Source organism: Homo sapiens, chromosome 9 (assembly GCF_000001405.40).
Source record: "Homo sapiens chromosome 9, GRCh38.p14 Primary Assembly".
NCBI lineage: Eukaryota > Metazoa > Chordata > Mammalia > Primates > Hominidae > Homo > Homo sapiens.
Genome location: NC_000009.12, coordinates 13,007,596 through 13,073,906, shown reverse-complemented (window position 1 = coordinate 13,073,906; position 66,311 = coordinate 13,007,596). Strand labels below are relative to the sequence as shown.

General features: G+C 38.3%; 1 pseudogene, besides 1 other annotated feature; it reads left to right on the top strand.

The window, feature by feature from the left end:
- Positions 1–24,152: 24,152 nt before the first annotated feature.
- Positions 24,153–52,431, top strand: LOC100130801 (lupus La protein-like; annotated as a pseudogene).
- Positions 35,822–36,338: an enhancer, noted in NCBI's record as "H3K27ac-H3K4me1 hESC enhancer chr9:13037568-13038084 (GRCh37/hg19 assembly coordinates)". NCBI's record gives its function as "activates a minimal SCP1, AML or CMV promoter by ChIP-STARR-seq in primed H9 embryonic stem cells {active_cell/tissue: H9 hESC(primed)}" and the evidence as "EXISTENCE:reporter gene assay evidence [ECO:0000049][PMID:30033119]".
- Positions 52,432–66,311: the final 13,880 nt, after the last annotated feature.

Genomic DNA, 66,311 nt, shown 5'->3' with positions numbered 1-66,311 from the left:
AGGGAAACTCTCAGTAGACGCCAGAGTTCGCTCCCTGTGTAATTTTCTCTTCTCAGGTTCTCTGTTCTGCAAATTCTAGCCACCTTGGTCTCGCTAGACTCTCACCTCCATCCGCTCAACTCAGCGAGTCCGCTGTGCTCTATGTGAGTTTGCCCTCCCTGCCTTGCAGCCTGGAGACTCTCTGAAAGCAGTAAGCTGAAGGAATTGTGTGGCACATCTCCTTTGTTTCCCATCTCAAGGTTATTATCGTTTGTTACTTTATGTACAGTGTCCTGCAAATCTGTGTTTTGTATATTTTGTCCATTTTTTGTTATTTCATGTGGGAGAAGAAATCTAGTCTGTCACTCCATCTTTGCCAGAAGCAAATGTCCTTAATTTTGTGGATCTGAATTTCCATCTGGTTTTATTTTCTTTACACTTGAAGAACTTCCTGTAGTACAGGCCTGCTGGTAATGAATTCTCTTAGGTTGTGTTTGTATAAAAACACTTTTTCCCCTTTATTTTTAATGATGTTTTTACTGGTTTTACAAATAGAGATTAAAAAGTTTTTGTTTTCATTTATCATTTCAAATATGCCTTTTCATTGTTATTTGGTGTTACGGGCTGAATTGTTTCCTCCCAAAATTCATATGTTGATGTCTTAGCCCCCAATAGCTCAGAATGCAACTGTGTTTGGAGATATGTCCTTACCTAAGTAAGGTGAAACGAAGTCATATGCGTGGGCCCTAATCCAGTATGACTGACATCATTACAAGAAGAGGAAACAGAAGAGAATACAGATACAGAAAGAAGACCATGTGAAGATACTGGAAGAATATGGCTATGATGGTTAATTGTATGTGTCAACTTCAGTGGGATATGGGATGCCCAGACTAAACATTGTTTTGGGGTGTGTCTCTGAGTGTACTTCCAGATAAGATTAGCATTTGAATTGGTGGACTCAGTAAAGCAGATTGCCCTCTCCAATGTGGTTGGGTATTGGTTAATCTGCTGAAGGCCTGATTAAAACAAAAGGTGGGAGAAGAGAAATTCTCCCCATTTTCCTGCCTCACTGCTTGAGCTGGGACATTTCATCTCATCTTCTGCTGCCCTTGAACTTGTGTTTACATCATCAGCTCTCCCGGTTCCCAGACTTTTTCACTGGGACTGAATAACAACATCGGCTTTCCTGAGTCTCCAGCATGCATGAGCCAATTCCTCATTTTTATATAATGAAGAAAATATATAATGAAGGATATGTACATTGAATACACACTACATACGACATTCATAATATATTATACATGCAATTAATATGTGTCATAACATACATATGTAGTATATCCTATTGGTTCTCTTTCTCTGTAAAACCCTAATACAATGGTCATTACAAACTAGGGAGAAAAACTTTCTGAATAATTTTTAGCCTCCAGAACTATGAGGAAATAAATTTCTATTTTTTAGCCACCCAATCTGTGGTACTTGGTTATGGCAGCCCTAGCAAACTAATACATCTGCTTTGCATAATTTCTGTCAAGAAGTCTAAAATTATTCCCCTCTTTATTGTCCAATATGTAGTGTATCCATTTTTTTCTCTAGCTGCATTTAAGAATTTCTCTTTATGACTTTTTTAGCAAGTAGATTATGGTTTTCTTTGAACTTAAACTGTGCAGTATGTGTTAAGCTTATAGATTTCATCAAATTTGGAAAAATTGAACATTATTATTGAAATATTTTTAATCACCCACACTCACTGTTTTTTTTTCTTTTTCTGGAACTCCAACTATACAAACATTAGATTGCTTAATATTGGACCATAGGTCACTGACTCTCTGTATTTTTTTTTCTTTTTTTTCTCTGTATTGTAGTTTGTTCAGTTTCTATGTCTTTAATTTTAGTGGTCTTTTCCTCTGCATTATCTGTCATTAACCATGTCTAATTTTTTTTAAATTTCAGATGTTATATTTTTTGGCTCTACAAATACCATTTTTTATGTCTCACATTTCTTTCTTTGTGACGTTTAATTTTTAAAAGATATTGAGTGAATATGTAATAACTTAAAGACTTTGCTAATTCTACCACCATTTTCATTTCTGGATCTGTTTCTAGTGACTGATTTTTTTTTCTTCCTAGATAATGGCTGCAATGTCTTGCTTCATTGAATCCTTAGTAATTTTTTATTGCGTACTGAACATCTCAACATCGTGGTTTCTATCTCTAAATATTCAAAATATATACTTTTTACACATGGTAAATATTTACTTTTGTTGTCTTTATTTTTATTTACATATTTATTTTTTTGAGATGGAGTTTCATTCTTTTTGCCCAGGCTGGAGTGCAATGGCACGATCTCAGCTCACTGCAACCTCCACCTCCCAGATTCAAGCGATTCTCCTGTCTCAGCCTCCCGAGTAGCTGGGAGTACAGGCATTCGCCACCACGCCCAGCTAATTTTTTGTATTTTTAGTAGAGACAGGGTTTCACCATGTTGGCCAAGCTGGTCTTGACTTCCTGACCTCAGGTGACCTGCTCGCCTCGGCCTCCCAAAATGCTGGGATTACAGACATGAGCCACCACGCCTGGCCGTTTTTGTTGTCTTTAAAAGTGGTGAACTTGGTTCTGGCACTTAGTTAAGTAACTTACACGTCAGTTTTTAGAGTTTTGCTTTTAAATATTATTAAGTTCTTCTTGAGTAGCTTTTACTCTGTAGCTGATTTAACCCTATTACAAAGACATAATTTTTTAGGGTCAATACTGAATACCCTGGGTTTTTAACAAGGACTCTGTACTCTGGCAATTGTAACATTGTCTCCTGGCTCTGTATGAGCTCCGGGCACTCTTCAATTTGAAATTTAATATTCAGGAACAGACTGAAAAGGAATCCATTTCAGATTTCCAGAGATATTTTCTGCATAGTTTCTCTCTTTCCTGTAATCTACCTGCAAATTCCTACTGTCTCAATCTCCCCAAATTGGGATTTTTGTCTTCTCTTCTCTGCTTGGGTTCTGCTATACTGCATTATGGTCCAGAAAAAAATAAGGGGACTGTCATCGGGGTGAGATCAGGGTGAATGTAGGAATCAATCCAATCTTTTTTGTTTTCTCTGAGATCACAGTCCAGCTCTAGCTGTTGTCTACTCTCTGAAAAGAGCAGTCTCTTTTATTTCATCCAATTTTATAGTGTTTGTTTTTCCTTTAACAGCAAGAGAGCAAGTCCAGTATTAGTTACTTCAACATGGCCAGAAGTAAAAAGCCTACAACTAGAATTTAATGTTTAAAAATGTATGTGTAAGTTGTGCTGTGAAAGTGCAGTGGTTCTGTCAAAAGACGGTTGTATGTCTTTGTCAAATTTTGTGTTTCATTTTTAGATACATTTACACGTAAGTCAAAATATGAATCAATGTTGACATTTAAAAAGTACACCTAAGTGTTCATTCAGGCAAAGTATATGAAAATTCTAAGATAAAAATTCCACATAATAATCTATTTTACAGGCATCTCACACATACCTGAGCATATATAAAAAGTGTATAGTAAATAACATATGACATCAATTTGAGAAGATTTGTAACATGCTTGGAGAAAATAGAAAAGAGAAAATGTTACATTTATTATAAGATATAGTTTTGAAATGAATTTAAGATGAGAAAAATACATTCAAGAAGAAAAAGGAGAAACACGACAAATTTATAACCTGTACTACATGTACTTTTGAATACATACATTTAAATGAAATATAAGTGAAATTTAAAATAATAATTAAAAATTAACATTTTTTCAGCATATATGATGTTTAAGACAGTATGGTTTTATGATCCAAAAAAAAAAAAAGGAAAAAGACACCATGTTTCCTAACTTTAAGAAATTCACTATCTAGTTGGGGAAATAAGACAGAAGAAAAAGGCAGGTAATTCCTAATGAGTGAAAGTGTCAATAGTGTACCTTGGTCTCTGTAGTTTTGTAGAGAACTCAAAACTATTGACATACATCACAGCCACAAGAATCCAGTGGGTTTCAACTCTGTTAGGGACCTTTTTCTGGATCCTAAGGAACACAACATATGATACAGGCCTTCATGGCTGAATGCCTTGTCTTTTTTCAAAAAAGAACATTTTTCTTCCCGGTGATATTCAGTCTACTATTCCTGAGCAAAGACAGCTAAGTTACTTAGACACAAGCTGCATCCTAAACTCTGTCCTAGCTTGCATTTCATACAGCCACAGGCGTGCACTGGGTAACACCCTTTGTTGGATTAATCCATTTCTAAATCATTTGTCTGAAGTCTTTTTCATGAAGACTTAAAAGACACTCTAGGGCAACTTAAAGTGTAGAAGGTGTGGCAGTGTGAAAGCAGAATCTATGAAAAAGGGAAGTTTTTGTGAATGACGGATATGTAAGTTTGGCCTTCAGGGCATACTAAAGCAGGGGGTGGATCATCCCAAAATTGTTTCATACATGTAATTAATTTTCCTATAGTTGCAGAACGTCATTTATATTCTGTAAGGAAATAATGTTAGCATGCATATTATAAATTTAAATTTAACCTGGAAACAGTTTTATTTCACCAGATGTAAAATGCCTTATAAACAAACAGGTATTACTTCCCTTTTATTTACTTCCACTATTATTCCCCATTTTTCTTCCCTTGACATCTTATCTCCTCTGTCAAAGTCCCTGATTTTTTTTTTTTTTTTTTTTTTTTTTTTGAGATGGAGTCTCGCTCTGTCACCCAGGCTGGAGTGCAGTGGCCCGATCTCGGCTCACTGCAAGCTCCGCCTCTCGGGTTCACTTCTCCTGCCCCAGCCTCCCGAATAGCTGGGACTACAGGCGCCTGCCACCACGCCCAGCTAATTTTTTTGTATTTTTAGTAGAGGTGGGTTTTCACCATGTTAGCCAGGATGGTCTTGATCTCCTGACCTTGTGATCTGCCCACCTCGGCCTCCCAAAGTGCTGGGATTACAGGCGTGAGCCACCGCACCCGGCCGCATTAATATTGTTCATTATGTATTTTTTTATAATTAATAAATCTGATTGATGCATTATTATTAACTGAAGTCCATAGTTTACATGCAGATTCACTCTTTATGTTGGACAGTTCTATGGGTTTTGACAAACGTATAATGCATTTACCCACGTTATAGCATCATAAATAGCAGTTTCATCGCCTTAGAAATATCCCATGCTTTCTCTATTCATCTCTTCCCCTTCTGGTAACCATGATCCTTCTGCTGTTTCTGTAGCTTTTTGACTTTTCTAGAATGTCATATAATTAGAATCATGTCATGTGACTTTTTAAGATTGGCTTCTTTCATTTGACAATAGGCATTTAAGGTTTCTCTAGGTTTTCGGTGGCATGATAGCTCAGTTAAGATGTTCCATAGCTTGTCGATTTATTTATCTGTTGAGGGATGTCTTGGTTGCTTTCAGTTTTTGGCAATTATGAATAAAGCTTCTAAATGCTCACATGTAGGCTTTTGTGTGTGGGTAAGTTTTCAAACTAATTGAGTAAATACCTAGAAGTGTGAATGCTGGATCATGCGGCAAGAGTAAGTTCAGTTTTATAAGAAACTAACTGCCTAACTTTCTTCCAAGTGCTGTTACCATTTTGCATTCCCACCAGCAACAGATGAGTTTCTGTTACTCGCCATCCCTGCCAACATTTAGTGTTGTCAGTGTTTGAGATTTTAGCTATTCTAATAGGTTTGTGGTGGCATCTCATTGTTTTTTTGTTTTTATTTAAAAAAAACAGACTCTTGCTCTGTCTCCCAGGCTGGATTGCAGTGGTACAAGCATGGCTCACTGCAGCCTCGACCTCCTGGATTCAAGCAATCCTTCTACCTCAGACTCCTGAGTATCTGGGACCACAGTCATAAGCTACCATACCTGGCTAGTTTTTAAAATTTTGTAGAGATAGGGGTCTCGCCATGCTGCCCAGGCTGATCTTGAACTCCTGGGCTCAAGTGATCCTCCCACCTTAGCTTCCTGAAGTGCTGGGATTATAGGTATGAGCCACCATGCCTGGCTCTCTCATTGTTGTTTTAATTTACAATTTTCCCAATGATGTGATGTTGAAAGTATTTTCATGTGCTTGTTTGATGTATGTACATCTTCTTTGATGAGATGTCTGTTCAGATCTTTTGCTTATTTTCAAGTTTCTCCCAGTCTGTGTCTTGATTTTTCTCAAGATGTTTTTCTTGACAGTGTCTTTCACAGAGCAGAAGTTATTTTTTTGATAGTCTATCTTATCATTTTTTCTTGCATTTTTTTTATTTTTTTGGTGTTGTATCTAAAAGCTTATTGCCAAACCCAATGTTTCCTATATTTTCTCCCATATTATTTCTTAGAAGTTTTATTGTTTTGCATTTTGTATTTAGGATTATAATTCATTTTGAGTTTTTTTTGTGAAAGGTGTAAGGTCTGTGTCTAGATCTATATTTTTACACATGAATGCCCAACTGTTCCAGCCCCACTTGTTGAAAAGAAAAACCTTTCTCTATTAAATTTTCTTTGTTTCTTTGTCAAAGATCAATGGACTATATGTGAGTGGGTGTGATTTTTTTCTATATTTAAAAAGTAAGATTTTTTTAAATAAAATGAAATATAAATAAAAATACAAATTATCTGTAAAGAGGGAGCTTCCACGTATTAGATGATGGAATCAAGTTCATTTTATTTTCCTCCCTTGATTTAGAAATCACCCCAAAGGAACAAGTATAATGGCATACAGACACAGATTTTATCTCTGATGACAGTAGGAAGGTTTTTTTGTGTGTGTGTGTGTGTGTGTGTGTGTGTTTTTTTTTAAATCTTAAATCACAGTATCTAAGAAGGATTGCCAGATGCAGTGCTGGTTAAATAAGGATGCCAAGGGAAACCTAGATTTTCTATGTGGGGCTGTGAAACTAAACAGCTGGAATTCTCCAAAATTGACATACCTCCTAGGAGCAATGCCTTCTTTTGAACAACAGAAGCGGGTAATTGGACTAGTGACAGATCTTCCCTGAAAGTTATTTTATACCATAAAGAAGCACACACGCACTCACACACACGCTCAGCCCTGTGCCATAAAGTATCTATGCCATAAAGCTTTTAACTTTAGTATAAAACAGAAAAAAAATTCTCCTTAGAATACTTGTCTCCAATGCATGAACTTTATTTAATTAACTAGTAGAGGATAAACCTGCTTCACTCAAAGATTATCTATCTATCTATCTATCTATCTATCTATCTATCTATCTACCTATCTATACACACACATATATATATACTCCCATCTCTCCGGCAGTTATTACCCAGGATAACTGATGCAAATTATGTAATATATAAACCATATATACATATATATAAAGTTATCTTTGAGTGAAGCAGAAGCAGGTTTATCCTCTACTAGTTAACTAAAGTTTATTATATATTATATATAAGGTTTATATATATATTATATATATTTAATTAGAGATATTTAAAAAGTCAGAAAAGGAACAGAGAAAATAGATAGCAGCCAAGGAATATTGATCAAAAATGCTGCCACAAAACATGAAAATTGAAATCACACATAGGCACGCATTTAAGAAATTTAATAAAACATCTGCCTCTGTTCTATAAAAAAGGCCCAAAGCAGAGATCCAAAGGCTCAAAGTGATGACCATTGTCCTAATTTTGATCTAAATGTCCTTAAGGAAATGGAAATCCTAGGGACCACTTGTAAGTCCCTTCACACTCCTCCATAGTTAAGTAGGGCAGTCACTTAAGTACGATTTGAGAGGTACCAAAAGCCAAACCTGACCCTCCAATTCTTCCTCCATTTGGCAACTTTGGCATTATTCTCTCTTTCTGCCTAACACAAGAAGAAATTAATGACTCTTCTGGTCAGATAAGCAGCTTCATATCAACATGACCAGGATATTCTCAAAATGGGTGCTTCCTGCAGAGAAAGAGTTGGGACCTATGTGGCTGCTTTGATGACCTGGTTTAAGCACATATCAGGTTATCAGTTGAGGTTTGTTGAACATTCCATAGAGCCTATCCATGAAGATGAGATATCCATCAGATGGACTGCTGTGCAGAGGATAACCTAGGAGTAACAGGCTGCAAGATGGTACTGAACAGGCTCAGTAATAGGACCTCAGAGGATTGGAAGAAGTATTTTTAGCCAGTTTTGGAAAAAAGATATTAAGAAAAAAATATTTTCTTGGGAAGGCAACACCTTCTGAATCTGTAAGTCCAAGTCTAAATATGGAACTCCATTAGAAATTACCTGTGTGGCTTGAAGCAAATTACTCAACCTCTGCATCTGCTGTAATTTTTTGCTTTCTGGTTACCGTAGGGAGATCTTTTTTTCCTTTCTTCCTGTCCTGTTGTCTACCTTTGCTGTTTGGTGATTTTCTGTAGTGAGAGTCTTTGATTCCTTTCTCTTCCTTTTTTTGTGTAAAATCATCGACACTCTGAAAGCTAGTTTTCCTCTCTGAAATGCATGAAATAATGTTTGAATTGTAGGTTTCTAGATATTGTAATTGAGATGATGTTGGGAAAGTACACAATACATTGGCTAGCACATAGTAGGCAGCTGATGACCTCTCAGGCTGCGATGCTCCACCCCATGGGCACTGTTCTCAAAGTGGATGGCCCTGGCTGCTGTGGAATGTGGAGGCCATGGGAAATCAATGAGAAGAGCTATTACTATTATGACTGTCTTCTCATTTTGCCTAGATGTAGCTCCACTCAGTCATGTATTGAACTAGCACAAGAAAATAAACTCTTTGATCCCTCCGTTTATTTTCTATCTCTTCATAGTCGGCAGTGGGATGCATGTGAAAAATGCCTATACTGATGGAAAAGGGTGCCTTGTGAAAGTCACTCTGTTTCCTTAACTGGTTTCAGAAGGCAAATCATTTAAGGATTTGCATCCTCAGTTTCTTCACCTGTCAAATGAGAGACTTTGACCAAATAGTCTTTAACGTTCTTTCCAGAATTCTTTGATTTACCACCTGGATCCCATTCAACACTTTAATCCTGGGACTGCCCACAGACAGGAAATCTTGTTCTCAAAATGACAATGAAATTCATTTAACATGAATTCCCAGGGGATAGGGGAAATGGGCCAGACTTTTCCTACAAGTTTGTGACATTTAGTCCTTAGCAAGTAAAGGAAGCTGTCAGACTAAGCTTAAAATATTCCCTTTCTCTGATAGTGTATTAATTAAACATGCTTAATCATTGCTGCAACAGCTTTGCAGAGAAAATTTAAGTACAGAGGACTCAGGGAACAAGCAGGTTATGGGAAAGTAGAAAAAAGTCAAGGGCATGTTTGAACCTCCTCCTTTCATTTCTTTTAATTTTAAGGGCTTGAGCAGTTGCTGAAAGGCCTTAGTGTGAGTAGATTGGAGTTCTGTCCTGTTGAAATATCACTCAACTCCCATCTCTCTGGCAGTTACTATCCAGGATAACTGACGCAAAGTGAGAACACACACGTAAGTCCCTTTCAAAGGAAAACCATCATATCTACTCCCACTTTCTTAACAGGTTTTCTAAGTCTTCAATAAGTTTGTGTTAGCTGGGAATGAATGTCTGAATTTAGGCTTCAGAAATGTTCCTCCCCTCCACCCCCAATCTGTATAATTACTGTTTTTTTCCTGAAGTCTTTCAAAATACTATAATTAACAGATTGGCAGATAACCCATATAACTGCAGTTAAGGCAAATATAGTATGCAGCTGTCTTTGCATTAAGTGATTAAATCAAATAGCATAGTTTTGAAGTACATTTATAAAGCATAAATTTACCTCCTGGCAAAACTGTCTTAAGTAACACACCCTACACCATCTGTTCACTCAGTATTAATACCATATTTCCCAGGACTATAGCTAGGGAGAGCAGAGCTACCAGCTGTGCAGAACCAAGAGGTGCTGAGAGATCCTTTGGAATACTCAGCAAGTTTTGGATCCTCTTAAGGATGCTCATAATAATCATGTATCTCAAACATACACACAAAACATCCATGCACACACACAGACACTCATGCATGCACACACACATATCATGCACATGCACAAACATGCATACGACCTCAAGATGCAGATGGTCTGTATTTTGATCTTTTGAAAGTGTGCTCACTTTTCATCAACAAGGCAATACACGGGTGTTACCTTAAGTGCATCTATTCAAGTACTTCTTTCATTAAAGTATTTGTTAGACAATAAGTCATTCAATTCCTCTATGTGTCAGATTAGGTACTAGGGATACAATTGTGAACAGGGATGGCGCTTGCTCTCCTGGAACTTACAGCCTAGCATAGACATCTTTCATTAATAGACTAATTACAACCAATAGTGATGTTTTAAAGACAGAATAGAAAACCACACAAGCCTAACCTCATTTAGGATTTATCAAATCCAAAGACATGAATAGTTTTCAACTCAAGAATATGTACAATAAGTGAAAGAAGTTCAGCCACTAAAAACTTATTCAGGACATGTCATGTCGGTGAACAAAACAAGAAAAGATGTTTACAATTTGATGAAGAAAACTGAAGCTAGTAGTAAAAGGACATGCTAGATACAATGATTCAGACTATTGTGCAGAGGTTCAGAAGTATCAAGCAAGTATTGAGAAATGGGAAGCCTGACATGTTTTCTGGAACAATCGTTATCAACTCTGGCTACACGTTAGAATCATTTGGGAAACCTTTTACAAATATTCATTGCCAGGTCTCACGGCAGACCAATTCCATTAGAAAATCTGCAAATGAAACTGGGGGCTTCTCTCTTTTTTTAAAGTTCTTGAGGTGATTTTAATGAGCCCTATCCTGTAAAGAGTGGGTTTTGAACTAGTCATCTAATGATGATATCATCTAGAGCTGCACTGTCCAATATATTAGCCACTAGCCACATGTGGCTATTTAAATTTAAATCAGTGAAAATTAAATGAAATGAGAATTCAGGTTCTCAGCCACCTAGCCCCATTTCTAGTGCTCACTAGTCACATGTGGCTAATGGTTGACATGTTGGAAAACACAGAACATTTCCATCTTTGCCGAAAACTCTGTTGGACAGTATTACTGTAGATGGATGAAGATGAGAAAAGTGGACAGTAATAGAAGTGAAGGCATGGCGGTGGGAAAGACATGAGCAGCAGTAGGGAAAAGCAACTCATTTCTTAGAGCAGTGGGAACATGTCGTGAAACAAGGTGTGTGAGCTGATCAGTAGAAGATGGCTCAGTGTGGGGCTCCTCAGCCAGGCAGGAACAGGGGCAATGGGAAGATAGGATGGAGAAGAGTACTGAAATAAAAACCAGGTTAAAGAAAAATGGCCAGGCATATTTCAGGATGAATGGAAGAAAGAGTGACTGGTGTCTGTAAATGGACTTTCAAACTTTCTTTTTTGTACTGGGTTAACTACTAAGATCAAATGAAAACCTAGTTCATTTAGCTAGAGCACATGTTACTCCATTGCTAGTGTTCTCAGGGAAGTCACACAGAAAATAATTCAAACGTAAAAAAATTCAAAGATATAATGGATTCAAATGCAACATTCTTAAAGGTGCAAAGTTAGAGCTTACAAAGTCATATTTTACATCATACAGTTGTACCAGCAAAGATTGTACAGGTTATCCAGGTCAATATTCTCATTTCCTAAATGAAAATATAGAAGTACAAACATAGTAAATGAATTTCCCAGGGTCTCACAGCGAACCCAAGGCAGGAATTTAACTAGGGGTCAGGTTGTCCAGTTTCTAGACTGGGGATCGTTTTATTACATACCACTTTCTAGATTTTTGACATATAGGAAAAAGCAAAGCCAATTATAAAGAGCTTGCTTTCTCATAAGGTTTCCCAAATGGAGCTACTTTGGGGAGAAAAGCAAAGAGCAGGGATGTACATCAACAGATGGAAATAAAAGGCTTTTATTATTATTATCATTTTTTGAAGAAAAGTGGATGCGCATTCTTAATTTCTGTGGCTTACATGAAACACCAAGAAGTCAAGCAAACTCCTTTGCTTTTTTTGTTGTTATGATATAGTGATTCTTTTAGAGGGACAGATTATTTGACCTTTTTGAGGACTTAGTATTATAAAAAATCTTGGGTCCCTAATAATTCATTGTAACTGCAATGCCTTATTTACATCTCATATAAACTGTAATATATTATTATTAGATAGACATAGAGTTTTCTGTTGTTGTTTAATCTAAAAACATAAAGAAATTTCCCTTCATTAAATTCTGAGTAATGTATAGCTGCCAGGCTAGGCTGAAGATTCAGGCTGGAAAAAAAAGATTCTGAATTTTGTTGTACGTCAATATTTATTACTGTATCAGTAGCTACAGTTAATATACTTAGAATTTATTAGTAGTCTTTATCAGGAGGCAGAAATCGACTCCATAATTATTGTGACTCACGTATCCTTCAGGCATTTTTTAATCTTACTTTTGTTTACTGCCACTTGTACTGAACATTTCACATTGCAATTCATAAAGAAGCAGCTCACAGAAAACTAGTATCTGGGCTACCCCAATATTTTCCATTTTATTAGTCAATGGGAGTGGCTTTAAGCTACCCAACTTATAATTTTTAACCAAAACACACAATTTAATCATTTTAGGATGTGTTCAAGCACAGCTCCAAGTTTTAATAAGGCTGCTCCCTTTATTTTGTTTCAGATCCCCTCCCTGTCAAAGAGGCTCCTGTATTTTAAAAACTAAAACACGCCTTCATTTCAGCTCCTCTTGAGTTAAAATGTGTATTGAAATAATCTCTGAGAAAAGACTGGTAGAAAGTAAAACAAATCTCTAAGAGAGAGAGAAAAAAACTAGTAGTCCTTTGAGGTCACATTAAAATTAAGTGAGAAGATGGCACAATTATTTTGACAGCAGGTGGGATCTCTAAGCTGTTAATTAAGAGACTAACCATTAAGAACAAGAAGACTCAAGTTTTAGAAGTTTACTAATTCCTTTCTGGTGTTTTGGGAAGATTTGATTGTATGGTACTGTCTTTAAATGTCATTTTACAGCTTTACAAAATAACGGAGGAAGTACCTCATCCCTGAGGGGACACTGTTTGTCAGATTCTCATTTTACATAACTCAGAACGATTTACCCTATGGAAAAAAAACCATTCATTGTGAGAAACGGTATTATAACTAAACATGCCTATGCTAGGCTAACTAATAAATCAGGCAAGTTGACACGCTAGGGAGCAGAATGGTATCCTCAAGCTGTTGAGATAAATAGATGCATGGACTGATGGATGGATGGGCAGACATAATAGAACTCATGTAAACAAATATCATCTAATATTAGCTAGATCATGTCCATGTCCAACAGAAAAGAATAAGAACCAAAAGAATGCAAGCTGGTAGATGGGTTATGTCCTCTGTCATGACAGCAGAAGGAAGACTGAGTTCTTTCTGGCAGGAGATTTGTCTCACTCTTCTTTATATCCTCAGCACCTATCATAGTTCTTCTCACCCAGAGATGTTCAATAAATGTTGTATAAATGGAGATAAAAGAAAAGAAAGAAAGGAAGAGCCCCTAGATGCAAATGGTATCAAATTGCATTTCAGTGAACAAGAATGGCATTTTCCATTAGAGTTGAGAGGAATCTTCATATAGCAGTGAGAAGACACCTAGAATAGAAATAAGAACAGTTTCAGGGTGTTATCTGAAGCAGCCTGTCTAGAAAGCCTTGAAGAGGCCTTGAAGAGGAGAAGAGATATTGAGGAAAAGGCTGCAGAGTTGGTGGCATGTGCAGGACCATGGAATAGGACAGCATCCAGAGCGCGGAGACCAAGGAAGACCTGGATGTGCTGTCACGAGCTGAGTAGTCCTGGGTAAATCTTCCGTGGACCTCTGTTTCTTATTATAAAAAATAGGGAGTTAAACCCATTTCCTCCTTAGTTTCTTGGGCCTGATACACATTTTTGTAATTCCTGTATTCCATTCTTGAAATCCCTTATCTGATATCCTGGAAATAAAGGTCATTAATTATTTTCTCTGGGAAAAGGGAGTTAGACAGCAGAAATATTGATTATCGTTTTTCAGTTATGTGATGAGTTGAAAAAATTTTCTTGTTCCTCAAATGTTATTTTATTATACAAAAGCCCTAAAACACCAGGTCTGAAACAGTGTCCCCTAAAATGAATAATAATCATTTTAAGAATGATTTCTTAAAAGTAACACCTGGAAAAAATTGGATTTGAGCCTAAAAAAATTGCTTAAAATAATTCTCTAAAAACGTGTATATTTTGATATGTGCTTGCAACTACATATGCCATGTGTCAAAACCTTTGTATTCTTTTCAAACATAAATTCATTTTGTATGATTTAGCACTGGACTGTAGGATAGAGCCTCATGTTTCATTGTCTTAAGTTTTCCAACTGGAAATTTCCATTGCCTCAATCAAGACTCTGGTGAAGTACACCCTTCATCCCAGAGATGGCAGGTTGCAATTTCCAAATGCAGGTCAAACCCTTCATGCAAGCACAGCCTTCTCTCCAGATAATTAAACTGATGAACAAAGTACAGAGGAATTGGATGTCTCCACCCGAGGATTTGTTTCTATGTTGAAGGAGGCTGGCAACAAAATTTTTCTATTAGAAAGGACAGCAATGGCTGGGTGTTCACACCTGTAATCCCAGCATTTTGGAAGGCCGAGGTGGGCAGATCACCCAAGGTCAAGAGTTTGAGACTAGCCTGGCTAACATGGTGAAACTCCTTCTCTACTAAAAAATACAAAAATTAGCCAGGCATGGTGGCACGTGCCTGTCATCCCAGCGACTTGGGAGGCTGAGGCAGGAGAATCGTTTGAACCCAGGAGGCGGAGCCGAGGTTACAGTGAGCCAATATCTTGCCACTGCACTCCAGCCTGGCAGACAGAGCGAGAGGCGAGACTCCATCTCAATAAATAAGTAATAAGTATAAATTGGTTTTCTAATGCATGGTAAAGCAAATATGGGGCAAGGGCAGGTTTATCCCAACATAGAAAACCTTTGAAGAGAAATAGAAATTAGGTGAAATCGGTGAACCCAGCATTAGAAAGGGGGACTCAGAGGTGGACAAAAGTGTGGCCTGAAAGGATTGTGTTGAAAAGGCTGAAATGGGGTGGGGTTTGTCTTGGAGTTGGTCTTCAGCAGATTAGCTCTGTGGGGTAGTGCTATTAACGCGTAAAAACAAGAAGACTGAAGTGCTACATCTTGGCAGGAAGATGACAAGCCTATCATCTCTAGGCTTGTAGGACTGTGTCCCACAGATTATTAGGCTAGGTGCTGTACCTGATCCCCCCATAATAATTACGATCATCTGCAAAAAGAAATTTCAAGCCCAGGTAAGCTTCTACTGATTCTATTTATGTTCTTAATTATATTTACCATTTGTCATGTGACTGGGGATTTTTAGCTCCACATTCCATATACAGAAACTGAAAAACAAACAGGTAAAATGACATTTCCCAAGTCACGCAGCTGGTATGTAACAAGGCAAGAGTCTCAAATTATGATGCAAACGTGATTCTTTTTATTTTTATATCTTTATATGTAGTGTTTATTTTTATTTCATTTACTCTTTTTTCTTTTTTCCAATATATTTTAAAACCTTTATTGACAACATTAAAAATACAATTTTAATAGAAGATCTCAGTATTTTTGCCTGAGACAGAACCTAATACGACTGTCTAAAAGCTGGAATTGCTCACTTTGGAGAGTTGGGTATGATGGTGATAGCTGTGGGCCCAAGCTTTGTCCATCTCAAAGGGAGTAAAAACTCAGTGGGACTGACTGACGGGCCATTACATAGAATCATTTATTTGGAAACAATTTGAAACTCATAGAAAAGCTCCAAGAACACTAAAGAACATCCCAAAACCCTTTGCCCAGATGCATTTATTGTTCATGGTTTGTGCCACTTGCTTTCTTTATCTATACAAACATCATTCTTTGTTTCAAACTTTTGAAATTCAGTTGCATGCATCATGATCCTTTCCCTCTAAATACTTAAATGTGTATTTCCTAAGAAAAAGAACGGTCTCTTATATATATCCACAGTACGGTTATCAATTTAAGTAAATTTAACATGAACACAGGACTTCTATCTTATGTAGCATCTCTATTCTAATTTTGTCAATTTGCCTACCTAGCAATATGCTTTACAGCATGTTTTTCCTTCAGTACAGGACCCAGTAGGGATCACATATTACTTATTTACTTATCATGCCCCATTAATCTCCTTTAATCTGGAGCAGTTTCCCAGATTTCTTTGTCTTTTATGACTTTGATTTTTTTTTTTTTTTTTTTTTTTTTTTTTTTTTGAGATGGAGTCTCACTCTGTCACCCAGGCTGGAGTGCAGTGGTGCAGTCTTGGCTCACTGCAACCTCTGCCTCTCCAATTCAAGAGATTCTCCTGCCTCAGCTTCCCAAGTAGCTGGGATTACAGGCGCACACCACAGCACTCAGCTGTTTTTTGTATTTTTGTAAATATGAGGTTTCACCATGTTGGCTAGGCTGGTCTCAAACTCCTGACCTCAAGTGATCCGCCTGCCTCAGCATCCCAAACGGCAGGATTACAGGTGTGAGCCACCGCACCCAGCCTTGACTTTGATATTTTTGAAGAATGCAGTTGATGAGTAATTTTTAGAGTTATTTCTCACCTGGAAATAGTTTCTCTGGAGTTGATTTTTTCTAAAACGTTAAAGTATGTTTTTAGATATGAGAGTCCTTTGGCCTTTAGATTCAATGCCAGCCATGCTAAGGTGTGCACAGGGACTTTTCTGTCAGAAATGCAACTTTCATTAAAGAGAGGATAGATAAGGGTGTGGCAGAGACTGACGTGTAAGCTTGCTATGGTTCGAATGCTTATGTCCCCCCAAATTTGTACATTGAAATTCTCAGATGATAGTATCAGGAGGTGGGGCCTTTGGGAGGGGATCAGGTCATGAGGGAAGCACACTCATGAACAGGATTAGTGCCCTTGTTGAAGCCCAAGAGCAGCCTTGTCCCTTCCAGCATGTGAGACGTTGCAAAAAGGCGCCATCTATGGGGAAGTGGGCCCTACCAGACACCAAATCTGCTGGCACCTTAATCTTGGACTTTCCAGCCTCCAGCGCTGCGAGAAATATATTTCTGTTGTCTAGGAGCTCCCCAGTTTATATCATTTTGTTATGGCAGCCCAAATGAAGTAAGACATAGCCCTTTGAGGTTAGCAACTCAGGAGAAGCTATTGGTGCCAAAGGAATTTGTGAAAGAGAGGAGCTGCCAACTCTGGTGAAGCCTCATCCCATGGATGGGAAAGATTTGGCAGTTCTGAGCAAGGTGATACATTAGCACCAGCAGAGGAATTGAAGAAATCAAAGTACAGAAATGATGCAGTGCGTGTATTCACCAGCTTAAAATCTTAATAATTAGGCCAAAAATACATTATGAATCTCTTAAATGTTTGGCTAACATGGGTAGATAAAACAGACAAATATATACACCAGGATATACATGAGTCCATTAATTATTTTTAATAAGTATTGAAAGGATTTTGTAGCAAAGTTACCAAGTAGATGGGAAAAATTAGGAAAGTTTTTTCCTAATTTACATCCGAAGATGTAACCTACAGATGTGACTCAAAACATACACACGCACACGCACACACACACACACACACACACATACACATACACACACACGAATATGGTTCTATGTGGCTCCCACTGCTGTCTTAAAAAGTTAGGCCTCACTTACTCTCCAAATCAGTATGAACCTCACTATCCAGGTTGGAGTAGGGAGTTTGAAGAGCTGACAAGCTCTATATAAGAAAGAGAGAAGAGTTTGAAATACTGTGGTAGTTGTGGTAGTGGTGGTGTGAGGACCTGGGAGAGAGGAGAGGGGGACTTGCAGGGCAAGACACTGCTTCAGTGGAGGAGGAGGAATTGAGAGCCTGAAGGACAAAGCGGTACAAAAGGACTTTGGTTGGAGAGTGATAACATAGAAAGGAATTTAAACTGTAGGGGGATGGGCTATACACCCTCTTTCCATTTATCACCCATGTAGGATTTTCAGTACAGTCGGCTTTGCTGGTTAATGCTTTTTTTTTTTTTTTTGCAAGTGACATGCTTTCATGATGCTTGAAGCGGAGGTTGAGGTCTGTGTCTGGGTTAATGCAGGGCCAAAATAGATTATGTGGAGAAGCTGGCATAAAAGATGGAGAAGATTTCATGAGTATAAATGCCTGAGAATTGGCAAAAATTAGGGTACACTTCAGACTTTCTGAACATCTGTGCTCTATTTAATATAATTAGTATTAATAGTATTAATACAGTAAATAGAACATCTGTGCTCTGTTTAATACATTCTAGGGGAAGAATTTGGGCAGGAAGGAAGTTAGAGCAGGGACCAGGACTTTGATGCAAAACCCACAGACCATCTACCTGAGTGGGGCAAGGTTTGTAGGGTAGATCCCAAATATCTTACTCAGGGGTGTCAGATTGGCTTATGAATGGATTTTGGGACACTTGAAAGCAGTCCCTCAATATCATTCCCCAGCTGCCTTCCCATCTTAGGTGTCTTTCGGATGATCCTCCATGTGTTAGGGCTGACCTGGAGAATAACGGTGAGCCTTTGATCAGATGCTACCCCATCTCTGCTCAGGGAGCAGAATTATGTTAAATCGAGCACAGATGTTCTTAAAGACTGGAAAGTCTGTGCCCCTCATCAGCAAAGGACTGCTTGTAGAAATATCAAGTGAGAACCTCATGTAGGAAATCTTTGTTATTTGAGTTTTTCCAGAGTGGGAACAATAGAAAATTATTTTATGCACTTTAAAAAATGAATAACAAGGAAGGAAAATTGATCTTAATTAATGCAATCCAGAAAGGCATATTATTCATGAATAATGAATGTCTGCAGCTTGCTAAAAGAGAGGGGAGTGAGAATTAAGTCCAAGATTCTTCATTCTTTTCTTGTCTTTCGGCATCAATGCAGCAAGCCAGGAAAAGGACCAAAGGTTAAATAGTAACAGCTAATGTTCTGCCTGTTCAACTCTGTGATTTCCAAGGGTTAACCTTAAAATCTCCATTCCATGAAGACCCACGTTCACAATCTCTGATGATTTCAGTTTCTAGAGAAAGTCCTTCTCAGAAACAGAACCATCAAAAGACGGGTCCATAAGAAGTAAAGCAGAACCCAGGGAGTTCTTGGATTCCTTGTTCTGACCATGCATAAGAATGAAAGAATGGTGGATCTGGACAATACAGTTTGCTTACTGGGTGGTGGCATGAGATGCAGTGTGTGTGAGATTCTCCAGAGAAATGGAGCCAATAGGATGTGTGTGTGTCTATGTAGAGAGGTTTATTTAAAGGATTGGCTCACACAACTATGAAGCCTGGCAAGTCCAAATCTGCCCTGTGGGCTGGGAGGTTGGAGACTCAGAGGAAAGTTAATGCAGTTCGAGTCTGAATACAATTTGCTGGAGAAATCCTTGCTTGGGAAAGGTCAGCTTTTTGTTATATTCAGGCCTTCAACTGACTGAATGAGGGCTATCCCCATTATGAAGGGCAATCTGCTTTACTCAAAGTCCTCCAATTTCAATGTTAGTCTCATCCAAAAAATCTATCATAGAAGCATCCTGAATAATGTTTAACCAAATATCTGGGCACTGTGGACCAGCCAAATGGAATGAGTATTTGGAGGCAGATATTCTGTGTGTTGGATAAGTCATTTAACTTCCCTGAGTCTCAGGATCCTTTTCCGGAAGAGCACCTTGCCTGAAAATCTCATGAGATTGTTTGATAACCACCTGGGATAAGGAGTGGAAACACTTTGTAAATGGTAACACACTGTACATATGTGAGCCTCACTATTGCTGATATTGATTCTTTGATTTTAGTTTCTTGGGTTTTTAGAGTCTCATCTGAAAGAGTCTATTTCCAGTGTAAATTGTCACTCTGCATCCTACAAGATCCCTTGCTCCTACCTTCATCTGATATAATGCATGCTCCTACTTTCTCTGCTAAAGAGCTCTCTTGAAAGGCTCCACGGTGGCACTGAATATTTCTCTACAAAAAATATAATTAATATTTTACATTATTTCCTGTATTTCTCTTCCAAGCTTGCCCTGTGTAATTCTACGGACCCAGTACAGCCTGGCATTGATGTGAGAGAGAGAATCCATAGGGAAGGAGACATGGGAGCAAGCCTTGGGGCAAGGGAGAGAAGGATATCATGATACAGAGGATGTGACCCCTGGCAGGCTTGCCTGAACCTGTTCTGTTTCTGCATAATCTTTGTATTTATCTCCTGGAGGAATTTGCACAAGCTCCTCTCTAGGGTTGCTTTCCAGAGCAGTTACAGTAAAATCCTTGCTCTGCAAGATGCGATGGAGCAACCATGGAGGAGGACATTCTGTTGTGTGGGCAGCTGGAGACTGATGCTGCTCTCTCCCTGTCACATGTGGGTTTCACTGAGGCATCCTTCACTCTGACCTTCTTACTTCTGGTCTCCACCCTATCTCTGACCAAGCCATACTCTGACTTTCTTTTTGTTCACCACTGCCACTGAGTGCCTTTCTTCCCTCAGAGCCCCATTTGACACTGGATTCTACATTGGTCCATCTTCCACGCCCACCACTGGCCTTTTCCCTTCTATCCCCAGAACATAGATTCTGCAACCTGTTTCCCACATCCACTCCATATTTCCTTGGACTCTATGTCCTTATCTGACTTCACATTCTCTTGGGATCTTAACCTCTCATGTACATTGACCCAACCATGGATGCCACTGATTCATTTGATGTTCTGCCATCCTACTGATGTTTCATTTGAGTAACCCAGCAAAGTCCCACCAAGGGAAGGACTTGGGCAAGGACCTCCTGCATAGCTTCAGGAGGGGCTCAAAATACAACCTACTAAAGGATCTAGAACGCTATCTAGTGAATGGGTTGGGGGCTGCCTCCAAGAGGAGACAAAATGTGGCTTGGCGACTCACTCACTTGTGACTTATCAACAGGACTGAGGGAGAATCCACACAAGAAGGATCCTGAAAACACCCAGAACATACATTGGGCAAAAAGATGGAGCAGTTCAATCAGTGTAGATTCACCGTGGTTGTGTGTTCTTCATAAATTTCTTCCCATTGTACATTGTCCCACCCTGGGAAGTCCCAAGGCCACTTTCTCGGAAGTCTCCAGCCAATGGCTGAACCCATATTCCCAGCCAATTCTAGGGCCTGGCCATTTTTGGAAGACAGCTCCCATCAGCAGTCTTCCGTTTGCAGCTCCGGTTGGGCTGGCAGAAACTTTGTCTGAGGCCCCCTGCCCAATCCTGCACCTTTTGGTTTCTTTTCACAAGGGTCATAACTGCATTGTGATCTGATGGTCTTTCTTGTTCAAATCTGCTTCCTTCTCCTGTTGTCTTACACAGGCAGCATCACCCCTCGTATCCCCAATAAGCCCCCTGCTCTCCAAATATTGTTTTCATGTCTGCTTCCAAGTGACATAGTTCCTTAAATACTTTCCTTTTTCTTCCTTTCTGTGATTGCTTGGAAATATTAGCTTCTCCCATCCTTTCCTGTGAAATTTTTAGATTCTCTGGCCATAGAATCCTGCATATTTCTACTCTGAACTGCATATTTCTACTTTGCTAAAGTCTATATTATCACAGACTCTAAAATGATATATCTATGCTCTCATTTTCTTAAGTCATTCTGTTCCTTCTTCAATAATAATCACAAGTTTAAATGTAACCTAAATCTAATAATTTTAGAGTTTTAGCCACCTTGGCCAACCCTGTTCGCTTCTTTTATTGATGCTATGATTTAGCTGAGGGCTAGAGTGCTTAAGTGATTCATCTCAAATTGCAAGAACTATAAAATTAATCTCCTTCATAAGTCAATTGTCTCATGAGAATTTCTTCACTTTCATGACATTTCTCATAAAATAGTTTCAGATTCGAGCTCTAGACTGCTAATTTACTAATCTTATTAAATTACTTCTAATGCATTTAACTAAGATTATTTTACTCTTCTGAGGTTTGATGGATTCGTTCCCTAAATATGATGAGTGCCTTCTCCTTGTGATAATATATTCCATATATTCCAGGGAAAGCTGTCAATGGCTAGATCAGCAAGGAACAAGATGATCATGGAAATCTCATTAAAATATAGATAGATAGATAGAAAGATAGATAGATAGATAGACAGATAGATTTATTTAATAAGTCTAGCCAGCAAGCTAATAGGACAATGTGGCATCGAAAGACGTTACGTGAAAGTGTTAATTTAGAATAAAAAATGAATTTAGATAATCTATGGAATATCTGCTGAACGTATCTTTTTTTTCCTGTTTTATCCATAGCTGCTCCCTCCTTCCCTCTTCATCCAAATGGCTATACTTCTCTGATTGTCCATTATTTGATCAACTATTAACCCCAGGAAACAGAATCTAGAATTTCCTAGGAAGGTATTATTAGCCTCCTTTATCGTGCAGACACTGTGGTGCATCTTGGGAAGAGAAACTCAGATTAGCTACCAAAAGGTAAGGTAGAACCAGCGGGTGCCTATTCAGACTTGGGTAGGAGACAAGAAGGGTGGCAGTTTTCAACAATTAGACTTACAGTCTTGAAAGGATTAAATAGGTACACACCCAGTTAATTTGCCTTCAGGAGGCCTGCAAGCGATTTTCTTCCCCTAAGCAATTCTGTCAAATGTATCCATGTTTTCATCAACTGCTGAAATAATTTTTTCTATTCATTGTAGGGTTGGTTATACTGTACTTTTTTGTGTTAATAAGTATTTACCCTCTTACCTTATACTATTACAATCATTAACTGCAGTGTGAAAATATACTAGTTATTACTGTCCAACTTTCGTTAGCACAATAAGGCAGTGGAGGTGAAAAAAAATTACATAAAAAGCACGCAGCCAGAGTCTCCTGCCGAGGAGCAGGGCACTGAATTCATGACATTTAGCTTCTGTGCCCAACAGCTACATCCTGTGGTTTTACTGAAGGAGAATAGTGATCAGCCCAAGGAACATTAGATTCTTGAGAATTGCACATCATGGAACTGAAGAAAATGAGAAATTGGAGCAAAAATATCTGTGAGTTACTTTTTCTTCCTTTCCTTTTCCTCTTTTTTAATGAAAGAAATTTTACTGTGGGTCAGGAAGGTGTCACATGTAAAATAGCCAGAGGTAAGAAAGGTAGCTTCTGGTCAGTGGCATCCATTGGAAGGTTGGTTACCACAAAGAAAAAATGTACAACATAAGAGCTAACCATAAGGAAAAGTGAAAGAAAATATTGGTAAATGATAAAAAATTATTAAGGAGGAACAAATGCATGTATACATGGCTCTGTTACTTAAAAAAAAGTCATATAGCTGTCAAAACACTTCAGGGGTGTTGAGGATAAGCAGTATCTTGAACATGACTTTTTTTGTACATAATATTATAAATGAAACAAAAATCTGGGGAAAATGTAGCAAGTGCAGCCTTTTAACTATGCAGTATGTTAATGTGTCAGATGGATTGTACAGTTGAACAGCTTGAGGAAATGGTAGTATTTTAATAATATTATATGTTAACCTGGCCTTTATAAGTAATCTCTGTTTACCTGCAAGATGTTATTAGCTTACATACATGAAATGTAACTTCTATAGATACTTTTCTCCACTTGCTTTAAAAAACATTTATTAGCAAATTAGCATTAAAATAGCATTAAGCGGAGAAATTAGATTAGATTTTGTGGAGCAGGGAGATGTTGCTTACTGATGACAAAAACAGGTGATAATAGATTTGTCATGGTGGAATGTAGGTTCTAGTAATTCTGTATCATTTGACATTTTTAAATCATGAGAGTTAAAAAGCCAATGTTGGCTCAAATTTCTTAATATTTGCAAATGAAATGCAGCAATAATGCAGTATCTTGGAAGTATATGCACAGTTCTGATTCTTTTTGCTTGTTCGAGAAGCCATTTCACACACATTATGAAAGAAAGGCCAGTGGCACTGATGAAGAATCTGAAATATGAAAGATTGTCTGTGATTTGCTTTAAGCTATACTTATTTAGGCTCCTCGTGAAGGGTGTATTCCAAAATCTACATGTTTTTACTCTACTTCAGTGCTTTTCCTTTTTTCACCAACTAATTTCTGTCTATACATAAACCATCTACATTGATCGGCTTGAAAATACCTTAATCCAATGTTCCCGGGAAGATGACTATGCTGACTGCTACACCATATCTCTCAACAGCATTTTCTCTAAAACTGATGTAGGTCTTGTCCACTACAATGAATTATGCATAACTGGCAGGCTATTTGTTGGCATGGAAAAAATCTGACATGTTAGATTAAAATTAAATATCGAGTAGGCTTTCTCCTAGTGGCATGAATTAAACAAAGATGCTTCTTTTTCACCAGTGGAGTATGAAGGCCTCCAGTTGTGAGTGTTTGCACAAGGGAATTTTACTGTCACAGCATGGTGCAGAACGTTGACTACATAATGCACGGCTCAGCCCTCTGCTGCTAGTTGGTTTCACAAGGAAGTCCCAGCAGTTTCTAGAAATGACTCGGTAATTAGGATCTTTGGGGAGGCTTTCCTGCCTTTTTCACATATCCCTGCGGCCTGTGGCTGGATGGTGCCGAGACTTAACCCACAAGCTGTCATTAGGGGCAGACCTGAAACAAATTACAGTAATGATGGCAACCACAAATCTCCTACTAAAATTCCCCAGACGAAGCCCTTTCCTTCTCCTTATCCAGGAAAATTCAGTAAGCAGGCACACTGCAGAAGAGCTTATTGAGCGAATATGTCGGAAAAGCTAAAAGCCACTTTGATAGGCCAGATGAGGGAAGAAAAGAAATTCGATAGCTGCTGAACAAACTAACAAATCTGCTCAGAAAAATCTCAACTCCAAATTTAATTTTCATTTGTTGGTTTATTTCCTTATTAGTTCCTTCTTTCTTCTTTTTAGTAACACATTGGAAGATAATTACAATATGGTCTGTACTTTCAAAGCAAAATAAATGAAGCACTAAAAGAGAGGTTATTTTAGGATATGTCTATTGCAAACTTTACTCCCCCAAACTGACCCAGTCTTTTCAAGATGCTGGGTTAGAATCTTTTACGTCCTTCTAATGATACTGTAGCTGACATTAAGCCTGAGACTTGGCTGGGGATAAAATAAGTCCATTCTGTTGTAGGGTGTGTAATTGAGTGTGGACTTCTCAGCTACCCAGAGGTTCCCTTTCATATATACGTGTGTGTATATATGTGTGTGTATATATATGTGTGTGTATGTGTGTGTATATGTGTGTGTGTATATGTGTGTGTGTATAATATGTGTGTGTATATGTATATAATATGTATGTGTGTGTATGTCTGTGTATATATGTATATATACATAAACACATACATAGGACCACTGTCTGATGATGTTTCAGTGCCGCCTGAGGGCTTCTAAGCGTAATAAACACAAACAAGAATTCGGCTTCATATGAAATAATTCACTATACAGGAGCAAAGCTGGATGCATGACTCAAAGAATCTCTGAAGTCAAGATTAACTGCCAGTCATCAGGAAACCCAAAGTCATTTAAAGTAAGAGGTGCCACAAGCCAGAAGATAGAAGCCATAAACACATACAATATTAATAAAGCAATTACAGTAAGTGGTAGAACATTCTGCTTTGCAAATCTCTTGCCACTTTAAGAAACATCTGTCTCCGCCAGTAGAAATTACTGATAAAAAAGCCAAACCAAACCAAACAAGCTGTGCTTTGTGTTTTAGCTTTGCATTCAGTATCTTGATCGGTTAGTCTGCTGCCAAAGCTTCAATACCAATTTCATAGCCTATTCCCTGGGTTGGTTTTTCAACCAATGTAGCCAGCTGTGCTTATAGTAGGCAGAGGAGCAATTAGCTAATCTGCTGCATTGTGCAAACTGTCTGAATCCAATCACACATAATGTCTCCAGAGGGTGAGTAAGAAATTCAAGTGACCAGATGAATCCTTATTTAATAGAAACTGGCTTGAGCCTTAGCCAACCCAGTTCTTGAAAGTTGTTGGTTCCTTGTTTTTACAAAAATAAAATATCATGTTTATTTACACTGCACATGTAAGTTACTTTGTTAGTGATCAATAAAACCCAGACCTGGCTGGGAGACGGGGGAATCCTGGAGACAGACGAACACATGCTGTGGAATATTTTATCCTGAAATAGCACCTGGTTTCTTAGAGAATAATTGAGAAGAAAGGAACCATACCCATAAGTAATTATTGAGCTTAAGTGGGCTCTTCCATTAAAAAAGAAACAAAAACAACAAAACAATGTGATTCGAGAAAAGAGGGAATGAAGATTTGCTTCAGTCCAGAAGAAACGTAGAAGAAGGTAATGGGACCGGGTGCAGTGGGTCAGGCCTGTAATCTCAGCACTTTGGGAGGCCTAGGTGGGAGGATCGCTGGAGGCCAGGAGTTTGAGATCAGCCTGGGCAACACAACAAGGCCCTATCTCTACAAAAAATTTGAAAAATTAGCTGGGCATGGTGGTGGGTGCCTGTAGTCCCAGCTACTTGAAAGGCTGAGGAAGGAGGATAGCTTGAGCTCAATAGTTCGAGGCTGCAGTGAACTATGATCACACCACTGCATTTCAGGCTGGGCAGCAGATTGATACCCTGTCTCTATCAAAAAAGAAAAAGAAGAAGAAGAAGGTAATTGCGGTTTCTTAAATAGAGGTTTATAACAGAAGATACAATTTCAAAGATCTACTCACTTGGAACTGTGAATAATTGGGTTAAAGAACCAACCACTCAAATATTTGTTAGAAATCCTCAAGGGTCTACTTAGATCCCTTTTTCACACTTACCACAAAATTCTGATTTAATTAATCACCAAATGTCACTTCTTGCTCTACGTCTCCTAAAATAGGCTGCCTCTTTTTATCCATCTTCCCACTAACTTGTTCAGGCCATCTTTGTTTTTACCAATACTATACAATCGTCTGCTGAATGAACTTCCTACCTCTGGGGTCTTTCTCCTTTGATCTTTTCCTCAGATTGGTACCAGGAAGATCTTTCAAAAATTCAGGCCTAATGTGTTATTTCCCATTTAAGTCCCCTCAGTGGCCCCTCATCAGGTACTGAACAAAGCTCAATCTCTTCAGTTGGCCCGCAAAGCCCATTGTCTAAGTTTTTGGCTTCCCTTGTCACTATTCCCCACATATGATCCTTTCCTTCTAGACCTCGCAGTTCCCAGAATACACTGCTCTTTGGGGTCTGGCAACGTGTATTTCTTTGGCAGCCATTCCTTTGCCCTTCACTTTTGTCCACCAGGCCAATCACTTCTTATCCTCTTCTGTCCAGCCTATTAGGTAACCTGGGGCAAACTTGGTAGTCACATCACTGTGTGTGCACCTGCTTTAGAGCACCATTCTCAGTATATATAAAGCACAGCGTAACAAAGTGGAAAGAACGGAGCTTTGGAACGAAACTTTGATGTAAATCTTAGCTTATAACCTTCTTCCTATGGCAAGTTATTACACTCTTTCCCATTTGTTAAATAGGAACGTGAATGCCTAAGTTTTGTGAGGATTAGCAAAAACGTATATGAAGCTCTCCATGCTGAACTTGACTCATAGTCAGTGCTCAACATGACAGCCATAGTATATGATATTATAACTGCTTCTTTAACCTATTTATGCTATGACCTGCTTGAAAACAGACGTTATCTCTTTTCATTTTTATTTTTTGTTTGTTGTTCGTCTTTCTGGCTCAGCACCTGTCAAAGCACCTGACGTACAGAAAGTGTACAATAAAAATCTGCTCAAAGGATCAGGAAACAAATAAAGGATACATGAGTGATGAAATCTCTAAATTTTAGAACATTTGGGAATTCTTGCTACAGTGGGATTGGAAATAGTGACATTGAGACTGTCTACGAATCTCAAGCACGTTTAAAACACCATCATGTTTTCTGGTTCTGTAGCTTTCTTGTGCTGACAAATGAGCATATCTGGTAGCTGTGTGTTTTCTGAAAGGATAGGCTACTAACAACCTGAAATTAAAGCTTCCTGTGTAGCACGGCCCAGCATTATCTTCCCTTTTTTCTCTAGTTGTGTGAGAATTGAATCTGTGATACCTAAATAGTATTGCATTTTCACACTTGGGTGGAGCACAGAGTGTGAACAAGGAAGGGGAAAGAGATGGAGATGACGGGTCAAGTAGAGGTGAGACCAAAGAGCACCTTGAAGTACACATTTATAACTTGGACATGACCCCATGGGAGACTTATTAGTGGGTTTAATCAGGGAGATGAGAGAACTAGAGGTCTGCTGTAGATACCTTGTGTACGGAAAGTAAGCATAGGATGATTCTGAAGAAAGAAAATCTAAAGAGGGACATGAGTTAGGAGGCAGCTGAATAATAACCATGGTGACAAGGACATGAACTAAGGCAGTGGCCAGGGCCAGCTGCAGGGGTGTGTGAGCTGTGCAGTGACACAGGGCCCCACCTTTAGAGGGCTCTGGTGTTTGGTTTAATGCTTTCTTGTCACTGTCTTGAAATTCTTAATAATTTTTTAAAAAGAGGCCCACATTTTCATTTTGCAGTTGGTGCGCAAATTGTGTAGCTGGTTCTGGCAGAGATAGTGAAGAAAAGTCATGACAAATGAGGCGATACTTACAAAGACGCGTGTGCTGCTCCTCTTTGCTTTTCCGTGTATGTGACTTCCTTGATGCCCAAGGGCAACTCCCTGCCTGATCTGGGTGGTGTAGGGTGTTAAGGTGAAAGGAGTGGAGATTTAAGAATTTTATTAATTTAAAAGTAGAAAATTAATCTTTAGTCTTTGTTCTTCAATAAAGAAGTTTTGACATCTTATCCAGGCAATAGAAAGTCAGAATTTATTGAGAGAGAAAATGATAATTTTCAGTTTTTTTTCCAATGGTTAAAACATGAAATTGTATTCTATACCTAAAATAGGGGCAATATCACGCAAAGGAAATGAGTAGTCCAAAACCAATTTCTTCTAGTTGGAGGGATTTTGTGGCAGCCAAACATCAGAGGGAATCTGAATGGGAGAGTGGCCTCCTGGCTCTGAGCTTTCCATCCTGGGCGAAAGCTCAAAGGCTGCAGAATGACACAAGAGCAAAGATGACCATGAGAGCCTGCACTATCAGCACCTCAGCAGCTGCCGGTGTTTCCAGAAGATGGGTGCCTGCTTATTCCCCATGGCCCACCCCACCCAATCTCCTAAACTTTGAGGTAGTCATCGTGACTTTGGAGCAGAAGATTGTTCCTTGACAATCCCAGCAGATGGCACCTGCAACATATAGACTAATTTTCAAACTATGTGGTTAGGGCTGCAGGTCTCGTAGAATCATTGTGATACCATAGCCAATAGTTCCTTAATTTTAAAGCTCTCAGCCCTTTGGACTTGAAAAGATGAAAGACAGTGTGCTGCCACTCAGGTATTTCAGTCACTTACAACTGGGGAGAAGTTGGGGTACAGTGGATGGAATATTGGGGAGGCAGGGCGGTTGAATCCCTTCAACATACTTCACTGCCATGGAGCAAGATATCTGAAAGAAATGTAGGGATACAACAATAATTAAGAATTTGTTTTCACATTTTAACTTTGGTCATAGTTTTCAAGTTTCTAAATTCTTCATGTATTTCCTAGTGAAATATCTCATGTGGAAAGAAACACAAACAAGACTGAGAATACACCTAAGATTGAAAACATTTGAAAAGTAAAATGTGGCAGGTGTGTGGTTTGTTTTTCAAACATTCTGTACACATATATTGTGAATATATCATTAAAGTGGATAGAGGAGTAAGAGAGAGAAGTAAAGAAAAATGAATTTGTTTTTAATTTTTTAATAATTTAAACATAATTAAAATAACTAGATAGTATTGTTCCATCAAACCTAGTCTATGGAGAAGTATTTAGTAGCTAACAGTTAAATGAAATGGAAATTAGTATTTTTAAGAAAAGCTCCCGAAACATTTTTGAAGTTATGGGTTGCTGATCATAAGTATGTACATTTTTTTTCAATTTTTTATTTTTTTATTTTTATTTTTTATTATACTTTAAGTTTTAGGGTACATGTGCACATTGTGCAGGTTAGTTACATACGTATACATGTGCCATGCTGGTGTGCTGCACCCACTAACTCATCATCTAGCATTAGGTATATCTCCCAATGCTATCCCTCCCCCTCCCCCCACCCCACAACAGTCGCCAGAGTGTGATATTCCCCTTCCTGTGTCCATGTGATCTCATTGTTCAATTCCCACCTATGAGTGAGAATATGCGGTATTTGGTTTTTTGTTCTTGCGATAGTTTACTGAGAATTATGATTTCCAATTTCATCCATGTCCCTACCATGGACATGAACTCATCATTTTTTACGGCTGCATAGTATTCCATGGTGTATATGTGCCACATTTTCTTAATCCAGTCTATCATTGTTGGACATTTGGGTTGGTTCCAAGTCTTTGCTATTGTGAATAATGCCGCAATAAACATACGTGTGCATGTGTCTTTATAGCAGCATGATTTATAGTCCTTTGGGTATATACCCAGTAATGGGATGGCTGGGTCAAATGGTATTTCTAGTTCTAGATCCCTGAGGAATCGCCACACTGACTTCCACAATGGTTGAACTAGTTTACAGTCCCACCAACAGTGTAAAAGTGTTCCTATTTCTCCACATCCTCTCCAGCACCTGTTGTTTCCTGACTTTTTAATGATCGCCATTCTAACTGGTGTGAGATGGTATCTCATTGTGGTTTTGATTTGCATTTCTCTGATGGCCAGTGATGATGAGCACTTTTTCATGTGTTTTTTGGCTGCATAAATGTCTTCTTTTGAGAAGTGTCTGTTCATGTCCTTCACCCACTTTTTGATGGGGTTGTTTGTTTTTTTCTTGTAAATTTGTTTGAGTTCATTGTAGATTCTGGATATTAGCCCTTTGTCAGATGAGTAGGTTGCGAAAATTTTCTCCCATTTTGTAGGTTGCCTGTTCACTCTGATGGTAGTTTCTTTTGCTGTGCAGAAGGTCTTTAGTTTAATTAGATCCCATTCATCAATTTTGGCTTTTGTTGCCATTGCTTTTGGTGTTTTAGACATGAAGCCCTTGCCCATGCCTATGTCCTGAATGGTAATACCTAGGTTTTCTTCTAGGGTTTTTATGGTTTTAGTTCTAACGTTTAAGTCTTTAATCCATCTTGAATTAATTTTTGTATAAGGTGTAAGGAAGGGATCCAGTTTCAGCTTTCTACATATGGCTAGCCAGTTTTCCCAGCACCATTTATTAAATAGGGAATCCTTTCCCCATTGCTTGTTTTTCTCAGGTTTGTCAAAGATCAGATAGTTGTAAATATGCGGCGTTATTTCTGAGGGCTCTGTTCTGTTCCATTGATCTATATCTCTGTTTTGGTACCAGTACCATGCTGTTTCGGTTACTGTAGCCTTGTAGTATAGTTTGAAGTCAGGTAGTGTGATGCCTCCAGCTTTGTTCCTTTGGCTTAGGATTGACTTGGCGATGCGGGCTCTTTTTCGGTTCCATATGAACTTTAAAGTAGTTCTTTCCAATTCTGTGAAGAAAGGCACTGGTAGCTTGATGGGGATGGCATTGAATCTGTAAATTACCTTGGGCAGTATGGCCATTTTCACGATATTGATTCTTCCTACCCATGAGCATGGAATGTTCTTCTGTTTGTTTGTATCCTCTTTTATTTTCTTGAGCAGTGGTTTGTAGTTCTCCTTGAAGAGGTCCTTCACATCCCTTGTGAGTTGGATTCCTAGGTATTTTATTCTCTTTGAAGCAATTGTGAATGGGAGTTCACTCATGATTTGGCTCTCTGTCTGTTGTTGGTGTATAAGAATGCTTGTGATTTTTGTACATTGATTTTGTATCCTGAGACTTTGCTGAAGTTGCTTATCAGCTTAAGGAGATTTTGGGCTGAGACGATGGGGTTTTCTAGATATACAATCATGTCATCTGCAAACAGGGACAATTTGATTTCCTCTTTTCCTAATTGAATACCCTTTATTTCCTTCTCCTGCCTAATTGCCCTGGCCAGAACTTCCAACACTATGTTGAATAGGAGTGGTGAGAGAGGGCATCCCTTTCTTGTGCCAGTTTTCAAAGGGAATGCTTCCAGTTTTTGCCCATTCAGTATGATATTGGCTGTGGGTTTGTCATAGATAGCTCTTATTATTTTGAAATACGTCCCATCGATACCTAATTTATTGAGAGTTTTTAGCATGAAGGGTTGTTGAATGTTGTCGAAGGCTTTTTCTGCATCTATTGAGATAATCATGTGGTTTTTGTCTTTGGCTCTGTTTATATGCTGGATTACATTTATTGATTTGCGTATATTGAACAAGCCTTGCATCCCAGGGATGAAGCCCACTTGATCATGGTGGATAAGCTTTTTGATGTGCTGCTGGATTCGTTGTGCCAGTATTTTATTGAGGATTTTTGCATCAATGTTCATCAAGGATATTGGTCTAAAATTCTCTTTTTTGGTTGTGTGTCTGCCAGGCTTTGGTAACAGAATGATGCTGACCTCATAAAATGAGTTAGGGAGGATTCCCTCTTTTTTTATTGATTGGAATAGTTTCAGAAGGAATGGTACCAGTTCCTCCTTCTACCTCTGGTAGAATTCGGCTGTGAATCCATCTGGTCCTGGACTCTTTTTGGTTGGTAAGCTATTGATTATTGCCACAATTTCAGATCCTGTTATTGGTCTATTCAGAGATTCAATTTCTTCCGGGTTTAGTCTTGGGAGGGTGTATGTGTCGAGGAATTTCTCCACTTCTTCTAGATTTTCTAGTTTATTTGCATAGAGGTGTTTGTAGTATTCTCTGATGGTAGTTTGTATTTCTGTGGGATTGGTGGTGATATCCCCTTTATCATTTTTTATTGTGTCTATTTGATTCTTCTCTCTTTTTTCTTTATTAGTCTTGCTAGTGGTCTATCAATTTTGTTGATCCTTTCAAAAAACCAGCTCCTGGATTCATTAATTTTTTGAAGGGTTTTTTGTGTCTCTATTTCCTTCAGTTCTGCTCTGATTTTAGTTATTTCTTGCCTTCTGCTAGCTTTTGAATGTGTTTGTTCTTGCTTTTCTAGTTCTTCTAATTGTGATGTTAGGGTGTCAGTTTTGGATCTTTCCTGCTTTCTCTTGTGGGCATTTAGTGCTATAAATTTCCCTCTACACACTGCTTTGAATGTGTTCCAGAGATTCTGGTATGTTGTGTCTTTGTTCTCGTTGGTTTCAAAGAACATCTTTATTTCTGCCTTCATTTCGTTATGTACCCAGTAGTCATTCAGGAGCAGGTTGTTCAGTTTCCAAGAAGTTGAGCGGTTTTGAGTGAGATTCTTAATCCTGAGTTCTAGTTTGATTGCACTGTGGTCTGAGAGATAAGTTTGTTATAATCTCTGTTCTTTTACATTTGCTGAGGAGAGCTTTACTTCCAACTATGTGGTCAATTTTGGAATAGGTGTGGTGTGGTGCTGAAAAAAATGTATATTCTGTTGATTTGGGGTGGAGAGTTCTGTAGATGTCTATTAGGTCTGCTTGGTGCAGAGCTGAGTTCAATTCCTGGGTATCCTTGTCGACTTTCTGTCTCGTTGATCTGTCTAATGTTGACAGTGGGCTGTTAAAGTCTCCCATTATTAATGTGTGGGAGTCTAAGTCTCTTTGTAGGTCACTCAGGACTTGCTTTATGAATCTGGGTGCTCCTGTATTGGGTGCATATATATTTAGGATAGTTAGCTCTTCTTGTTGAATTGATCCCTTTACCATTATGTAATGGCCTTCTTTGTCTCTTTTGATCTTTGTTGGTTTAAAGTCTGTTTTATCAGAGACTAGGATTGCAACCCCTGCCTTTTTTTGTTTTCCATTTGCTTGGTAGATCTTCCTCCATCCTTTTATTTTGAGCCTATGTGTGTCTCTGCACGTGAGATGGGTTTCCTGAATACAGCACACTGATGGGTCTTGACTCTTTATCCAATTTGCCAGTCTATGTCTTTTAATTGGAGCATTTAGTCCATTTACATTTAAAGTTAATATTGTTATGTGTGAATTTGATCCTGTCATTATGATGTTAGCTGGTTATTTTGCTCGTTAGTTGATGCAGTTTCTTCCTAGTCTCGATGGTCTTTACATTTTGGCATGATTTTGCAGCGGCTGGTACCCGTTGTTCCTTTCCATGTTTAGCGCTTCCTTCAGGAGCTCTTTTAGGGCAGGCCTGGTGGTGACAAAATCTCTCAGCATTTGCTTTTCTGTAAAGGATTTTATTTCTCCTTCACTTATGAAGCTTACTTTGGCTGGATATGAAATTCTGGGTTGAAAATTCTTTTCTTAAAGAATGTTGAATATTGGCCCCCACTCTCTTCTGGCTTGTAGGGTTTCTGCCAAGAGATCTGCTGTTAGTCTGATGGTCTTCCCTTTGAGGGTAACCCGACCTCTCTCTCTGGCTGCTCTTAACGTTTTTCCCTTCACTTCAACTTTGGTGAATCTGACAATTATGTGTCTTGGAGTTGCTCTTCTTGAGGAGTATCTTTGTGGCGTTCTCTGTATTTCCTGAATCTGAATGTTGGCCTGCCTTGCTAGATTGGGGAAGTTCTCCTGGATAATATCCTGCAGAGTGTTTTCCAACTTGGTTCCATTCTCCCTATCACTTTCAGGTACACCAATCAGACGTAGATTTGGTCTTTTCACATAGTCCCATATTTCTTGGAGGCTTTGCTCATTTCTTTTTATTCTTTTTTCTCTAAACTTCCCATCTCGCTTCATTTCATTCATTTCATCTTCCATTGCTGATACCCTTTCTTCCAGTTGATCGCATCGGCTCCTGAGGCTTCTGCATTCTTCACGTAGTTCTCGAGCCTTGGTTTTCAGCTCCATCAGCTCCTTTAAGCACTTCTCTGTATTGGTTATTCTAGTTATACATTCTTCTAAATTTTTTTCAAAGTTTTCAACTTCTTTGCCTTTGGTTTGAATGTCCTCCCGTAGCTCAGAGTAATTTGATTGTCTGAAGCCTTCTTCTCTCAGCTCGTCAAAGTCATTCTCCATCCAGCTTTCTTCCGTTGCTGGTGAGGAACTGCGTTCCTTTGGAGGAGGAGAGGCGCTCTGCTTTTTAGAGTTTCCAGTTTTTCTGTTCTCTTTTTTCCTCATCTTTGTGGTTTTATCTACTTTTGGTCTTTGATGATGATGATGCACAGATGGGTTTTTGGTGTGGATGTCCTTTCTGTTTGTTAGTTTTCCTTCTAACAGACAGGACCCTCAGCTGCAGGTCTGTTGGAATATGCTGCCATGTGAGATGTCAGTGTGCCCCTGCTGGGGGGTGCCTCCCAGTTAGGCTGCTCGGGGGTCAGGGGTCAGGGACCCACTTGAGGAGGCAGTCTGCCCGTTCTCAGATCTCCAGCTGCGTGCTGGGAGAACCACTGCTCTCTTCAAAGCTGTCAGACAGGGACATTTAAGTCTGCTGAGGTTACTGCTGTCTTTTTGTTTGTCTGTGCCCTGCCCCCAGAGGTGGAGCCTACAGAGGCAGGCAGGCCTCCTTGAGCTGTGGTGGGCTCCAGCCAGTTCGAGCTTCCCGGCTGCTTTGTCTACCTAAGCAAGCCTGGGCAATGGCGGGCGCCCCTCCCCCAGCCTCGCTGCCGCCTTGCAGTTTGATCACAGACTGCTGTGCTAGCAATCAGCGAGACTCCGTGGGCGTAGGACCCGCCGAGCCAGGTGTGGGATATAGTCTCGTGGTGCGCCGTTTCTTAAGCCGGTCAGAAAAGCGCAGTATTCGGGTGGGAGTGACCCGATTTTCCAGGTGCGTCCGTCACCCCTTTCTTTGACTCGGAAAGGGAACTCCCTGACCCCTTGCGCTTCCCGAGTGAGGCAATGCCTCGCCCTGCTTCGGCTCGAGCACGGTGCGCGCACCCGCTGGCCTGCGCCCACTGTCTGGCACTCCCTAGTGAGATGAACCCGGTACCTCAGATGGAAATGCAGAAATCACCCGTCTTCTGCGTCGCTCACGCTGGGAGCTGTAGACCGGAGCTGTTCCTATTCGGCCATCTTGGCTCCTCCCTCCAAGTATGTACATTTTTTAATGTCAGAAAAATCTTTCCACAGACTTAAATTATCGGGAAGAAGTTTCTTTTTTCAAGGCAGAGTTGCTTAAAATGGATTGGATGATTTCCAAGATTTTCAAAATAGGTTCTGATCTGGCTTGAGACATTTATACATATTTTTCAAAAACAAGACACTTTTGGGAAAATTAAATAAGATTAGAAGATGAGGCTTTCTGAGCAAGAAATGGGTTTTACAAATTAACTATTAAAAAGCCTACTTACTATAAATTCAATTTAATCCCAGTGAAATCCAAAAAGGTATTTTTTCTTTTTTGGTGGAAACGGAAAAGTTAATTCTGAAATTTACATGCAAATGAAAAGTATCTATAAGAGACGATACTACCCGTCAAAAGAACAATGTTGGACGACTCACACTATCTGACTTTAAGACTATAAAATGATAGTAACCTAAACAATATGGCGTGAGCAGGCAAGGAGATGGTTGGAACAAAATATATGCCATTAATTAATTTTCAACACAACGTAAACAGTCAACAATTTTTCAGTTAATGCTGTTTAATGGAGAAAGAAGTTTCTTTTCAACAAATAGAGCCACAACAACTACACAAATGTGGGGAAAAAATGAACTTTAATTCTTACAGCATATGCAAAAATCAGTTTAGGATAGATTATAGTTTTAGCTATGTGGTTAGGGCTGCAGGTCTCTTAGAATCATTGTGGTACCGTAAAACTATAGAGCTTCTGGAGGAAAATGCAATATTTTTGCAGCTTTAAGTTTGGGTGGATTGCTCAGAGGGGACACAAAAAGCAATAAATATAAAGGAAAGAGTTAAAAATTTGACTTTACCTGAATTAAACTTCCATTGATTGAAAGACTGTAGAAAATGAAAAGTGGTCCGGGCATGGTGGCTTACACCTGTAATCCCAGCACTTTGAGAGACCCAGGGGGTGGATCACTTAAGGTCAGGAGTTTGAGACCTGCCTGGCCAACATGGTAAAACCCCATCTCTACTAAAAATACAAAATATTAGCCAGGTTGCAGTGATCGCCACCTGTAATCCCAGCTACTTGGCAGGCTGAGGCAGGAGAATGGCTTGAACCTGGGTGGTGGAGGTTGTAGTGAGCCGAGATTGTGCCACTGCACTCCAGCCTGGGCAACACAGTGAGACTCCATCTCAGAAAGAAAAAAAAAAAGAGGAAATGAAAAGTGAAGTCACAGATTGGGAGACAAAGTATTTGCAATACATGTATCCGACAAACGATTTATCTCTCCTAAAAATGACATAAAAAACTCCTAAAAATCAATTTAAAAGAAGAAAAATAGCCTAATTTTTAAATGAGCAAAAGACAGATACTTTTCTAAAGGAAGATCCCTAAATGGCCAAGTTCATGAAAAGAAGCTCAACATCAATTGTTATCTGGGAATTGAAATTTGAAGCCCAAATGAGGTACCACTACACACACACAACAATGGCTAAAATTTTAGAATTGACAATGACAATATCCAGCACTGCTGAGGATGTGAAGAAACTGGAATTCTCATACATGTGGTGGAAATTGTAAAACTGTTCAACCACTGTATGGGGTTGAATAGTGTCCCCCAACTTCATGTCTAACTGGAACCTCAGAATGTGACCTTATTTGAAAATGGGATATTTACAGGTGTAATCAAGTTATAATGAGGTCATGCTGGTTTAGAATGGGTCCTAAATCAAATGACTGGTGTCCTTATTAGAGGATGGAAATTGATACACAGAGACACAGAGGAGACATACAGGGAAGAGGCCAAGTGAAGACAGATGAGCTTGAGGCAGAGATTGAAATTATGCTGCCACAAACTAAGGAATGCCAAGGGTTGCCAGCAACCACCAGAAGTTGGAAGGGGCAAGGAAGGATTCTTTCCTAGAGCTGTCAGAGGGAGTGTGGCTCTGAGAACACCTTGATACTGGACTCCTGGACTCCTGAACTCAGAGAATAAATTTCTCTTGTTCTGATCCACCCAGTTTTTGGTATTTTGTTATGGAATTCCTAGGAAAGGAACACCACCACTTTGAAAAATGTTGGCAGTGTCTTGTAATATTAAACACCTACAACTTCCCTATGACCCAGCAATTCCACTCTTAGGTATTCACCTAAATAAAAGAAAGCATATATCCACACAAATACATATATAAGAATGTTTATGGAAGCTTTAGTGATAGTAGTCAAAACTGGAAACATTTTAAGGATTTACGAAGAAAACGAATAAAAAATTATGTTCATATAGTTGAACACTATTCAGCAATAAAAGAATAAAGTACAAATGCACTCTACAGTGTGGATGAACATCAAAAATATATTGGGCAAAAGAAGCCAGACACAAAAAACGCATGTATACTGTGTGAGTCCATTTACATGAAGGTCAAAGTCAGGTAGAAGTGTTCTCAGGTAATAGAAACCAGTGAGGGCAGGGACTGGCCTGAGAGATCATGAGGAAACATTCTCACGCATTGGAAAAGTCATGCGTCTTGATTGTGGCAGTGTTTTACATTAGTGTATACACATTTGTCAAAACTCACTGGATTATTTCCTTAAATGAATACACTTTATTAAATGTAAATTATAACAAAACATAAACCTTGGAGCAAGCCCTCGTATATAATGCTTGCCTCAATCAAAAAGAAAAGAAAACCCCACTTTAAAGACTGAATTAAAAACTTCTATCCCCATTCCCTTTCTTTCTTTCTTTTTTTTTTTTTTTTTTGAGATAGGGTCTCTCTGTCATCCACCCAGGCTAAAGTGCAGTAGCGTGATCATGTCTCACGGCAGCCTCGACCTCCTGGGCTCAAGTGATCCTCCCTGCTCAGACTCTGTAGCAGCTGGGACTACAGGCACAAGCCACCATGCCGGGCTACTCTTTCCATTTTTTAAAACTGCATTAGTTATCTACTTTCTAAACTCACTTTTAATTCTTAACAGGTAAGTGATTATCATGTAACTTATTTTTGTTCTCCAACTTTTCCAATCTGCACTGAACGTAGCAATCGTCTGTAACTGTCTACTTCTTCTGTATATGTTGGCAAAGGCTTAGGTTTCAATTTCCCTAGCTGAGGGGATTATAATGACTTAGGACACCATTTGCTCTCTTGGTTATTTTGCTTAGGAAGGATAGGTACTTGCAGGGGCCAATGAAGGGCAAAGTAAAAATAACTATCCTGAACTACAGATACACAATTTAAACAGCATTCAAAATGTTCTTCTAAAAAAAAAAAAAAAAGGAGTACACAGAATTTGGCCTGTCACAGAACAAAGAAAATACCAGCTTCAGGTGGACAGTACCCCAGTTCCGTTCTGACAGCTTCTTGGCAACTGTTAATATGTATGGAGCTTGAATGGATGGGTAGGAGGGAGGATCGGAGGGGAAACAGCAGAAGAATGGGGGCAGAAGAGGAGAGGGAGGGACGTGGAGGAGCCCAGGGATCCACACTGCTCAGCTGCTTCTGGGTTTACGGTGCAGCGCGAGCGCCATCATGTGCTCATCTCTGTAACTTCAGCGGAAGAAACGCGTTTTTCCCCGCCACTGCATTTGAGGAATGGAAAAATAAACCAAAATCGTTCATCGGGCCTGAGAAACCTTGAGAAGCATATTACCCTACGGTTGTTTTTTCATCGAAAAGTTGAAGGATTTCTGACATCTCAATTAGTAACGCATCTGGAATGTTTGCTCTCCAGGTACCTATTATTTGTTCCTTCACTCATCAAATATTTATTGAACGCTATGTGCCAGACACATACAAGCAGGAGAAAGGCAGGCGTGGTGGTCTAGTGGGGCAGACAGACATGTGAACAAATGGCTACAGCAGTCTGATAAATATTCTAATGCAGGAATGAAAAGAACATCTGGAAGCTAAATGAGAGCATTTAATATTTGACAGAGACGTTCAGTGCTATAATCTAATTATTGTATTGAAAACCTGTGTTGATCCTATTACTTGTATCACTTGTCCATAACCTCTTTAAAATCTGGCTAAAATTATTAATTGGTTGATTGATTCAAATTATTTATTGAGAGCCAATTATGTGCCAGGTACTACCGCTGTATCACTATTACTCGTATCAATTTTGTCCATAATCTATTTAAAAATCTGGCCAAAATTATCAATTGATTCATTGATTCAAATTATTTATTGAGAGCCAGTTGTGTGGTAGGTACTACTGTTGGTGCCGAGGGATACAGATAAAGATGGGAAAGACAGAAAACAGTTCTTCTTTTGTTAAGCTTAACTTCCATGTGTGGAAAGTGAACCATCAAGAAAAAAATGTTTTCTGTCTGTCTTTGATACAAAAGCCATTTTCTTGTTTATTGCCTGTTTATCTATGTTATTATTTCCTACTTTCCCTCTATAGCGTTTATTCCCCACTTTTTCTAAACAGTTGTTTCAAACTATTTCAGGTTACACTGAGAGTTTAAACAAGCATAGCTTTCTTAATGGCTTTGGAAAATTTACTTAACTTCCTATTGCTCAGAGGAGCACCAGGGTTTTAGTTAGTAGTTGAGCCATGAAGTGGGAATTTGGGAGGAGATTTCTAATCCTGGCCCTGTTATAGTTTCATTTGTCTGGTTTACCTCCCAATCTCAGCTTTTCCTGGCCACTTCAGGGTCATGCATATAATAAATATTAGGGCCAGGCGCAGTGGCTCATGACTGTAATCCCAGCACTTTGGGAGGCCGAGGTGGGCAGATCACGAGGTCAGGAGTTTGAGACCAGCCTGACCAGCCTCATGAAACCCTGTCTGGACTAAAAATACAAAAAATTAGCTGGGCATGGTGGCGCACGCCTGTGATCCCAGCTGCTCAGGAGGCTGAGGCAGGAGAATTGCTTGAACCCGGCAGGCAGAGGTTGCAGTGAGCCGAGACTGTGCCATTGCACTCCAGCCTGGGCGACAGAGTGAGACTCTATCTCAAAAATAAATGAATAAATATGAACAATCTCTGATAATTTTAGACTCAAAAACAGCAGGTAGTAGGAAGCTGGAAGAACACTTGTGTTCATACCCAGCCTCTAGGCCTCAGCGATCGCAGCGTTCAGGGAGAGCGGCAGCCTCCCTCCCTGAAGTCCCATGTGGAGATGGCCCTGCTCCAACAATGAGGCGCCGGAGCGGGAAAAAGGAACTCCTCTAATGACATAAAACAAGTGAAAATTTATATGATCAGATGAGCTAACAAGCTTGAAAAAAAAATGTGATCTTAATGAGCAGAGCATATTTGTTAACAATGATTGGGAAAATAAACCTGCTTTATGGCTATGTTCTCAAGGCGTTGCGACTCTTCACTAAATCATCCTTGTCTCATCTTGTGTTAGGTTGTTCACTTCCATTGCTCACACGTGCTCAGCCCACACAGTTGGTGTGTATAATGGGGTCATATACTACCGCTGAAAAAATTCAGAAAGTTCTGCTTCAGTTCTGCTTTTGCCAAATCACTGTGGCCTATACGTCAAGGAAGAGGGACCTAGGAAGCCCAGAGTTTTCCATTACTTTCCCTACCAAATCAAAACACAACCCAACGCCCATGCTTGTAAGCATATCGGCTTCCGGTTCAGCTTCTTTGGAAGATTCTTTTCACTTCCACTGACATTTGCAGGGAGAATTATATTAAACTGAAGCTAATAAGACCATGTGTTACTTCATATAAAATATAATTGTAAATACAATCCTTGGCAACTATTTATTTTACCTCCAGGTGTCTCGAGTGTTAAGCACCAAACTATCTTTATTTTCTTTATGAATTTATAGGAAAATGTCTTTATGGTCACAGTACCATTTTGAGAGAAAAGAAAAAAATCTTTCTTTAAAACAAACAAACAAACAATTCTTGTGGTCAATAATTGAAATTATTCTCTGCCTAAATTGCTCTATATTTACATGACCTAAAAAAAATTGGAACTTATGTAAACATGATGACAAAATTAAAATGTTATTTTCTGCCAGGCACGGTGGCTCATGCCTGTAATCCCAGCACTTTGGGAGGCTGAGGTGGGAGGATTGCCTGAGGTGAGGAGTTCAAGACCAGCCTGGCCAACATAGTGAAACCCTGACTCTAATAAAAATACAAAAATTAGCGGAGCGTGGTGGTGGGAACCTGTAATCCCAGCTACTTGGGAGGCTGAGGCAAGGAGACTGGCTTGAACCTGGGAGGCAGAGGTTGCAGTGAGCCGAGATTGCACCACTCCACTCCAGCCTGGGCAACAGTGTGAGACTCCAACTCAAAAAAAAAAAAAAGAGAGAGAGAAAACTGAGTCACAGAAAAGATAAGTAACTTTCACAGAGTCACACAGAGAGTAAGTCGTGGAGGCAGGACAGTCTTGTTTGGTACTTTTAACCTCAGTGATAACCTAATTGTCTCTACAATCTTCATCTCCCTTCAGCTTTGGCTGTCTGCAGAATGTGTCTTCCTGATTAACCCACCAGCTACTCAAACTTAACTTGTTCCAGATGGAACTGAGAATCTGTTCTGATTCACCTGCTGCCTCCACCCTTAACTTTGACTGCCTTCCCCCTCTTTCCATTCTGATATTTTGATAACAATATTATCATGCTTGATTTTTGTTTTTGTTTTTGTTTTTGTTTTGTTTTTTTTGAGACGGAGTATCTGTCGCCCAGGCTGGAGTGCAGCCTCCCGAGTAGCTGGGACTATAGGCGCCCACGACCACGCCCAGCTAATTTTTTTTTTTTTTTTTTTTTTTTTTTTAAGTAGAGATGGGCTTTCCACCGTGTTAGCCAGGATGGTCACGATCTCCTGACCTCGTGATCCGCCCGCCTCGGCCCTCCAAAGTGCTGGGATTACAGGCGTGAGCCTCCGCGCCCGGCCCATGCTTGACTTTTCTGTACCTGTGAGTGCTTGCTATAAACTTGGCCCTGCCTGTTGCCATATTCTAGCAGTGAAACAGCTTGAGTCTCTCCTCTTTCCTTTTCCCACTGTTGTCTCTTAGACACTGCTCCACTGTCTCCCTTCTCCAGTTAATTCTAAACTACACTGGTACCCAACAAAGCTTACAAAAATATACTGCTAATCTTCCCATGCCCTACTAAGAAAGCTTTAGTAGCTTCCTTATAAAATGAGTAATAAACTCCTAAAGTTTTCACTCTAGGCTATTCATATCATAACCAAAATTTTGTTTCAATCCTTATTGCCATTTCATCCGCTGTCCTTGCCTGTCCTCAGTTTGCTTGTTATAATGTTATTTACTTTTTTGTTGTTATTTCTGATTTATCACCTTAATACCAACCCACTGCTTCCAACTCAATATTTAGTATCTTTCCCATGTTCCAGATATCTGGCAATTTCTCTTGTTTGGCAAATTCTTCTTTAGTAATCTTTCATATCTTCCCTTGGCTGTTCATTTCCTTTGCTGTTGTTGAGGTTCAAGCATTCTTGCCTAGGCTAGAGCAATACTTTCCCAACTACTCTGTGTTTTCTTTCCTTCATTAACTTTACTCAGCATTATCACTGTCAGGGTAACACTATCAAAACAGACACTTTTACCCTGTATGTTTCCTGTACGAAAATTAAAATGGCTTCTTATTTATTATAGATCAAACTCTAAACAGGCCAACATGTTGCACAACTACAGGAGGCTCCATTCAGGTTTTATTCTATTGGAGTCTTCAAACTTCTTAGTTTGCCATGAACAGCATTTTGCAAACCAGTAGTAGAGATATTATTAGAGTACAACTGGCCTCTCCTCCCCAATGACTCCCAACACAGACATATACAACTAACCCCAAAAAACAACCATCATGTTCAGGCACGTCAGAGAAGCATTGAGTTGAATAGGTTCTCCTTACTGTGGACTTTCAAGCATCTCTAATTTGCTAATGTGTATTATGAATCTCCACATGGGAAATTTATGGAAAAGGTTCTTTTTTTCTTATCACTTTTAGACATGTCCCAGGATGCCAGAGTTCTACAACCTAGACTTGAGGAAATCCTGCCCTGCACATTCTCTGCCCAGCCATTGTCCCAGGTCAATTTCTGATGAGCTTTCTGATGCCAGCTCATTAAAAAGGTCTTCCCTCACCATCCTGGTTGAAGTGGCTATTCCTCCCTGTGCCGTCATCCTGTTTTATTTTCCTATAATGCTTATCACAATTTGATGTGATGATTTTTTTTCCCATTACATGTTTGTTGCTTTTTTACTCTATAATATTAAATCTAAAGGACCTGACATTCTATCTTGCTTTTTTTTTTTTACTGTCTCTCCACCTATGATAGTATCCGATTCACTAAATATATTTTATTTTTATTTATTTATTTGTTTTAAGGAATAGATGTACCCACCAAAAGCCTTGCTTGCAGCCACCTCCACGTCTCTCAACCTGCCTGAGTGCAGGGCTTATGTTACAAGGAATTCTCAAAGCTGTGTTATCAAAGCTGTGAAATCAAAGTCTCTACCCCTCTGAAGTTTACCCGGATGGCCTGACTCATCCCAGAGTAAGTTCTTATTCTATTGCACTTCTATTAATATAGTATTAGTATCTGAACTCAATTTATTTTGAATAATTAATATTTTTTTAAAATAGAAATGCTACCTTATTTACCCAACTATAATGTATCTGTCTTGTGGCCAGGAATGGTGCCATACTTTGATATTTTTGAGGATCTAGTAGAGAGGGCTTCTCTTAAGGTAGGTAAACAATAGATATTCCCCCTCTACTACCTCTAAGGATGCAGCGTGATGCTTACATGTGGAGTCTCCATTCCAATAGGAGGAATAACCCAGACATTTCTGGAAGGAGGTAGATAGTAGGTTGCATAGCAGGAGAATCTCAGAGACTTGCTTCTGGCTGTCTCATACACACCATTTCCTGGATATTACAGATATTTTCTAAGTCTCCCCTGTAAGCTATGTGGATCAGAAATTGGGGGAAAAGTCTCCTTTGGGCCTACAGTTTTGAAAAGGAATTAGAAGAGTCTGATCAGTCATGAACAGAGGAAATACAGACCTTTCAAGGGAGCAAAGGAAAATTTGCCTCTTCTCAGTTTGCAGAAAGATATTTCCTACTTACATGGAAACTTTAAAAAATGTATGTACTATGCTGTTTAAGGGACATGTTCCTTTGCAAAATGCTTAATTTACATTATTTCAAGGTGTTTCTACACATGCCATTTTATATCAATATGTAAATAAGACAGATGGAAAATACGGAAGCCATAATATACTCAGTAGTATCTCTGATGGCCAAGAACTTTAACAACTCAAATAAAATACACATTGTGGATTGTACTTGGTGGAGATGCTATACATTCTCCCCTTTAAAATCCTTTATTGCTTTAAAAGAAGTAGCTATAATTGCCAGGAGTGGGGGTGAAAAGGTATAATGAAGGAGTTAGGAAAAGAGGGGAGTTTAGAATAAAATAATAGACTATGAATGAAAATGCTTGTGTCATGTATACATTTGTCTTAAATTCAACACAGACAGCAGAACCTCTCCAGCGTAAGGGCTTTGGGTTGAGATGATACGTCCTGTAGGAAATCGATAGCCATGTGCATTTTAATGTAAGTCACTTAAACATTAATCCATCTTCAAAATCACCATAGGCATTCCATTTCTTACTTTTATTTCGAAACGAGATGTTCTTTGCCGAGACAGGTTGAAGCATTTGGTTTCCACCCAAATGATGTGGATTGAGACCATCTGGAGAATCTACCCTGGCTTTTTTTTTTTTCTTTGTTAATGGAAAGCCTGGATGTTTTAGTGATTTATAACTTCCGTGTATTTTAACACACTATCTAATTTTTTCCCCTGGTAGAATTTTATTTCATTTGGAACATTCATGTGCTGACGTAATATGCCACATGTGAAACTTTTCTAATGATAAAATCCAGTATATGTGCTGCATGTCAAGTCACGTAGCTGGAGGGGTGTGATTTGAAGCTGACTTGGCTCCACCTGAGAGCCTGGATCCTCTGGAACATACTCAGGGTGCTAGCTTCAACCTGTCTCAGACATTTCTATCTGGGCCTAGCCTGGGACCTTAAGATTAAGGCAACACATTTATCTGCATGTCAATAAATTAGCCCTCCCACAGGAGGGTTCTGCAGGCTCTCTTGCTTTGAGATGCTCTGTATAAAAAAGGGTTGGATTATCAAGTACATGTGAGGAATTGCAGAACTCCAAATGCCCATTCTAGAATTCACAAGGCGTGTAAGCATAACACAGCTTTGAGAATTCCTGGAGAGCCACAGAATTTGGGTCTGTTCTGTTCCCTTGGTTTTACTGACCTCATCTCCTTCATCTCTTCGCCATTGCTCCGGTCACACTGACTTTCTTGGGATCCTCAGACATAGGAGGCTCTCTCTTCGGACATGTTCTTTTCTCAGCTTGAAGCACTCCCCCTTCCGTCCTGGATAGAGACATAGGTCCCTCTCCCACCTCCTGAAGTCTTTTCTCAAGTGTCATCTTCTCAGGGAGACGTTCCCTGATTACCTTACATAAACTTGCAAACGACCCCCTCCCTGCTCTCCCTGTTGACATTTGCAGTTTTATTTTTCTCAAACACAATTATCACCATTGCTGCAAAAATGCTGCATTCACACAGAACCTCAAATCCCATGGTGTGCAACAGTAAACGTTTATTTAGCTCCAAGTGTGCAGTGCTTGTCTGATCTGTCCTGTGTCTGTGGCCAACTGTGGGTCTCTAGGCAGCTCCACTGATGTGGGCTAGGCTCGTTTCCAGGTCTGTGGCTCCCCTGGCTGCTGGCTAATCTAGGTGGGGCCCAGTGAGGTGGGAGTCTTGCCTCTGTGGCATGTGCCTCTCAACCATCAGCAAACTAGCAAGGTGCCCCATTGGCTAAAGCAGGTGGCATGGCCAAATGCAGAATCAGAATTCAGGCATGGTGACATGACACAGCCAAGGTGGGGATACAGAAAGAAGCGAACAATTTGGTCAATTTCTACAAACTACAGTTCATATAATAATTTTTACTTTTTTAACAAATTAGTTTGTTTCCCTCTACCAGAATGTAAGCTCCATGAGGACAGAAGTTTTATTAACTTTGTTAATCACTATATCATCTTCCCCAGAACAGTAGTATCCAGTGTGTACTAAGTATCCAATAAATATTTATTGAGTGAATACATTAATACATAAAAATAATCCTATTTAACTTTAACATAGGATTATTTTTTAGTTTTTGTGATTTGAATTTCCCTCTCTCTCTCTCTCTCTGTCTCTGTCTCTGTCTCTCTCTAGGGGTCGCACTTTGTTGCCCAGGCTGGTCTTGAACTCCTGAGCTCAAGTGATCCTCCTGCCTCAGCCTCCTCAAGTTCTGGGATTACAGGTGTGAGCCACCATACCTGGCCTGAATCTCTTTTAAAAATAATTTTAATTTTAGATTCATGGGTATATGTGCAGATTTGTTACAAGGTATAGTATATTGCCAGATGCTGATCTTTGAGCTTTTACTGATCCTGTCACCCAGATAGTGAACATAGTAACCAATAGGGAGATTTTCAGTCCTTGCCCTTCTCCCTCCCCACTCTAGCAGTCCGCAGTGTCTATCATTCCCATCTTTGTGTGTACTCAGGAATTAGCTCCCATTGTAAGTGAGAACATACTATATTTGATTTTCTGTTTCTATGTTAATTTACCTAGGACAATGGCCTCTAGCTGCATCCAAGTTGCTGCAAAGGATATGATTTCATCCTTTTTTATGGCTGTGTAGTATTCCATGGGGGTATATGTACCACATTTTCTTTATCCAATCCACCATTGATGGGTGCCTAGGTTGATTTCATGTCTTTGCTATTGTGAATAGTGCTCCAATGAACATATGAGTGCAGGTGTCTTTTTGGTAGAACAATTTATTTTCCTTTGGGTTTATATGTAGTAATAGAATTGCTGGGTCAAATGGTAGTTCAAATTTTTTTTTTTGAGAAATCTCCAAACTGCTTTCCACAGGGACTGAAATAATTTTACATTCTCACCAACAGTGAGAATTTTGGAATAATTCTCTAACTCTGTGAAAAATGATGTTGGCAATTTGATAGGAATAGAATTGAGTCTCTAGATTGCTTTGGACAGATGGACATTTTAGCAATATTGATTCTTCCAATTCATTAGTGAGGAATGCTTTTGCATTTGTTTATGTCATCTATGATTTCTTTCAGCAGTAACACAGTATTTTCAAGTGTGTTTTTCAATTCATCTCCTTTTTAGAGGAAAGCCAATAGAATATCACTTTAAACCAGAGAATATTCAGGTATCCCTTGCCTTTCTCACTGAAAATGTAACCTCCAGGAATTAAAGAAAAATCTATCAGAATTTATTTTTGCCTCATTTCATTCATCTAAGATTTGGTAAATGACTTTTATGTATCAGGTTATGTACCAGTGCTAGTAAAAATGGAAAACAAGCATACAGCATGCTTCTGAGAAATCTCAGTTAAGTCCATAAAGCAAAACTCTGAACAATAGAATATGCTTTGTTATAACGTTATTAAAACAGTTCCCATGAACACAAAAGAAGTGTTCAAACATGCCATTAACCTAATAATAGAACATTTCTGTTCACACAATTTAGTATCTCCAACCAACCACAGTTTCACCCTTATCTTCTGTTCTTCCCAAATTCTATCCATCCTTCAAGTCCGACCAGAAATGGAACAATCTCTGACCAAGTTTGCTTATTGACCTTTTCCCTAAACTAATTTGAACCCAGCATTTATTCTATGTATTATATTAACGTATAATTCCTGGAAACACCTATTTCACTGTTTTTTATAGGCTGTTTAACTTTCCTAATGTTTACCTTTTCACATGTGGATGTCATCTTTTCAAAGAGCTTTTCAAAAAGCCATTTTGGCAGGGTGCGATGGCTCACGCCTGTAATCCCAGCACTTTGGGAAGCTGAGGCAGGCAGATCACCTGAGGTCAGAAGTTCGAAACCAGCATGACCAACATGGTGAAACCCCATCTCTACTAGAAATACAAAAATTAGCTGGGGGCGGTGGTGTGTGCCCAGCTACTCAGGAGGCTGAGGCAGGAGAATCGCTTGAACCTGGGAGGCAGAGGTTGCAGTGAGCCCCGATCGCACCACTGCACTCCAGCCTGGGTGACACAACGAGACTCTATCTCAAAACAACAACAACAACCCAGCCACCTTTGGAACACATATTTTGTCTCTTTCTAGAATTGCAAAGAATAATGCTTGCCTAATTGGTACTCAGATAATTAATCAGATGCATGTAATGAAATTGGAAACATTTAATCTCCATTGATCACCCAGTATGATCAGATCTGATAATGCACATGTCTACCTATTGGCTGGAGGTATAGAAATATTTCTACTTAGGACTGGTGTTTATCTACAAACCTTAACTATATTGGAAACCAGCGACTACTTTGTATAAAGCTACAAATGCAACTCAATATTTTTAACAGGTTAAACAAAAACTGACAAATTTTCAGATGGTTTGGAAATAAATAACAGAAAATTTTAAACTGCCAAACTCTAAATGTACCGAAAATAAACAGATTTCTCAATTGGCAAAGAAGATGTTGAAAAACAGAATAAAGAAAAAGCTAAGACATGTTACCTGCTGTTCTGTGGCTCCAGGGCAGAGCAGTGGAGCATTCATTATCTTCAATTAGTTTTGCAATTTTTGCACACCTGTGTATCCTACTCATCAACCCCATTAAATTGTCTTTTAGGAGTAAATTTTGCTTAACATGACACTCAATGTGTGGGAAACCCCCCAAGTAACAAGACTAACAAGTCAGTTTATTTAACTCAAGAAGAATTGGAATCCTACATTTGACTTGGATGTCTTCAAAAAAGGCCAAAAGATGCTCATCAAATATTCCAAATATATACTGATAAAAACAATGCTACAAGTCATAAATGTGATGATAAGAAAAGGACAATTGTTTGTTTACTCACAGTCATAGCAATCAAATCATAATAGTCCATTTAGGCCCTATTAAATAAAGACTGTGTCTCAGTCAATAATTCAAAGACAGGTATTAGGATAGTGCCATTCCCAACTCCTTTTTCTCTGGTTCTATATTATCTAAGTAACTTCTTACACTCATTCATGACTCTGTTCTTTATGGAGGGGACGCTTTGTTCAGCTGACTAACTGATTGCTTTATGAACTTGCTTCCAATTTTAAATGAATATTTGGTTAGCGGTCTTACTGGCATTTGAGTGGCATGAGTCATGTGTGTTTAAGCCTTATTCTCCTGAAATGAGATGACTGTGGAGATATTACACCTGCATAATTGAGAAAACTTCCACTGGACTTAGAGTGATCTTACAAAGATACCCATCATAGGCAAGACCTGAAATAATTTCTTTACCTCAAGAACTGGTATCAGCTACAAACATAAGCAAATATACACATATGCTAGAGCAAATATCATTTAAAAAGAAAAAGGTGCTATTTTTGCCAAATTCTATTAAACTTGAATCTCATTCATTTTCATATTTCCTCCCTTCTTTTGCCTTTTATGCAGATATTATAAAGGAAAATACTAAATATTTGATTACATTAAAATCTTTCCATTTTAAGAGATTATAAGTAAAACAAAAGTAAGCATTAGGAAGACATTTTCAACATAAAGAAATTATATGGATGACTAAGAAAAAGAGATCATTCTTTCCTCCCTTCCCCAACCTTGACCTGGCCTTCCTAGGGTAAAAGACAGGTTCATAAAATCAGAAATGCAAATTTTATTTTACTTTATTAAAATATTTTTTCAAGTTTCATTGAGGTACAATTCATCAACAAAAATTGTATGCATTGAAGGTGTATAACATGATTATTTGACATATGTATGCATTGCAAAATGATGACTACAATCAAGTTAACTGACATACTGTTACCTCACATAGTTACCATTTTTTGTGTGTGTGGTAAGAACACTTAAGAGCTACTGGGGGAAGTCAAGATGTTACTGTTGTTGTTTGTGAGCTTGTGGCTTGACTCTGCAGGACTGGGATCTTAAAGAATGCCACAGTGGCTGAAAATGCTGGTCTGAAGGCCAAAATCTGTCATCAAATTGAGTATTAATTTGGAGACTTCAATTTGCTGTGGGACAAATTTTTAAAGGAACAGGTTAAACTAAATGAACGGTGGGTACCTTTGGAGATATTGATAAAATTCAACAGGTTAAACCATCTCACAACAGACTTTAATGTAATTGTGGAAGCACTGAGGACATCCAAGGCAGAACTCATGGAAATCAGTGAAGATAAAACTAAAACCAGAATGTCTCCAAGTAAACCCCTCCTTGAAGTGACCGATGGGTATAAAAATGATGTAAAAAACATCTATTTGTATCAAAGGCTTCCCAACTGATGCAACTGTTGATGACATAAAAGAATGATTAGAAGATAGAGGTCAAGTACAAAATGTACCGATGAGAAGAACATTGCATAAAGCAGTTAAAGGATCAGTGTTTGCTGTGTTTGATAACATTAAATCTGCCAAAAAGTTTGTAGAGACCCCTGGCCAGAAGTACAAAGACACAGCCTACTAATACTTTTCAAAGAATATTACTTTGCTGAAAAAAGTGAAGAAAGCAGACAAAATAATATGGAGGATAAATTAAGAGCTAAAGAAGAGCAAGAAGAAAAATAAAAGCTACATGATGCTGAAATGAAATCTCTAGAAAAAAAAGACTGGATGCTTGCTGAAATTTTTGGGTGACTTAGATGATCAGACCTGTAGAGAAGGTTCACACATCCTTTTCTCAAGTCACGGTGAACTAAAATGGATAGACGTTGTCAGAGGTGCAAAAGAGGGAATAATTCGATTTAAAGAAAAAGTCGAGGAAGCATTGGGTAAAGCCAAAGATGCAAATAATGGTAATCTACAATTAACAAAGAAGTGACTTGAGAAGTACTAGAAGGACAGGTGGAAAAAGAAGCATTGAAAAAATCATGAAAGACCAACACGAACCCCTAAACAAATGGAAGTCAAAAGGTCGCAGATTTAAAAGGAAAGGTTAATAAAGCTGCCTCGCCTGAGTTTGTTAAAGGAAAAGTACAGCTTCAGGGTAAGAAAATGAAATTTGTTAGTGATGATGAACATGATGAAAATGGTGCAACTGGACCAGTGAAAAAGAACAAGAGAAGAAACAGACAAAGAAGAATCTGCATCAAAACAACAGAAAACAGAAAATGATGCTAGAGACCAATAGCTTAGTAAACAAGTTTTAAATCCATTTTAATTAGTTTTTAAGCTGCTTTTGGTTTGGGGGGCTTTTAAAATGAAAACCAAATTGGATCTACTTCAGTGTCCACCTGTGAGAAAGGAAAAGCTTTTTGTTGTTTAACTTGTCTTTTTTTGTTATCCAAATGAGGATTCTTTTGAATGTATAGTTCTGTTTGTGTTATTTCAGATGATTCAAATATCAAAGGAAGATGCATCCACTAAATTGCATTTGTAATATGAGAATATATTTGTACAAACCTAATAAAATATATACCATATAAAAAGAAAAAAGTCTATTCTCTTAGAAAATTTCAAATATACAATGCAATATTATTAACTGTTGTCCCCATGCTATCTGTTAGATCCCCAAGACCTATCAATCCTGTAATTGCAAGTTTGTACCTTTTGACTAACATCTCATTTCCACTGCCCACCCCCCCCCCCCCACCAGCCTCTGGTAACTACCCTTCTACTCTCTGCTACAGTGAGTTTGACTTTTAAAAATTCCACATGTAAGTGACATCATGCGGTAGTTTTCTTTCTGTGTCTGGCTTATTTCACTTAGTATAATCCATATTGTTGGAAATGGCAGCATTTTCTTGTTTTTTTATGGCTGAATAATATTCCATTGTGTATGTGTGTGTGTGTGTGTGTGTGTGTGTACTATATTTTATATGCATCCATCTATTGATGGACATGCAGGCTGTTTTCATATCTTGGCTACTGTTATTAATGCTGCAATGAACATGGGGGTGCTGAGTGACCAGGACAGCTGTCATCCATTGAAAGCTAACTAACTACTCTAAAATTAACTTTTGTACTTTATGGGAGCAAAAGAATGTCCTGGGAAAATTTGAGAGGAATTAAACAAAAAGGATGGAAGCATTTTAAGAAAGAAGCTTATGAGTCTCTTGGGAAAACAATATTTTAAAAAGTCCAAACTGTAAAATAGCAGACAAAAACATACATAAAATGTTAAGAGGAAATGCCATAAACATTTTTTAATTAATTACTGGTTCCATATCTGTCAGATTAACGCCCTTCCGTCACCCTGCCGTATACCGCTTTGAAAATGAGGACAGGGATGAGGGAAGCAGCAGACATAAATCAGAGATATTTTCTTCAAGGTTTAGGAGAAAATGTTTTCTCTAAAGCCAAACACCTATAATCTCTGCTTTGATTACAAATAAAAAAGCAATTTTTCAAAAAGTCACTTTGCTGATAAACCCACTCTTTATTTCTTTTTAAAACACATGATTAAAAATCCCTCTTAAATGACAGTCTACAAGGAATGTTGAAATGTCTTGGAATATCTAAATGCTTCCAGCTGCTTCCTTAAGTTTAAAATATTTTCTTAAAGGGGATTTCCAGCCTGTTGGCAGCAACAAGATAGAACTTCTCTGTTTTTTTCCTTTGTTTCTGTTTCAATTTTTGGATTTCACGATTTGCTTAAGAGAGACAATAAAATACATTCATTTAGAAATTTATATTACTTCTTAATTGCTTACTAAAAGTATACTTTACATTAGTTTGAAGTTGTTCAAGTTAGTGGAGAATGATACATTAAGATAACAGCATTGCTGAAAAACTTTATGACATTGGTTGTGGCAATGATTATTGGACATGACACTAAAAGCACTGACAACGAAGGCAAAAATAAGCAAGTGGGACCACATCAAGCTAAAACTTCACAGCAAAGGAAACAATCAGGAGGTGATAAGGCAACCTATGGAAAGGGAGACTAGATTTGCAAACCATAGATATAATGAAAGATTAATATCCAAGCTATATAAGGAATTCCTACAACTTAATAGCAAAAACCCTAATAACTCAATTTAAAAATGAGCAAATTACTTGAATAGACATTTTTCCAGAGGAGGCATACAAATGGCCAGGTATATGAAAAAGCACTCAACATCACTAATGATCGGGAAAATGCAAATCAAACCGCAGTGAGAAGTTACCTCACATCTGTTTCTATGCCCATTTTATGTATTTATAAGTATGTATATATAAAGATAAATGTTGGTAAAAATGTGGAGAAGTTGGAACCATTGTGCATTGTTGGTAGGAGTGTAAAGTAGTGCAGCTGCTATGGATAACAATATGGAGGTTCCTCAAAAATTTAAAAATAGAACTACCATACGATCCAGAAATTTCACTTCTGGGTATTTAACCAAAAAAATGAGATCAGAACATTGAAGAGATATTTGAACTCCCATGTTCATTGCAGCATTATTAGCAATAGCCAAGATATGAAATAACCTAAGCATTTATTGACAGACGAATGGATAAAGAAAATGTGACATGAGCACACAGTGGAATATTTTTCAGTCTCAAAAAGGAAGGAAATCTTGCAATATGCAACAACATGGATAAACCTGGAGAACACTATGCTAAGTGAACTAAACCAGTCACAGAAGGACAAATGCTGCGTGATTCCACTTATATGAGATATCTAAAATGAACAAACTTGTAGAAGGAGAGAGAATAGTATATGCCAGGGACTAGTGAGTGTGGGAAAAGGGGAGTTGCCACTCAATGGAGTTAGAGTTTCCAATATGCAAGATGAGTAAGTTCTAGAGAGTCTCTCTACATCATTGTGTCTACAGTTAACAATACTGTATTGTATGCTTAAAAGTGAGTTAAAAGGGCAGATTTCATGTTAAATGTTCTCAGTACAATAAAAAATGACAAATGTTACAGTTTAGTTTACAAATGTATAAAATCTTCTTTAGGATATAATATTGGTGAAATAATTTAGTTTGCAATTACAATTATCTACATACTATGCAAATCTCTCAGAGAATATTACTTGACAAGTCTTACAAAATACAGTTTGTTTTGATGCTACATATGAAATTCTTACATCTTACCTTTTACCAAAAATGTAAAAAAGTCTGATAGAACGTATCTGAAAATTCTAAAAAAAGACACAACTTTTCTCTGCTGAAGTTTAGAAAATTAGAACTAGAAGGAATGTATAGTATTTTGCCAAAAGATGTCATATATAGAGTTAGAGATTAAAGTAGGGTAAGAAACAATCGGGTATCTTGCTCTGAGCTCATAAGAGTATACAAGTTTTAAACTTGTTGCCCATCAAAGGAAGATTTCTGGAGGTAAAGCATAGAAAGCAAAGAGATAGTGTGACTCAGTAAATTTCCTTTAATCCAGGTCCTAAAACTCTGATTAGCAAACATGAAGACTAAAGTTAATATTACATACCAAAGATTAAGAAAGTATTTCTCCTATGCCTCCCCCATAGTAGAGGTACCAGTTGTATCTCCTCTGCCATATATTCTCTCTTAATAGAGAATCAGCAAAATCTTGGGCTCTTTCTTTTGACAGAAGCTGCCTTATGTGAGCAATCCACACTGGACATAGAGTGGGCCAGTTAGATTGTCTCACTCACAAATTCCAGAATAAAGCCATGGAAAGAATGAATCAATAATCTGTGGAGAATTGAAGTGGAAAATTCTTAATTCTCCAAGATTAAGGATGCCATTTTAGATTGGTTTTGATGGTGAGCAAGGAAGTCAGTCCACGGAAGAAGAAATAACCCGGGAAAAGTAGAGATAAGAGATGTCGCAACTGGACAGACAGAAAATTACTGCCCTCAAGATATTATTTTTCAAATCAACAAAGGTTTACTGGGTACTTTAGGACTGTGCTCCAAGCTGGGCAAGAGTTGGGATATGTGGTAGGCTGATAATAGATCCCAAAGATCGGTCCATGTTCTAATTCCTGGAACCTGTACATACAATCTTATTTGGAAAAAAGCTCTTTGTAGATTTGATGAAGATTTTGAGATGAAGAGATTATCCAGGTAAACCCTAAATGCCATCACAAGTGTCCTCATAAAAGAGAGGCAGAGGGAAATTAGACACACTCAGAAAAGGAGGAAGCAATGTGACCATAGAGGCAGAGACTGGAGTGATGTGCCTTCAAGTCAAGGAAGCTGACAGCCACCAGAAGCCACAGGGACAGATTCTCTCCTAGAGACTCCAGAGAAGGTCTGACGCTGATGACACTGATTTTGGCTCAATGATTTCAGACTTCTGGACTTGAAGAGAATAAATTAGAACTTGGAGAGATTAAATTTCTGTTGGTTTAAGCCACTAACTTTGTGGTAATCTGTTACTACAAAGCTATGGGAAGCTAATGTAGAGTTTTTGGCAGCATTAAATAAAAGATATGTTCTGTTCTCAAGGAGTTTAGAATCAATGAGGTTAGAAAAACAGCACTCAATTAACCTAAAAAAGTAATTCTTTATTAGAGGGGTAAGTTGACAAAGAGCTATGACAAAAGAACAAACATGCAATTACTTCTAGTGAATTCTAAGACATTATGATATAGATGGCATTAATACTGGGCCCTGAAGCCAAATACAGTTCATTTGAACTAAGATTATTTTAAAATTTCAGTGACAAAACCCATAAGTGCATGATCAGTACATTATAACTTCTCTCCTACTCAAATGAAACTAGTGTATAGTGTATGTATAAAAAACAGAGATCAAAATTGAAAGGAAATATCCTTTGTAAGATGCTAGGCAGGTCTATGAGTAATGATCACTATGTCCAGTGATAAAAGTATGGCTGTCTATCAAACCTTCACATTAAAAAATTCTCAAAATGTATAGAACAGATTAAAAAATCACATTTCTTTCCAATTTGATTTAAATTTTAGTTTCCTTTCCCCCTAAAGTTGTGAAAATGCACATTTGACATTATTAAACCTGAAACTGATTTTTCCTACCCTATCTAACTTTTGGATTATTTCAATATTTTTTATGGCTATTTAAGTTTTCTTTACAGGAAAGGAGAACGGGCTATATATTTACTGAAAAATAAAATCAAATATGAATGACCACATTTGTGGAGGAGGAATCAAATTCAGATTAATAATAAGTTAAGAAGCATTACTTTCTAATCTTCAGGCTGAGGGACTCCTGTTTTGTTGAAATGCTGGGACAGAAAATTCTGTAATGGCGAATTCACAAAGAGTTATGAGCACGGAGTGCTGCCTTCCTGCCACCTTCCAGGGCTGCTTTCTGGTCATATCTGTCAGCTAAATTCCTAGTATATTAAGCTGATCCTTTTCAGAAAGGATTTAACAAGTAATATGCTTAGCTTAAATAGTGCCAACATAGCATTGCACACGGAAATTCCCAGCAATTCTGAGACAAATTTGGGTTGGGTAAGATAAAAAGATATAAGTCAAAATTCCTCAGAAACTATTACCAAGAAAAAACACCACTGCTCCAAAACAAAAAGAAAACAAAGCACATTAGCTCTGGTAGACACTATGATGCTTACCAATATCCAGTTCTCTTTTCTTCTGGGGCTTAGGGGAAACTACCCCTCCTAGCACCCTTGCAGTTGTGTGTGGCCTTTGACTAGTTTTTGTGCATGAAATGTGAACAGAAACATCTCTGTGAGATTTTCCAGTATTCTCACTCTTCCACTAAAAGGTGTTCTGAAACTACATTTTCCATAGTGAAGCTTCCATCAGTTGGAGATTGTGTGGAGTAGGGCAAAATACAATGTATTGGACACTCAGAGTTAACAATAAATGTAACTTCATTGTATTAAGACCCTTAGATATCACAGTTAAATTGTTACTGCAATATAACCTAGGTTATTCTAAGGAACATACCAGTTAACCAAAAGAAACAGACACAAAAATTATATGTAAAACAAACCAGAAAGAAATTCGTTTGAGTTTAGTGTGACTGCATATTTTTTCTGTTTTAGGTTTGAACATATATACACACTACTTTTATGAATGAAAAAATTATACTCTAAAAAGAGATTATCTATAAAATCCTCCTGAGTTTAAAGGGAAAACAACCACTTTTTATTCTTAGATATTTGCATTCCCTCTTCCAGTCATAATCCTGGATGTTTACAAATAGAATAAACTCTAAAGGTAAGCTGGTTTTTATCCATCATAAAATTTTAGATTTCCTATTGGTGGCTTCCTCCATGTAGTTCCTTACTTTATTCCTTCTTTCCTTCAATCTTATGTTATTTCCCAGCACGTTGACACTCAGATTATTTCGTTAGTTCTGCAATAATGTTTTATATGATGAATAGAGGGAATTGTTTGAAACTAGTTATTGAAGCTTGTCTTGATCTTATTCTAAGTCATGGAAAATCCCTCTGAGTTCTCTGCTAAGGGGCCTGGCATCACGTGAAGCTTTGCTACTTGCCTGGAAACAGCAATTTCACCTTTGAGTAAGAATAATCAGCAGTTTATGAATGTTTGTACATCTCTGTGTACGTGTGTGGGTGTGCCTGTGTGTGTTTGTACATGCATGTATGATGGAACATCTTGGATTTTGTAAAACAATACAATTTCAACACTCCCTCCATAGTTGACAAATGCTCTGTATTTCCCCTCCATCCCCAACTTGTCATTTCTATCTTTTTAGGTTAAAAGAGTGAGTTGTATTAAAAATTAAGTTTTAATTGTTAAATATGTAAAATGTAGCAGACATTTAAGTAGCCACCATTAGTATCTGGAAGCTATAAACACTTTCTCCAAATCCGTGAAAAATTACAAACAAGCCAATAGAAAAATTGACAAAAAACATGAATAAGTAATCTACAAATGAAGAAACTAGAATTCTCATTATACATATAAAACAATGTTTAATTTCACTAGTAATTAGAAGAATGCAACAGATAAGTATCATTTTGTAGCCATGAAGTTAGACATAATGATAAAATCTAATAAGGCTTAGCACCCCAAAACAACCAAACTCTAATACATTGTTATTAGGAGTGAATATTGGCACAACAAAGTGAAAGAAAAAGTTGGAATTATTTAGTGTTATGGGTTGAACTATGTTCACCCCAGAAAAGGCATGTTGAAATCCTTATCTCCAGTACCTCATAATGTGACCTTATTTGGAAATACAGTCATTGCAGATACAATTAGTTAATATGATGCCATACCAGTTTAGGGTGGGCCCCTAATCCAATAGGACTGATGTCCACATAAGAAGATGGCTGTGTACAGATACAAAGACCCAGGGAGAATGCTATGTGAAGAAGGAGGTGGAGATTGGAGTTATGCTTCCTCAAGCAAGGAATGTCTGTGGTTACCAGAAGTGGGAAGAGGCAAGACAGCATCCTTCCTCCCTACTAGAGTGTTTGCAGGAGGAATGACTCTGCCAACACGTTGATTTTGGATCTCTATCCTCCCCCAAAATGGGACAATACATTTCTTTTCCATTAGGTCCCCAAGTTTGAGATATTTTGTTGTGGTAGACCTAGGAAACTAATACATCTAGTTAAGCTAAAAATATGCATACTGATGATTCACAATTCTATCCACCCTAAACAAATTCTCCCACATTAACACAAAGAACCCAGTGAGTGCAACTTAGGGTCTTTCAAAAGTATTCTATGGACCTCATGGTAGATGTTTCTGTGTATGTATAGTAGGATGGGGTGGAGAGTGGTAAGCTAATGTGGTTGTTGGCCCCTCATCCTGGCTTCAACCACAGTTATTTGTTTTTAGTTCTGCTTAAGACTTCCCTTGAATAAAGAATTCCATGACTAAAAGGAAACTTGAAAGCAAGTGGAATAAGAAGACATTCTTTTCTAAAGTGATGACATTTCCTTTTAGAAAACTCTTTGATCTAATTTAAAGCTTTTTCTCTTTGTACCTCCTTTTTCGGTGTTATTATTTTATCTATGTATCTTATATACAATATTTTTATTTTAGTGAATTTTTTCCCCTTCTGATATTTTTACTCTTATATAGGTTTAATTTTATTGTTGACATAAGTTAGCAATAGTAATTTATCTGTCCTATCAATCAAGACTTCATCTGTCACATTTTTCTTAGCTAAATTATAATTATAACCAACTTTGGATGGTATGAAGTATGGATCAATATTTATTTATGCATATGTATATCTAATTGTTCCAGCATGATTTATTGAAAAGGTTAGCCTTTTCCACTGAATTGTCTGTGTACCTTTGTCAAAAATAAATTGACCATATATGAGTGAGTCTGCATCTAGACTTGTTACTCTGTTTTGTTCATCTATTTGTCCAATTTTAGACCAATGACATACTCTGTTGATTACCGTAGCTTCATAATAAGTCTTCAAATCAGGTAGTACAGCAACTTTGTTCTTTCTTTACAAAGTTTTTTTGGTCATTACCGGTCCTTTGCATTTCCATATGATTCAAAAACTAATCCAAAATGAATCAAAGACAAATGCAAAACTAAAAAGCATAAAATTTTAAAATGAAATCCATAAGAAAATTTCCATGATCCTGGTATTAGGCAAATAATTTTTAGATATAATACCAGAAGCATGATGCACAAAGTAAAACATCAATAAATTAGATTTTATCAAAATTAAGAACTTCTGCTCTTCAAAACATGATGTAAACACAATGAAAAGTCAAAGACTAAGTGAAAATATTTGCAAGTTATATATCTGATAAAAAAATTTTAATCCAGAATACATAAAGAACTCTCAAAACTCAATAGAAAACAACCCAATAAAAATGGGCAAATAACTTGAAAAGACACTTCACCAAAGAAGATATGTGGATGACAAATAACTACATGAAAAGCTGAAAACACAAATTAAAAACACATGGAGATATCACCTCTCCATGTGATATCATCACTTATTAGGAGGTCTAAAATTAGAAAGACTGACTATTCCAAGTGTTGACAGGGATATATGGAGGAGCTGTAATCCTTATACACTTCTGGTAGGAATATAAAATGGTACACCTACTTTGGAAAACAACTTGACAATTTCTTATAAAATTAAGCACACACTCCTATATAAGCACCTTTCCCTTTGTAAGTATTTGTCCAAGAGAAATCAAAGCATATGTTCATACAAATAAATCGTGATGGATTTATTTATAAACTGGAAGCAATCTAGATGCCTATCAATGACGAACAGATAAACAAATGGTGGCACAGCCATATGATGAAATACTATTCACCTATAAAAAGAAAGGAACTATTGATATATACACCAACATGGATGCATTCTCCTCTAACTTTTCTCTTGCTAGCATTTTCCCTCCATATGTTCCAGCACTAGTGCAGGCCTTTTATTTCCTTAACCATGACTATGTTATCCACATCTCTGCTTATGCTGTTCTTTTTATCTAGAATACACTACCTCCTCTTCAATTAGGTACATTCTATTTATCTGTAAGTTTAGTTTCTTACTTTAGTTTCTCTGAGAATCTTTCCTTGATCATGGGACTCTGTTACATGTTCCTATGGGCTTCTCCTATCAGATTAGCATTTAGAGTATAACTTAGTGTAGAACTGTGCAGATTTTGGTGTTAGGCAGTGCGATGGATTGGATGGGATTTATCTTCAACAATACTCATGTTGAAATTTGATCCCCAATGTGGCAATGTTGGGAGGTGAGGCCTAGTGGGAGGTGTTTAGTTCATGGGAACAGATGCCTTATGAATAGACTAATGCCTTCCTGAGAGAGTGAGTGAGTTCTCACTCTTGAGGAATGGGTTAGTTTCCATGAGAGTGGGTTGTTAAGAGTCTGGCTTCCTTGGTTTCCCTCTCTTGCTTCCTCTGTCATCATATGATTTCTTTGCACATACGTGCTTCTCTTTTGCTTTCTAACATGAATGGAAGCAGTATGAGACCCTCACTGGATACAGCTGCCCAATGTTGGACTTTCCAGCCACTGTAATCATGAGCCAAATAAACCTCTTTTCTTTATAAATTACCCAATCTCAGGTATGCTTTTATAGCAAGACTGAACAGACTAAGACAGGCAGACCTCTCTCAAAATCTCAAATCTTTGCTTTCTTAGCTGTGTGACTTTGAGTAAATTGTACTGCCAGGCTAAGCATCAGGTTTCTTCAATTGTAAAGTGATGAGTAAGTTCTATAAAACTATTAAAGGAGGTAATGCATACAAAGTGTTTAGGATGGTGCATGATTTTTTTCAAAGTACAGTAAGTCCTCATTTAACATCATATATAGGTTCTTGGAATCTATGACTTCAACCAAAATGATGTATAACAAAGCCATTTTTATTCCTCATCAGTGTTATAACAAAAGAGTTGAACAAAAGGACATTGTTTGTGGATCTGCTGTACATCATTTCACTTGAAGTCCCAGTTTCTAAGAAACTACTGATGAAGTGAGGTTCCTAGAACCTATTGATGACATTAATAGGTTAACTATTTAATAAGTCCTCTCTTAATAAGTAATTCAGTAAATGAATGCAGTAAATGTATTGACATCAGAAATTATTTTCTCAGGAGCCATATCACTTACTGTATTCATGATAGCTTATTATTTTACTGAATTTTTATTTCTTATTTAACTACCATTCTCTGCCATAACACTGTGAGCTTTGTTAAACACAGACTATATCCCTCCTATTTGTTCATTGTTGTTTCCCCAGGATCTAGAAAATATTGGGCACATAATAGGTAAATGAGTGAAAGAATGAATACTTAAGACTCTATTTTCCTGTTAAGAGAGAGCTCTTGCTTTTATTGGAACTGTACCCATTCCTCGTAATCTACAAGTTATCACAGAAGCAGCCTATGTTCAATGTAGCTACCTCCCTGACTGCACTTAATTGGCCCAGGGATTGGTTGCTACCCTACATGGATTAATGAGTCTGTGCCTTTGGATTTTGTGCTTTTGTTCAAAAACGCAGAAAGATACAGTTGTTCAAATCTTTGTGTGGTTGAGACTATAAAATGTAAACATGAAGGTTCTCAATTTTTGCTACATCAAGGAAAAAGTCTGCATTGAATAAAAGAATAAAGAATGACAAGAGAAAAGTAGAGAGGAGATAGATGGGCTTGGGAGTGATAGTGGTAGCCAAGGCTGTAAGGTTGGCAAGTGAAGGCTGGGGAGTGGTAAGATTTAGGTAGTGGTTTTAAATATTATCTCATTTCCACTCATTTACCTCCTGTTTGGTGAGGTATGAGGACATTTAGGTTACTTGAGCATTGTCCCAATATAAATAGAGATTTTTGTTCTTAGACATGGAATTAGTTGTAGATTCCCAAGTCCTATAATCAATGTCACTCTTTGTTGATGGAAAAAGAATGCTACAGCTCATACATGTTTAACATGTTCAGTTTTCATTATATAAGACCCCATTCATAAAACAAGTGCAAAAGGATGGTGTACAGCACTGGCGTATTAACAGAGTAAAAGGTTTAACAAATCATTGCCCATATCCTGTAATCAAGCACATAGAATATGACCTAGTTATCTATAAAAAGCATGATAACTGGATCAAGATAAAGGAACAATATTTATAGCCTTTCCAACACAAATGTAGAATATAAGTGTATTAGAAGAACACTAATAAATTAAACATAGAGTTATATGATTCAAGGTTAGCAGGATTAAGAAAATTACAAACTAGGCTAGGAAAATCCTCTATGAAATTCAGTTCTCTCTCTTGGGTATCTGACCTAGCCAGTAGGGCTGGGATAGCACATTCATGTTTTTTAATGCTTCAGTTCTATATATTTTGAGAATCTCCAGGCACCTAGCACAAACCTTTGAAGGTTCCCTTGTCCCCAGGCTTATCAGCACTTGCAAATAGATGCCTGAGGGCCTTAATCCAACCAGTCAGCAGTCAGGGAGGCTCTGCCTTTCAAAGCCATTTGAGAATCAGCTGGGAACAGCCTCGCATACTCAGAATAAAATGATATAGCTTCTGAGATAATTTCTGATGTTAGAATAAATTCATGTATGTTGTTCCCCAAATACTCTTATAAGCACTTCCATTGAAAGATGTACGCCATGTCACAAAAAGTAAAAAACATTGTTTATCTGCTATTATTTTATTTTCTTTGGATGGGGGGAGCAAAATTGCATATAGAATTTAGAATAATGGGTGAAAATTATCATCTAAAAATTCTGAATCTCTCATTCACAAATATCCTCTCCTTTTTCTTTTCCTACATTTCTCCCACTGGCCTCTGCTTTCTCTGTCTCCTACTGTCTCTCTTCTAAAGATAAAAATCTTGTGTTAAATAAGCAATGCCAAAATAAAACGAGAACGCATTGCCAAGAAGAGAGGTAGAGCACAAGTAGATTTTCATTCAGACAAATTCTTTTTTATATAAAAAAAATGGTCTGGTTGGTGGCTTACACCTGTAATCCCAGCACTTTGGGAGGCTGAGGTGTGTGGATCACCTGAGTTCAGGAGTTCGAGACCAGCCTGGCCAACATGGTGAAACCCCGCCTCTACTAAAAATACAAAAATTAGCTGGGTGTGGTGGCGGGCGCCTGTAACCCCAGCTGCTTCAGAGGCTGAAGCAGAAGAATCGCTTGAACCCCAGAGGCAGAGTTTGCAGTGAGCCAAGATCACACCACTGCACTACAGCATGGGCAACAGAGCAAGACTCCGTCTAAAAAAAAAAAAAAAAGGAAGAAAAAAAAAAACCAAGTATATCTCCTGGATTCCTATATTAGTTTCACTTTTAGAATTGATGACTGGTGTCTCAATTTAGATCATCATTTAAATAAATTTAATATATGACAGGATTTGAAATGGGATTTTCCTGCTCTCTTGGGGTTTCAGGTAAGCCTCAAATTTAGGATGACCAATGGTAATACATTCATATTCTAGAGACAGCCAGCTGGGAGATACATGCATATGATTCATTAACAAGAGAAGAACTGGTCCAGTGACTATTAGCCATGTCTTGAAATTCAAGAGGAGAATGTCTTGAAAGGAATGGTTAGGAGTAAAGAGAGCTTTGACTTTTCTATTTCCCTTGTAAGGGTGGTGAGGGGAAGAGATTGTCTATCTTGTCCCTATCCTCATGCAGGCCAAAATTTAGGAAGATCTAAGAGAATCAAATGTAGAGTTTGGAAGTGTCTAAAAAGTAGGCAGTATCAGAAGGGCGGGAGGAGTGAGCATTACATGCTCACAGTCCTACACTCATAGTTCAGCCACCAGGACAGAGCTTGGTGAGAGAACTCTTGCAGAACGGTCTGATGTGTGTCTCCAGGCATTTGGGACCATGATGCCTGGATATGAATGTCTGATTTTAGCTGGAGAAGTGGTAACTGGCTGAAATAGACATGTTTAGAGAGAGAGGGACCCACAGTGGATCAAGATGTAGGGCCACATTTAGTATGGCAGAGATGCCGTGGGTGTGTGGGCCAGGTCCCTAGCTGTGACTGGAAAAGTACAAAAGCTGAGGCAGGATTTGAAGAGATCAGCAACGAGTCCATTATCCAAGCCAGGGACATGGAATTGCCCACGCAGATGCTCCATTACCACAGCATTCATATATACAACCTGGTTCCCTTTCGCTCATTTCCCTGTCCTCAGGCCTGATGAGAGCTGATGGAAAATGAGTGTACAAGCAGACCCTGTTGTGACTGAAATTGAATGGAACTGGATATTTCAATACCTGAATGAGGCCAGAGGTTGAGGGGATGTTAGTAAAGGGTAAGGAAGGGGGTGCTCACCAAGCTCTGGAGGCTATGATGGAAGAGAAACCAAGTTGTGTCCTGTGTGTGCCTCAATCAGGGCCAAATATTATTGCTATTTGTGGCAACTGAGTATCACAGCAAAAATATACTGGTTTGAATACTGTGAGCTAACATTTCAATCTCAGAAACTAAATGATTAGTGATTAGACCAGAGCCTGTGCACTTTTTGAACTCATTGGAACAGAAAGCAACCTGGGCTGGGCATGGTGGCTCCTGCACGTAATCCCAGCAATTTGCGAGGCCAAGGTGGGAGGATCACTTGAAACCAGCAGTTGGAGACTAGTCTGGATAACAAAGTGAGACCCTGTCTTTAGAAAAAAAAAAAAAACCTAAAAAATTAATTTAGCTGGGTATGGTGGCGTGCATGTAGTCCTACCTACTCGGGAGGCTGAGGCTGAAAGATCACTTGAGCCCAGGAGTTTGAGGTTGCAATGAACTATGATTGCACCACTGCACTTCAGTCTGGGAAAATGAGCAAGACCCTGTCAAAAAGAAAAATAAATGAATAAAAAAGAAAAAAGAAAAGAGAGAAAAAAGAAAAAGAAAGCAACTTATTATTTGTGTATTTATATCCTC